Source organism: Marmota flaviventris, chromosome 9 (genome assembly GCF_047511675.1).
Source record: "Marmota flaviventris isolate mMarFla1 chromosome 9, mMarFla1.hap1, whole genome shotgun sequence".
Lineage (NCBI taxonomy): Eukaryota > Metazoa > Chordata > Mammalia > Rodentia > Sciuridae > Marmota > Marmota flaviventris.
In genome coordinates this window covers 21,990,675-22,058,919 of record NC_092506.1, presented here as the reverse complement: position 1 = coordinate 22,058,919, position 68,245 = coordinate 21,990,675, and the positions used below count along the sequence as shown (strand labels likewise).

At 61.5% G+C, this 68,245-nt stretch overlaps 1 protein-coding gene and 1 long non-coding RNA gene across 3 annotated transcripts; both read left to right on the top strand.

The window, feature by feature from the left end:
* The first annotated feature begins 12,843 nt into the window (after positions 1 to 12,843).
* On the top strand, positions 12,844 to 52,005 carry Cd82 (CD82 molecule). Its single transcript, XM_027936389.2, has 10 exons — positions 12,844 to 12,935; positions 31,876 to 31,954; positions 36,998 to 37,080; positions 39,531 to 39,603; positions 42,515 to 42,639; positions 42,727 to 42,801; positions 49,483 to 49,584; positions 50,322 to 50,549; positions 50,734 to 50,817; positions 51,242 to 52,005. The coding sequence occupies exons 3-10, from the start codon at positions 37,018 to 37,020 to the stop codon at positions 51,317 to 51,319; spliced, it is 828 nt and encodes a 275-aa protein (XP_027792190.2). The 5' UTR covers positions 12,844 to 12,935; positions 31,876 to 31,954; positions 36,998 to 37,017; the 3' UTR covers positions 51,320 to 52,005.
* A 6,159-nt stretch (positions 52,006 to 58,164) lies between these two features.
* On the top strand, positions 58,165 to 67,891 carry LOC139707106 (uncharacterized). 2 transcript variants are annotated; one of them, XR_011708667.1, is made up of 3 exons: positions 58,165 to 58,291; positions 62,512 to 62,714; positions 65,162 to 65,681. It is a non-coding gene; the product is annotated as an uncharacterized lncRNA (long non-coding RNA). The 2 variants fall into 2 exon arrangements; XR_011708666.1 differs by lacking the exons at positions 62,512 to 62,714; positions 65,162 to 65,681 and adding an exon at positions 67,309 to 67,891.
* Positions 67,892 to 68,245: the final 354 nt, after the last annotated feature.

Genomic DNA, 68,245 nt, shown 5'->3' with positions numbered 1-68,245 from the left:
TGAAGAGACTGAGGGTCAGAGAGGGACACTGACTTTCTCCAGGTCACACAGCTGGGAGATGAGGGAACAGGAGCAGAACCCTGGGCCCTTCCGGGTCTTTGTGTGAGGAGTGAGAGGAGCCACAGGGGAGGATGCCAGAGAGGTGAGAGACTGCCTGGAGAGCAGGCCGGCTGGGTCCCCTCTGGGAGTGAGGTCCCGCCTGGAGTTAATTACCGCTGGGAGGGGAGAGTGAGGGCGGTGACCTCTGGGGGACGTGCTGGTGTCCTGCTGGCCCCCATGGACATCCGGCCCACTCTCACTGGCCTGGAGAGAGGCTGTGGGCCAGGGTCGGGGGGGTGCAGGTGGCCGGGGAGCAGCCAGCTCTCCCTGCGAGTGGGGGATTGGGCCAATCCCAGGTCCCTCTGCAGGACCTCGCCGTCGCCCCCTCCCTGGCTCCTTCCCAAGCCTCCTGGGGTCCCTGGGGCCTGTGGGTGTGGAAAGGTCCACGAGGAGGGGTCTGGGCTGTGGGAGGACAGCGGGAGCCCAGGGCTGCAGCGGCATCAGGACTCACACTTGCAGGAGAGCAGCTTGGGCCGAGCCCTTCAGGATCATGTGGGGAGGGCGGCCGGGGCAGGGGTCCGAGCCCACGTGGGACCCGGGCTCTGGCAGCTTTTCTGTTGGCTGTGCCCCAGGATGTGGCTTGGAGAGGCTCCCCCGCTTAAAGGTCAGCCTGGAGACACCTGGTGGAGGCCCATCCCACTAAAAGAAAAAGGCCCAGAGAGGGCCAGGGACCACCTGAGTCACACAGCCAAGGGGGACAGGGTGAGAGGGGGACGCCGACCCAACCCCCCATCTCCTCAACTCCAGTGCATCTGCCTCTCAAGAGAGATCTTCAGTCTCCCCAGGATCTGCTCAGGCAGGTACAGAAGGGTGTCACAGAGGTGTGGTCCACTCGGGCCCCCGGCTCCCTGATCGTCCACAGCCCTTCACTCCTGTCCCTTCTCCCTCCGAGGGCCAGGCTGAAGTTTCACTTTATTTCCACCCAGACAGACGGAATCTGTGAGGTAGAGGTGTCTGGGACCGGCCCTGCCTTCCCCAGGAAATGCAGCGTCGACTTAGAACATGGAGCGAGAAAGCAAGTCCAGCCCGTGGGCGGTCAGGTCAGGTCTGGCCGCCCACCTGGTCCTGTCATCGCTGTGTGGACCCCACTCTGCAGGTGGACTCAGGCTCAGAGCCCTGAAGGAGTCTCCTGGCTCCTTGGGTAGGACTGGACTCTGGGGCTCGAGGCTGCGGTCCCCTGGGGGCTGCCCTGGTGGACCTCACCCCTCCCAGGCCCCACGCAGGGCAGCTCCCTGCTGGGCTGGGCGGGGCCCCCAGGTGCCTGCTGGGCCCCAGGCGGGACCACTGGGCCGGACTCGGGGCTGTGTCAGAGGCAAGGGCGACACCTGGTGGATGATCGTGAGCATGACATGCTGCCAGGTGTCGCTGGGGAAGACGCGGGGGCAGCTCCCGGGCAGCTCCTTCCGCGGGGGGCGTGTGCTGGAGGTCTGCTGTGTGCTGGGCACGGTTTGAGGTGTCAGGAATGACACTAAAGGGACCTCTCCCTCGAGGAACCTCCGTCTGATGGGAGAAGCTACATGACAATGACGACGGTGTGGACTGTGGAAACCAGGGTTCCCGCTGTCCCCGGAGCCCGGGGACGGACGGCCCAGGGCTCGTGGTCTCAAGAGCCGGCGGAGCCCAGCCACACTGCTGCGACTGTGCAGATCTGGGGACGGTGTTTCTGGAGGGAGGGGCAGCGAATGCAAAGGTCCTGGGGTGGAGAGGGGCTTGGGACATTAGAGAAAATGAAACCGTGACTGAGGTGTGGGCAGGGAGGGGTCACCTGCCTGGAGTGACACTGGGATTTCTGCCCAGGACGCCCTTAGGACCCCTTAGGAAAATGTGCGGGCGGACACATGACAGGATCTGATCCGCATTTTTAAAGGGACTTTGTGGCTGCTGCGTGGAGACAGAGGACAGGGAGCAAGAGGGAAAGCAAAGCAGAGTGTCAGCTGGAGGGACATGTGTCCAGGAGGGACACCATGGCGAGGGGCAACAGGGTGGAAGGAACAGAGATGGAAAGAAATGGGGGATCCAGAGGCGTTAGGAGAGGGAGTCGCTGGGCTCCTCGGTGGGCTGGAAATGGGGAGGGTCCAGGAGAGGGAGGGGACGCACCCCACCCACCCAGCACCCCACCCTCCCCATAACCAGCACCGCTGCCCACGTCATCACCACCTTGTCATGAACCACCAGCAGCAGTCCAGTCACCCTAACCATGATCATTTCTGTCCCCATTACCACCATGGTCCTTGGTTTTGAAGGTGATATTTGTGTGTGTGTGTGTCCGTCCCCTGGGTTGTGAACCAGTCCTTTTAATTTTTATTTTGAGACAGGGCTTTGCTCAGTTGCTGAGGCTGGCCTTGAACTTGCAATCCTCCTGCCTCAGCCTCCCGAGTCACTGGGATTACGGGTGTGTGCCATCACGTCTGGCACACCTTATCCTTTCTGTAAAGCCTGAAGCCCTTGCCCTGTGGCCTCACTGGGCTGTCCATTCCTCCTGATGTTGAGCTCACTTCCTGCTCTACTGTTGGGGTGGGGAGGGGCCCAGGGAGGAGCAATTTACTCAGAAATAGTCAAGGAGTAAAAGCTTGTTTGAGCAGTGAGGACTGCAGTCAGGGCCCTGTAACGGGCAGCTTCCTGTTAGTGTAACAAAGTACCTGAGATAACGAACTTATAAAGACAAAGGGTTTGTTTGGGCTCACAGTTTTGGAGGTACGCATCCAAGATTGGGTGGGCCCATGGCTTTGGGTCCCTGGAGGGCAGCAGGATGGCAATGGCAGGGAGCCAAGGCAGGGCAAACTGCTCACCGCATGGCCAAGAAGCAAAGGAGAGGAGGAGCAAGGGCCAGGGTCCCACAGTGCCCGGGTGACCTGAGGAGCTGCCACCAGGCCCCTCCTCGTGCAGGGCCACAGCACCTCCCAGGACCCCGGGGTCAGTCAGCAACAGCTCAGCATTTGGAGATGGTTGTGGGGAGGGGTCCTGCTCAGATTCACTAAACCCCAATGGAACAAAGAGAAGCCAAGAGAGACGCTGTCATTCTGCTAACAAAAGACCCCAAATTCAGTGGCTTCAGCAAGATGGGAACCGCTCAGGACTGCCTGGCCCTGGCCCTGCCCCTCCCTGTCCCCGAGTCCCTGGCCTTTCCTCATGTTCTGCACCGTCCTCAGCTGCGGTTCCTGATAGGAGTCCAGAACAGCCGGCTGCCCCAGGGCATGTGCCCGTCTGGGGCAGTGCAGAGGGAGGGCAGGGAGGGAAGCCCGCTCCCTGTCCTCTGAGGATGTGGCTGGGAAGTCACAGACATCGCCAGGGAGAGGGTTCTCAGGCCACCGAGATGCCTCTGGGTTCCGTTCTTACTTGTGGTGTTCATGAAACCTGCTGCTCACTGGGGACTACTGAAGGCCAAGTCCTAGGCCTGGACCTTCCCTGTCCCTTCCGGCCTCCTGGGTCGGACTCGCTCTCACACAGGAGCCAGGCGCAGGTGGAGGGGCGGTGCCCTCTGTGCGCCGCTGGCCCTGCGCTGGGGCTCTCCGTGCGGCTGCTGACCCCCAGGCGCCGCCCTGCGACTGTCCACGCGGGGCAGAGGGACTCGGGGGTCAGAAGGGCGGGCTCCGGGGCCTCCCTCCTCTTCCCGGCTGCTTGGCCTCGGCCGCCGCGACTCAGACTCGGCTGCCCCGGGTTTGGGTTTTCCATCTTAAAAGGTATTGCGCTGAAGAGGCGGGAGCCAGAGCGGAGCGGCACGGGACGCGGGGTGGCCTTGACCCTGGACCCGCCGCGCGTGCGCACAACTGCCTTCGCTGAGCTCCAGCCCCGCGTGGGCGCTCTGCCCGCCAAATCCTTCGACCGGGCGATCGGTCCTTTAGTGCTGCGCTCTGGATGCCGAGGCACGTGTGCAATTCGTGTGATTTGTGCACATGCCCTTGCGCCCCCTGTCGCCCACTGTGCGGTGCCTATACCGAGGCACGTGTATGAGCTGATTGTTTTTTGCATTTATGGCCCTCGGCTGGATCCCGCTACTTTCTAGCCGTTGCACGTGGGGACTCTGCCGCCCAGAATCGGGCTGCCGGAGTTCCGGTGACAGCGGCCTTGCCCGTCCCAGTCATCTACTTCCGGTCCCTGTCAGACCAGGCAGCCCCGCCCACCGTCCTGGGACGGGCAGCACCTGCCACCGGGAGGACCCTGCCCTCTAGTGGAGAGCTCAACCGTTCGTGGTCGCTTAACGTGAGCAGTAAACCTTTGCTGTCGTCCGTCAGTCAGGCCTGGGGGCTTCTTGCCGCAGGGGGACCTCGAAAACTGATGCCGGACAAGGGCAGCCCCCCAGCCCTCCTCCTAGACGCCAAGCTCACTCTGCCCGTGGGACTCGAGTCCTGAAAAAAGCGTTTTAGGGGCCGTGTCAACCTTAGAACACCAGGTCCCTGAAGGGCCCTCCCAGGTCCCCCAAACCCCGCCCACTTAAGTGAGCCTGGCTTTCTCTGATGTGTCGCCGGCTGAGGGCCAGTAAGGGCTCTCCCTGGAGAGTGGCTTGCTTGCCCCGTTCCTGGGGATGCGGGTCCTGCAGGGACAAAGCAAGCCAGGCTGGCCATGTCACTGCTCCTGTAGCCTTGCTTACACATCCCCTCTCCCTGCGGAGGCCAGTGAGGAACTAAGGGCACCTGGAGGGGACAGATGGCACTGGTCCAGCGGGTGGCCACAGGAAGAGGCATTGAGGGGGATGGGAAAGTCATTTTGGGGATTGGCATCGGGAAGGACGCGGGCATTGCTGATGAGAGGCTGCAACGAATTCTGATTCCCAGCCACCTGGAAGCCAATCTGCAGGCAAGTGGCCTGGGTCCCTGCTCCAGGCTGGAGATGGGGTGCACAGCAAGAGACCGACTCTAGGAAGGGCTTCCCAGGCTCTGCTGCTGTGGCCGTGCAACCCCCTGTGTGGTTCCCTGGGGACTTGCAAAGCTGCCTTCCCCGGGGCAGCAGATGGAGGATGGTGACAGTGACAGCCACCCATGAGGCCAGGGCTGCAGTGCAGCTGGAGATTTTCTTCCTGGACCTTGGGCTTGACCTGGACTCTCCAGCCACAGCAATTTAGGGGGCTTTGCTGGAGCAGGTTAGTAACTGTCTTGCAGGAGCAGCTGGGTGGCACTTGCCGCGCGTACAACTCTCACCTGCTGCTGTTTGTCACTCCATCTCAGTATTAAGAGGAGAACTATCGGGTCCTTTCAGCCTCCAGGCACCCAGGGGGACTAAGATCACTAGCCTTGGCCTGTCAATCCCACCACCCAAGTGTCCTTGTCTGCGCAGGGTGGGGGGTCTGCAGGTGGAGCCTGGTGCAGAGACCTCACCCCACGTCCACTGTGGGCAGCCAGGCTGGATGATCCTTGCATTCTCCTTCCCTGAGCAGAGAGGCTCTGACCGACTCTACATCTCACAGTGACCTGGACATTGCAGGGCCCTGGAGGTCGAGGACGCATCTTCAGACGTGGGCGTGTGGCCCCATGGATTGAGCTACGCTCACCTGTCCCTTTGTGATACCACCCCTTGGCCCTGTTCAGGATGGAATGTTCCATGAAATGCCCTTTGTGTGTCCCCTTCTTTCTCTGCCCTTGGGTGTGGCCTACCCCATGTCAGTCACCTGCTGACAGCAGACATCAGGAAGCTAGACTCCACCCTGAAACCTGACCCCTTGCCTCATTTGAATGGCTTCTCCTCAATAAAAGGGGCCAGCACATGCTCGCTCGCTCTTCCTGCGGACCCTTAAGGTCAGAGGAGCCATCACAGGACCCCAAAGATAAAGGTATCTCTGCCTCTTGTGTGGTTATTTCGTGCAGCCCAGTTCCCCTGGAGAGACCCTGAGTGTTTTAGTGGCGAGGAACAAGACAGTCCATCCTCTCCTGGTCCTTGGGCCCAAGGGAATAAAGAGACCAGGACATGCACTCCGCTCCTACCTGGTGTCTTTCCTATGGTCAGGCTGCTCTTGATTGGCTGCAGTGTGCACTGTGGACACCAGAGGGCGGTACGTGCTCAACTTAGAGGGAAGCAGCAGGAAATTTGTTTTCTTGCTTTTTCTCCAGTTTTCTAGGTAAAATGACTTGGCCACAAAGCAAATATTGTGTGTGAAATGCCCTCAGCTCACAGGTGAGGGAACACGTCCAGAGAGGAGAAGGACCATGCCCAGGGTTAGTTACCTGGCTAGAAAGCAGAGCCAGGACCGAGGTCAAAGCCTTGACTTACCGTCGGGGCTTTCCTGGGGAGGCTTGGAGAAGGGAGGGAAGAAAGGGGTGTGGTGTCCCTGCCTCCCTGTGTGGCACTGAGGCTTCTCCAAATGCTCTCAGTCTGAAGGTCAGCTGTTTCTATTGACCCCTGTTTGCCAACTTAGATGCCCCCCAGAACCAGGCAAGTTGCAGAGATGAGGGATGCAAGTTGGGTGGGCAATAGGGAGTGGTGGGGACTGCAGCCGGCGAAGGAGGTGAGCTGAACTGCAGGGGGCCTCTGGGACCCAGGACCAGCCCGCCCTTGGCCTGTCTGAATGCACGTCAAGATGTCTGACGTTCCAATTTGTCAACAGAAGCCGTACATGCAAATGAGAACGTGAAATTTCCCAATTCTCCAATGCTGGCTACCAACTCAAAATATTTTCACCGTGACTCTCTGAGTCTTGGCTTTCTTAACTGTGCAAGGGGAGATGTCTCCACGGTGGGCTTTGTGGATGGCAGGGGTGTTCTCTGCCACCTTGGCCTGATTCAGGAAAAGACCCCCCCCCCCCGGGTTTGTGGAGCTGTGGTCGGTGTGAGAGCTCTCCTCTCTCTTCTCCCTTCTGCAGGGCCTCCTTGTCCTGCTCAGGGACTTGCGGGGACCCTGGGGACCCTGGGGAAGTGCTGTCTGGGGAATCTTCTCTTTTTCTCCTTTGCTGTTCCAACAACTCTTCCCTGTGAGCATGAAGGCTGCGATACCTTCTCTCCACAGTGATCCACTGGGGTCAGTAGAAAATGACGGGACTGTTCTGTAGAATATGGTTTATGTATCAAATATTTTATTGCTTTATTTATTTTACACATTTCTATATCTTTTAATTTATATATTTATCTTTTACGTTTTATTTTTTGCATATGGTTCATAATGTGCAAAATGACTAGTGCATACACATTAATTATAAATAAAATATAACACATAATGGGGATGTGGGCTCGTGACGGGGATGCCCACCTCCCACCCTGGGGTTGAGCTGATGCCTGAAAAGGGAAGAGAAACAGCTTAACAGGAAATTGTGGGAAGGGGACAGCAGTTAGCCTTTCAACCAGCCACCAGAGGGCCGCAGGTTGTAAAAGAAGTGAAGGAGTCAGCAAGCTCCCTGATAGGTCAAGTGTCCCCGGCTGCTGCTTACCCGATGAGCTACACAGGCTTGAATTAGTCATTTTAAAAATGCCCGGTGCAGGGCGACCACCTCCTGGCCCACTGAGGCTGCCATAATCATTGTTATCCCTGTTATTGGGGCGTCGCTGGGTAGGTCCCCCCACAGGTCCTACTGCCGGTCCCCTGAAGCCAGGGCTGGTGGGATTAAGTCCTGGACCTTTGGAGGTGGCAAGGGGCAGGGCTGTGGGAGCAGGGCCCGGACTGACCCTTGGGAGGTGACTGACATTGGAGTGATCACCCCCTCCCCCCACCCCACCCCACCCCACCCCACCCCATCCCGGCCCTCGCCCCAGCCCTGACCCAGCTGTAATGGACGCAGAGTTGCAGACCCCAGAAAGTCTCTAGGGGAGAAGAAAAATGGTCAGTGGCCCCTTCAGAGGCAGGACTTCCTAAGCTTAGGCATGAACTGCAGGCGGGGGCTGGGCCCAATGGGAGAGGAGGCTGCCCCCCTGGGCTCCCTCCCAGCCCACCAAAAAAAAAAAAAAAAGATAGAGGGAGGGAGGAAGGAAGAAGAACAGAGAGAGACAGAGAAAGGAAGGAGGAGGAGGAGGAGGGAGAGAGGGAAAGAACACCCTGACCCCGGCTGAGGAACCGCGTTCAGCGCTTCCTGGCCGGTGGGTCACCAGTGGCCTGCTCAGATCTGTCCCTGGGTCCTGCCCAATTTGAGTGTTTCCCTTGGGGCTCAGTGTCTGCAACTGAAAGTCAGGCTGACGACACACCGCCGTCTCTCTTTTCTTTATCACTTCTCAGGTGACCTTGGGAAGTTACTAAATGTCTTGGTGCCTCCATTTCCACATCTCAGCAGTGGGCCTTGGGACAGCGGCACCTGGGGATGTTGTTAGGACTTGGAGAGCACAGGGCCACTTGAGGGTAGGAAGTGCTAACTCTTGAAGAAATATCTTTTTTTTTCTTTAAATCAGCTTAATCCGGACCCCCAGCTCCCATCAGAGGAATTCTACTGTGTCACTCTGAGACCCACAGAGGCGGACTACATCTGTCCCACAGGCTGTCCTAGAACACCTGCCACACCCTCATCAGGACAGGACACAGAGACCACGTCTCCTCCCTGGGAACGGGACGAGCCCTTGTGATGACCACCACGGTTGAATGCTGAGGTGCTGAGGAGCAGTGCCACCCCGAGATGCCACCTGGGCCTACGTGTCCTCTTGCTCTGAGACCCAGCAGGCTCACTGGGGGGAAGCCCAGGCCACCTGTGGCAGCATCCCGGGGCGGGAGCGCAGCCTGAGGTCCAGGGCTCCCGCTGGGCTCTCCCCTGACAGCTTCCTGGCCTGGGAGTGCACCCTCTGGAAAATGAACGCCCTGTCCCCAAGTGAGCCAGCGGACACTGCATAGAGCAGAGATCAGCCCCTGCCACAGAGATCACCCGAAAAGCAACTGAGAGGCAAAATAAACAGTTGGGGGGATTTGGTGTAGAGCCGCCCTGGTCCAGGTAGGGTCTCAGGTCCCCCCAAGATTCACATGTGGTCCCCGCTACATCTTGTTAAGAGGGTTGGAATTTAATCCAGCCGCGGTGTTTGCCGGGGGGTCTCCGGGAAGTGATGCGATCTAACAGGGTGTGGTGGAGCCCCATGACTGATGTGCTAGTCGGGGTTCTCTGGGGGGCAGAGACAACGGGAAGCATGATTATAAGAAGGGATTTGTTCGACTGGCTTGTGCGACCAGCTGGAGAGTCCACAGTGGCCGTCTGCAGGCTGGAGAGCTGGAGGGACCAGCAGCTTGCAGTCCCAGAGGCTGAAGCCCCAGAACAAGAGAGAGCAAGGGTGCACCCCAGCCCAAGACCATGCTTCTGGGGGTCACTGGCGGAGGAAGTCGGCTTTGGAAGACGGAAGAATCGAGTCTGTGTCTGCTGCTGCTTCCTCCTTCTCCCAACTTTTATTCCCCCCAAGCCGTCATCCTATTGGACGGTGCTGCCATTGCCACACCCAGAAGCCTCTTAGTCTCCGGTGTCACTTGATCCAATCAAGTTGACAATTCCAATTGACCTTTGCAACTAAATACTGGTGGCTCTATAAGAAGAGGGAGAGAGCAAGCAGAAGAGATACAGGCTCCCTCGCTGCCCCTTGCCATGAGCTGCCTGGAGACTCTGTAGTAAGCCATCACCAAATGTGACCCCTCGACCTTGGGCCTTCAGAACCATGGGCCCAAATAAAACTCTTTTCTTTATAAAGTTACCCAACCTCAAGTGTTTCCTTAGAGCCATGCAAAAGGGGCCGAGACAACAGCACCAGGAAACAAACCTTACCTTCCCCTCCCACCCTGAGCTGGGCAAGTCTCGGGGGCTTTGCTAGGGGGCAGGCACCCACAGGAACCTGCTGCTCATGCTCCTGCCAAGGAGGACTCTGGGTCTCCCGCTCCACTGCTTCTCCTCCACACTTGGCACGTCAAGGGGGGGATTTCTGAAACTGGGGCCCCTGTGGGCAGACCCCTTTGAAGTCTTGGTGTCCTCCAAGAGCTGCTCGGGGTCTTCTGCCCAGGCTTGCTCAGGTGCTCTGATCACCTTGCCCCTGGAACCAACTGTCCCACTAGGCAGAGTCTCTCACCAGAGGCGTCTCTGCCTTCCACCTGACAAAATGCCCAACGTCACGACAAAGTCCGGCTTCTGCTGGGAGAGAGGGGATGAGGACAGCTAGAGAGCCATCTCCCACGGCTCTCCAGCCATGACTCAGCCACACACCTACTCAACCACTGTCCCCTAAGTTCCAGGCCCTGTGCTGGGGAGGCCAGGCCAAATGGCAAGTGCCACCTTCTGTGTCCTCCCAGAGCCCATGCCCTTTCTGGATCATGCTTCAGGCATCGAAAACCCTGGAACTCTCGGGCTGGGCTTCAAGGCCTGGGTTTCAAAGCCAGTTCCAAGGCTGACACAAGCCTCCTGCCCAGGTCCGTCCTCCTGAGGATGACCCTGTCCCTGGTGTGTGTCCCCCCGAGGGGCCAAGCACTGGCTACAGGCAGGGCGTGTGGGCAGGTGGGCAGCAGGGTTCACATGCCTGAGTCCTCGTCCCCTTGTGACCCAGGGCAGAGATGGAGACAGTGGAAGTGGGGTGGGTGGGCTTGACCTCCCCACCAAGCTCCTGCGCAGAAGTCAGGGATCCTAAATTTGAACATGGTCTTCTTGATCCTTTTAAAGAACATTCGTCAAGGTACAAGGATGAACTTTCTTTTTTTTTTTTTTACAGCCTGTTAAATATTTAGACACAGGGTACGTCGGCCTTAATTGGCCGTCTCAACTTGGGCTTCCCACACAGTGTAGTCTGCATAATGGGACGCGCCCAGGCTAGGACTCCTACAGGGAGACCCCCTTCCGTAGGCTGCAGAGAAGGGTGGGGGTGGAATATGGCCAAGATTCCAGAAGCCGCCTGCATTCTGCCCTCCATCTCTCATCCGGAAGAGGTGGCAGTTGGGGCTAAAGTGAGGAATGTCTGCCCAGGGAGCAGGAGAGGGCAGATGAGATCCAGCTGTTCTGCCAGCTGCAAGCCACCACCACCAACACCCCCAGCTGGGGTTGGGGAGAAGATGTGGAGCATGGGAAAGAGGAGGTTTTTGATACCCATTTTGCAAGGGTTGGGTAGGGGACGGAGCTGGAATGTAGCCCAGTGCAAAAAAGCACAGTGGTTCTCAAAGTAAGGTCCCTGGACCAGCAAGCAGCATCAGTATCTCACCCAGAAACCTGCTAAGGACCTTGGCCTCCGTCAGGATAGACAGTGTCCCTCTGTGGGAAGGACAACCCAGTGGGACACTGTTGGCCTGTAGGGATTCCCTAGCTCCACTTGCCCAACTCGGTGTGAAAATTCTATAAAACAGATATTTTACTGGGCAGCGAATATACATTGGGCACGCACATGCCCAAGCCGAGGGCCAGACACTTCTGAATGCGCTCACGTTCCATCTTCAGCAGCCAGTATGGGTATTAGCCCTCTTTTCAGGGCTCACGGTGGAGAGGTTAAGTACCTTGCTGTGGCCTGGGTCGGAGCTGCCAGGAGGCTGCCTAGGTCCGGGCGATCCTCAGACCACCTTCCCTCCTTCACTGTGCCCTCGACAGTGGTTCTCAAGGTCCGGATATAATTCAGAATCACCTAGAGGCCTTGGGAAAACCAGTTGCTCCAGAGTTTCTTATTCAGGAGGCCTGGGTTGGGGCCCCCAGATATAATAGATTCCTAATAAGTTCTCAGGGAATGCTGGTGATGTCTCTGGTCCAAGGCCCATGCTTTCAGGGCACTGGGCTGGGCTGGGATCCAGCTTCCTGGCCTATTTCACCCAAGCACAACAGGCAGGGTCACACCCTCCCCACAATGGCGTTGTTGTGAGATGCAATGAGATAATGGGGCAAAAGAGCTTTGTCAGCTGCACAGGTTAATGGTTCTGGTCATTAGTCTGGGAACCGGCCTGAGGCTGGTCATCTAGAGTCTGGGGGTACGCAGGGCTGGGAAGCAGGGCGGGGCCCTACAGCCTTCTGGAAGCCTTTGCAGCCCACCTTCATTCGAGGCCACTTCTCAAAGGAGAAAGTTCACGTCCAGGGCTCAGGGCCCAAACCCCTCCTGCTGCCCCCTCCCTTGCCTAAGGCAGCCTGCCCCACGAAGCTGGCTGGCCTGGGCCACTTCTCCAGGGGCCAGTCCGGGCAAGCTGGGGCAGCATTAAGCCTGTGATTCAGGGCTTGGGGCTGGATCCCGCTCACCACCGCCTCCAACATGAGACGCCCAGACCACGACTTCCCTTCTCTAAGCCTCAGGTTGCACATCAGTAAAACGGGCGCATCGTGAGTCCCCCGTGAGCGGTGGGAGTTCAAGGGTTAGTTCATTTACAGCAGCTTGGCTTCCAGCCTGCTTCCCGACAGGACTTCCACCAATGGTAGCTGCTCGTTTTTTTTTAAAAAGCGCCTGGCCCCGGCCGCTCCCACGCCGTCCCCGGGCTGCACCCGGATACAGCCGCCCTGGGCTGCCAGCGCGGGGCCCGGGCCGGCGCCCTGAGTGGGGCAGCGGGGCCTTGGCCTGGGGAGGCGCCGGGACCCCGCGGGGAAGGGGCGTGGCCGGGGCGTGGCCTGGCTCAGGCGGGCAGGGGCTGCCTTGGAGGAGGAGGAGGAGGCAGGGAGGATGGGAGGCCCCGGGAAGGCCGCCAGCGGGTGAGGACGAGAGGCCGAGGGGGGCGGGCCGTTAGGCAGGACAGCGGCGGGCTTCCTCCTCGGCGCGACCTGGAGGCGGGAGGAGCTGGCAGGGCGAGGGGCGTGGCCTCCCCGCCAGCAGGGCCCAGGGGCGGGGCCTCCAGGGGGCGTGTCGGGGCGGGGCCTCAGGGGCGGGGCCTGGCGAGGCAGCTGCGCTCCCCGAGCGCCTCCCGGAGGGGGACGGCGGAGAGACCGAGCCCAGGGCTGCGCAGTCCGACGCGGACCGGGGCGTGAGCGAGCCACCCGGACTTGCTGCAGCGCGGAGCCAAAGCCAAGCCAGCAGGTGAGCGGGGCTGGGAGGCCGGCCGGGGAGGCAGGGGCGAATAAGTTTCGTCCCGGTTCCGCCGCCGCGGCTTTCTCTCCACCAGCAACAGGTCGGGGCAGCGGGCGGCTGAGAAGGAGCCTCAGCTGCGTCCCGGGCCCCTGGTTCTCCGTTTCCTTCGTGCACAGCTGCCGCTGGGTGGCCCCGAGCCGGTCCCGCACCCGGCTCGGGATCTCTGGGTCCCAGGAGGAGGAAGTTGAGCCAGGTGACTGCAGGCTCCCGTCCTCACCCCAACCCCGGAAGGTGAGGGCCTGCAGGGGAGCCGCGCGCTTTCAGACCCTGCGCTCCGGCGCGGTGCCCTCCTTGCAAAGCAGAACCCAACCAGGCCACTGCTTCCCGGGGCTCCGACCCGAGAGCCGCGGCCGGGGAACCCACAGCAGGGGGTTTTCTTTCTGTCCCTCCTCCAAATTCTCAAGTTGGAAACTCAGCGGGGCTTTTCCAGGTGAGCTGCCCTGAGGGGCCCGAGGCCAGCGTACCAACAGTGCTCTGCTGGTGGTAAATGGGGAAGAGAAGGGGAAACCCCACGGAACCCTGTTCCCAGAGCCCCTGGGGCTCATGTGACAAGGCCAGAGTTAGTTTTGTGGGCCGAAAGGCCTGGCGCTGGTGTTGGTGTAGGAGTCCCCTGTGCTGGCCTGGTAGCTGGGATCCTAGTTCTGTGCGCAAGGATTTGGGGATGGAAATCCACTTCAAACTTCAAACTTCAGTTTCCTTGTCTGTAAAGTGAGGGTAATGGCAGGACCCAAGAGAAGTAGCAGGAACTGCATAAAATAAGGTGTATTCAGTGCCTAGCATGGTGCGGGCACCCAGGGAGGACTAACTACAGGACAGCTACTTCGAGGTGGCGGGGTAGGTGATGGACTGGCTGCCACCTGCTACCAACATCATTTGGTTCATTTGGGGGTTGGGGTTTGTGTCACCTGGACCAGAGTAGCCGGGTTTTCTGTTCTATTGTCTGAGGCTGCTAGGTGTTCAGTTAAATAAACCAAAACCCATTTACTGAGCACCCGCTATAACTAAGACAGAGCTAGGGGGTGCAGAAGTGAGCGATGGAGACCTGGCCCTGTTCTTACCCTGAGCTGCTGACATTCCCACCATGTGCCTCCTGGAGATGGTCACTTAGACCCAGGGCCCTGGAACATGGTTTTGTAAGGGTCTGTACTGTCCTGGTGGCTGGAACCCCGCTACTCCATTGCATGCTTGGCTGGGGGTGGAGGTGAGGACAGGAGGAAACCTGTGTCTGTCTGAGCAGGGTCTCACACCAAAGGACATTGAAGGAGCTTCATGTCAGCTGCCTGCATCTTCTAGGGAGACGAGCTGTACACTGTAGAACAGGCTGGAAAGTACCATGGAGTAGAGGCTGACGGAGGCTGCACACTATGGAAGGGGACTGTGTGTGTGTGTGTGTGTGTGTGTGTGCGTGCGCGCACGTGCGCCCGCAGGGCAAGCGAAGGTGTTCAGGAGAGGAGGGGGGAGACGCCTGAGAAACCAGGGCAGGGGGTGACACTTGAGCAGTACTTTCTGCCAGGCTCCCCAGTCCTGGTGGGGCTCAGGTCAACCTGGAGCACAGACTCCTCTTTCAGTGGCAGGAGGTTAGAGATGGGTGTGGCCGGGAGGGAGAGGGTGCAGGCGGGAGGGAGAGACGCCTTGTGGTGCCATCACGCCTAGCAGATATCTAACTCCAGGCCTCACACTCTGGTCACCCTCTGGGAAGGGGCTCAGAGACGCATAGCAGGGACTCTCTTATAAGATGCAGAAAGAAAGGGTTGAGGGCTCTTCAGGGCCCAGGAGGGGAGAGTTGGGGCCTCCACAGTGGAGATGGAGTCTTGGGCAGAAAGAAAGGGGGGAGCCAACTCTAGGAGGTGACCCCTCTCCCCACTCCTCAGCTAGGGTTGGTCGTCTGGCTGAAGTTTGAACTGTGGGGTGGGGGAGTAAGAGCAGGGATGGTGGGTGGTCCACCCAGCTGGACTCCTGAAGGGCCCTGGATGCCCGGGTGGGAAGTTCAGATGTGAGCTGTAGAAAGTGGGAGTTACTGAAGGTTCACAGTGGTGGCACTTTGGAAGGGCAGTCTGTGGCAGAGGTGTGGGGGGGGCGGATCCAGCCATCAAGGGATAAAGAACTGATGGCGGCTGTGGTGATAGGGACGAGGAGCCTGGGCAGCTTTGGGGACGTTGGCCCATGGGCATTAGCAGGCCCCCCTTACCTCTGGCCATGGGGGTAGGAGAGGCCCTGCAGGGTGGGGTGGGGCGGTATCCCTGCATGTCCTTCTGTTCCCCACCCTGCCTAGCCCCTGGCGCTCAGCAGGGGCTCAGGAGGGCAGCTGAGTGGGATGGTGGGGGTGCCCAGTGACAGGGAGGGAGCCCCCCAGGAAGGCCCTGTGTTCAGCCATGGAGGAGAGCAGATGGGCCTGGAGGAGGCTGGGCCAGCCAGCGGAGGGTTTAGGATCCGGGTGTGGAAAGAAGCACCTGCGGGTCTCCCACCCAGCCCAGGGGGCGGGGCTCACAGTCAGCCGTGGACAGCAGCAGGCAGCCGGTCCAGCACGAGTGTCCTGCAAGGGCCAGGGGCCTGGTGCCCTTGGGCTCCCCTGAAGCCCAGCCAGCAGGGGCAGCCCCTCTGGGGGCCTCACACTCGAGTAGGAAGTCCCGTTGGCCACCCCTCCCCACCCTGGGGACCCAGCCCTGTCTGCTGAGGACCAGACAAGGCTGAGCAGACCCAGCCCCGAGGCTGTCTTCAAATTTGGAGCAGCCGGGCTCTGTTGGCACCCCTGGTTGGTCTTGGCCTTGGCCCAGCCCCTGCTTCCTCCAGCCTGTGGAAGTTGTGATTTAGGGAGCTTCAAAGGGCCAGAAGCTGGCTCTGGTAAGAGGTGGGCCGAGTCCACCCCTCTGTGAGGCAGGAGACTGGCCAGGTGGGGGGACCCTTTCATCTCAGCAGGAGCTGTCCTGCCCACGGGCTCCCCTCCCCTGAGCCTGGGTCTGAGGAGCTTGGAGGGGAAGCCCAGAGGTAAACAGCCAGTGGTGAGGGGGGATGTGTGGTCCCCGCCCCCCACAGGCTGCCCTGCAGAGAGGCAGCCGGCCACAGACCAGCGCCTGTGAGGGCCAGCTGGTGTCTCTCAGGGCTGACTTGTCCCCCACTCATGCCCAGGATTCCCCCTAACCATGGTGATTTCCTGTCCCATCTGATTCACTCTGTGCTGACAGGGAGAAGCAGCTGGGGGGGAGGAAGGAGGCCTAGATTCTGGCCTTGCAGTTAGTTCCAACTGTGCTTATATGCTGTGTGACCTTAGATAAGTTCCTTCCCCTCTCTGGGCTTCCCTTCCCCTACTCTGTTGATGGCCTATCCTTTACTTGGCTTTAGGGGCATCCGTCCTTTATACAGTAGGGCACTTGTGAGAACACACACCTATGCACTTGTGTGCACACACACTTGCTATACAGTCCCAACAGAGCAGGGCTGGTAACTCCCCTGGGACAAAGGATAGTTGTCCTGCCTCCCTGCTCTTCTTTCCTGGCCCCTCCCTGAAGTCCCTACCTTCTGCCTGTGGCACAGGGACAGGGGACAGCAGGATGGTGCAGTGCTGGGCTTTAGAGCCCTAAAGCCCTGGCTCTCCTCCTTCCTAGTTGTGGGACTCCTTCTGACCCTCAGTTTCTGAATCCGTAAGTTGGGCTGATGACAATGACCTCATGAAATGTCATGGAGCTATAACAGAAGTGACGTGACATACTTAGCATTTTATACCTGGCCCGTGGTAGATGCTCAATAAATGAGAACTGTCGCGACTCTGCGCCTGGCTGGCTCGTACCGTGCTGCTTCTCAGGTCCCCGTGACCGTCCTCTGTGTGCCTTCCGTGCCACCTCTCTGCCTCTCCAACATCCGCGTGTGCCCCTGACACCAGTTATCTGTGCAATGCTCCCCAGCTCCTCCCGGGGCTGGTTCTCCCCAGCAGGGCCCAGGCTTCAGGTGGGGGTCAGTCTGGCCAGCTAGGGGACGCCCTTCCTTCCGGGCCCGGCGCACACCGGGAGCCCTCCGTCCCGCAGTGGTGTACACAGTGCTTCCGCGAGTCCTCGTGGCAGGGACTGTAGCCTGGACACCTGGCACAGGGCCTGGCACCCAGCAGGCCCTCGGGAACCGGGGGGACTGGAAGCAGGACCTGCATGCCCTGCCTTGCCCTTCACGCCGTCCTCCCCTACCTGAACCCGGCTCCAGCGGAGGGAGTGGCCGCTGGGCCTGCATCGCCGTGGCCGGGCTCTCTTCCTCTGCTGCCTGGCCTTTACCCCGCAGAGAGGGGAACAGCCTGACTTCCTCCAGCCCCGTGGGGGGCCTTGTGACCTCTCCTGAGCCCTGACTCAGCCAGAAGAGTCACCTTCGGGTCAGCTTTTATTTGTGGGTAGTTCTGCCTGAGGGGCACGGGCTGGGGGAGAGGGAGGGTGGCCTCCATGGTGGACATTGTCCATGCAGACCCTGGAGGGCCGCTCTGGGTGGCACCTCTCTCCTCTGGCTTCTTGGCCTCCTGTGGAGGCATCTGCTGTTTGGGGGCCCAGCTCTGGCTTTCCCTGCAGAGGGGGCCTAGGCTGCCAGGGACGCTGCAGGGGAGTGGACGCGGTGCTGGGGGTTTACAGCCTGGCTCTGCCGTGGAGCTGCGAGTGACCTTGGCGGGGGTGGGGGGGTGGGGGGGCGAGGCCCTCTGGACTGGTGCCTCACCCTCAGGGAGTGCTCCAGAGCCTTCTCCTCGGGGTCTGGGGAGTGGGGAAGGAAGAGAAAAGGCAGGATCACAGACCTCAGGCCAGACTGCCCGAGGGTGGTCTGCCTCTGACCAGCCGGACGTGGCCTTGGGCAAGCTGTCTTGTCTTATCCCCTCTCTGACTGGTTCCAGCACCTGTTAGCCACAGAATCCACACCTGCAGACTCAACCAACTACAGATCAAAACTATTAGGGAAAAGAAATTTGTATCTATTGCAAACATGCAGACTTTTTCAAGTTGTCCTGTGGTTAAAGAATGCGGTGTATGAACTGTGTACATAGCATTGACATCATAGCAGGTACTGTCAGGGATCTGGAGAAGAGTTAAAGTGTATCAGAGGGTGAGTGGGGGTTATAGGAAATATCATGCTATTTTTTTAATAAGCGATGGTGAGCATCTGTAGATCCTGTACCCTTCTCAGGTACCAAGGGGCCACAGTGCTCCTTACCTCCTGGGCTGTCTGGCAGTGACATAGGAGCTGCTGTTTGTGCTGCATCTAGGACAGTGCCTGGCTCCGCGGACATGCTCTCTATACCTGTGGATCTTGGAACTTGTGATTGATAGGAAGCAGGATTTAAGTCTTTAGGAGAAGGAGAGCCCGGGGACTAGTTCTAGTCTAGGGAACCAAACACCTGGGTTCAGGTCCCAGCTCATCCTTTATTGGCCATGTGACCTTGGACAAGGCACAGCCCTGGAGTTGCAAAACCGTAACTATCATCCTGTCCCCTGTGGCTTTTGTCAGTGAGGTATATGTACAGTGTTGGATAGCTGCGAGGGTTTTTTTCCTCAGAAAAATGTCTTCTGGGTGCCTGGCCTGTCTCCTGCAGTGCGACAGGCTGGACACAGGTCCCAGCTGCTGCCAGAGGGCACTGCAGACACCGATCAGCGGAGCCGCTCCCCACTCAACAGGCCACAATGTCGGAAGCTACCTGTAAATATACCCATTACAACAGACAATTATAGAGGTTAGATTAGAGACCATTTTCTTCTCCCAATCTCCTGGGTCTTCTGCAGTGAGCCTGTATAACTTTTATATTTAACAATAAAGCTCTGAAAATCTCCTACATATTTAAACCAGAACGTGCTACGTGAACTTGAACCACATTGAGGTTTCGTTGCTCTTAATTCCTATCTTGTCAGAGGCAGGCGGGAGTGTGGGTTGGAGGTGAATTATCAGCGAGTGGAGCCCCAGAGAAGGTGGCCTGGAGGCCAGAGTCAGATACCGCGGGGCGGGAGGGAGCCTAATCCAGCGGTGCAGGTGGTGGCCCACCCTGGCGCTGGGGGGTGTGACAGCTTTTCAACAGTAGCTGGAAGGAACTGGCTTCTGGGCTCTCACCTGGGACACTGGGGGAGAAAACACCGAGGGGCTTCTGGGAGGGTAAGTGGACTAAACGCAGTTGAGCTCCAAGAGGAAGCTCCAGGCAGCTCGTGACTTGGAAATGCTACCAGGAGGGTGGCCTCCGATCGGCCCGAGGCTGCTCTCTGCCCCCGAGCTGCAGAGTTAGCTGGACTGGCAGAGTTTCCCGCTGGACGAGAGCCTGCTGCCACGCAGGGCCAGGTGACAGGAGCGGGACCGCAGCACGCTTCCTGCATGTGCCCTGGCCTGGCCTTGCGTGTGCAAGAGGCGACAGGCGACTGGCTGAGCGCACAGAGTGCAGCTCAGAGGGACCAATCCGGGAAGCCACTGTGGGGTCTGGGGCCGGGCGTGAGGAGGGGGCGGAGCGAGGCTGGAGGCGGTGACCTGGTAGAGGGTCCCCAGCCCGTGCACAGAGGAGGCACTTTGATGCCTGGTATGCAGTTAGCACTCAATAAACGTTGGTTTGCTGTTGCTGCTAATCGTGATAATTAGTAATCACTCTGCTGCGGTTGGAAACCGTCTCCCACTCGGCTTATCCGAATGCTGTTGCAATGGAATCTGTAAATTGTCATTTATAGAGGACTTAGAAAGGGGGGGGATGGATTCTCTGAAGTCGCGCAGCAGGCGAGTGGGAGTCATGGCTGTTGTCACCCCCTTACACCCACACAGGCAGACAGCCCGTCTCCCTGACGCCCGGCCTCTTTGAACACTGTAGGGTAACTGGGGCAGAAAGGATGTGTCTTGCTGGGTTCGGTGGCGCAGGCCTGTAATCCCAGCGGCTCAGGAGGCTGAGGCAGGAGGACCACAAGTTCAAAGCCAGCCTCAGCAAGGACAAGGCGTTAAGCAACTCAGTGAGACCCTGTCTCTAAATAAAATACACAGTGGGGCTGGGGATGGGGCTCAGTGGTCCGCCCCTGAGTTCAATTCCTGAAACCAAAAAGGACCTGACAAGGTAGGCAGCAGCCCCTCATTTACCAGGAGGCAGAGTGGTTTTCAAACTTGTGTAAGTTACAAACAGGGAAACCCTGGGGTTGTTGCTACCACTCGGGGTTCCTCCTGCCCCTCGGGCGGGGGTTGACGTCAAGCAGACTAGGGAGGGGCCAGCTCTACCCCCTGGTGCCTGCTCACCTGCGGGCAAGTTCTCAGCCTCCCAAAGCTTTGGTTACCCTGAGGATTAAATGAGATGGTACTGATAGCGAGCTTCAGAGTCCCCTTATCAGTCCAGATCCCGTGGGATGGGGATGCTTACGGATGGTCCCAGATCTTAGAGCAGGGGACGGCAGGCCAGCGATTCCAACTAGAAAACAGATATTTCTTGTCGATTTTTTTTTTAAAAAACTCCATCTTCATCTGAACCAAATGGCCACCAAAAATCCCCACCCCCAAACTTTCTAATTGTGGGAGAAAGTTTTTGTGGAAAAACTTGCAGGGTAAAAAACAGACACACGGAAGTAACTAATCACCCAGAGATAACCACTGCCCACGGCTTGGTGTTTTGGCCTTTTAAAAAAACTCAAGTTCGCACACACCAGATTGGGATCACACCCCATGGGAGCCACTTCCTGTGCCACCTGGACAAGCTCACTGCGGCTCAGGGGAGCTTCCTGGGTGACTCAGAACTCTTCTAAAGGAGTTTCCCAGCTTCATAGCATCAAAGCACAGGAACCTACGGTGGCCTGCCTGAGTGTCCCCAGCTGTCACACAGGTAGGCCATTTGAATTTTTCATCAGCACCCACATTGCTAGAGTGACCGCCTTGTCTTCACATATTTTGTGCTTAAATCTCCTGAGCTCACGCAGGGGATCTCGGAAGTGACTTTCCAGCTGGGCGGTCCTTAAACTCCAAGTGTCAGGACCAGATTCTTGGGGGAGAGCCCTTCCCCCACACACATAGAGACACCCCGACGGCAGGAGGCACCGGCTGCCCCTGTGCTCGCTGGCAAACCCACGGGCCGGGCCGGGCTCTCGGGGTGTGCGTGTTAGTGAAAGAGACAGACAGCAGGACAGTGATAGACCGGGGGACTTTTCTCTGCAGTTATGGTCTGACTCTCTCTTCTCTCTGGCCCCTGTCACATCATTAACTAATCATGGGATCTCTTTACTATTTAATGGCCTGTCCCTACAGTGACTCCTTTGCAAGTAGCCTCCTGGAGACCAGGGACTGGTCTGGAGGCGAGGCTGTGGGGGAAGTGTCTCTGGAGTAGGAAGGAGGCGGGCCGCAGTGGGGCCCTGGTTCTGGAAATGACAGGTGCGAGAGGCGTTTGGAAGGCCCCTGAAGGCTTCACCCCCAGAGTGGCCGGCTCTCTTGGCATGGGGTGGCTCCCGAGAATGTTCACTTCTTCCCTTTCTCCTTCCTTCTCTTTCTCGCTTTCTTTCCCCCCACATTGGAGATTGGATCCAGGGGTACTCTAGACTGAGCTACGCCTTTTTATTTTATTTTGAGACAGAGTCTTGCTAAGTTGTAGAGGCTGGCCTTCCGTTTGCAATCCTCCTGCCTCAGCCTCCTGGGTTGCTGGGATTCCAGGCGTGTGCCACTGAACCTCTCTGAAAATGTATATTTCTAACACTTGGTCCCAGGAGATGCTGCAGCACTACACGTTGAGAGCCAGTGGGGTAGTGGACTGGGGCAGGGGTGGGGCTTGTGTTGAATTTCAGCCCCTGGTGCTGCTGACGATTGGAACCTTGCCCTGCTCCATAAAGACTCCTCCTGTGAGGCCGGAACTCACCAGCCCTCCCTCGCCCACCGCCTCCCACTCCTTCTCCCCCAGGGCTTTGTGTGAGTGGAAACTTAACAGTGCAGCAGGAAGAGATGATTATCACCACCCCCACTTTACAGAAAGGACAAACTGAGGTCTGAGTGGTACCTGCTGCATCTGAGGATGCCCTCGGCCGGAAGGAGCACTCGAGACAGGACCTGGGTCCTGTGGTGCCCCAGACCCCACCCCCCTGCAGTCCTACCTTCCCTGACCGCTGTAGCTGCCCAGAAGGCCCCAGGGAGGCAGGTTCCCGGACACCGCCTGAGCCAGGGTCTTGAGGCAGGTTTTGTGGGAAGCCGGAAACTCTCCTGCCAAACCTGGGCTGCGCCTGGCAGGAGCATCAGAGGGAGGCGAACCCGCACCTGTTGGGTGTCGATGTGTGCAGGCAGCCATGACGTCCAAGTGGCCGTCCCCAGCGTCCCCGGGTGGGACTCACAACCCCGTTTTACAGATGAGGAAACCGAGGGTCCAGGAGCTGTGGCCTGCCCAGGGTCACAGTTGAAAGGGGCAGAGTGGGGCTTTCGATCCCCCAACTCCTGGGCCGTGCCTGGTGGGGGTCCCAGACCAGAGGGAACCCGGAGACGGAGGAGCAGCCCCTGCCCACCCTCTGTCCACGCAGAGAGGGTCAGCCTGGGACAGAGCCTGCTTGGGGTCCAGGGCCTTGCGGAGGGGGCCTGGCCCTGTCTGGGAGGCCCGCTCAGCCCTGCTCGGTTGCTGCCTGACTCTGGGGTCCTGGGCAGCCCCCTCATGGGGCATCCGGTCGTCGCTTTTCATAATGATCCCTTTTGTCCACCCCTCCAGCCGTCCAGCACCCCGGGAGACAGGCGGGCAGGCTGTTGTCACCCAGCCTGTTCCCCCAGAAGGTGACAGCGTGAGTGAGTCGCCCAGGGTCCTGCCGCTGCGGGGGGCGGAGACCAGGGATTGGCCTGTGCTGTCCTTGCCCGTCCTGAGTTGGGCGGTGACCCCAGCTGCTTCCTACATAAGGAGACAGGACTCGGGCCACCCTGTTCCCAGCCTGAGGGGCCCCGGCTCTTGGCCGGCTGGTGGGTCCCGGGAGCTCGCTCGGCCAGGAGCCCATGGCCAGGGAGGACGGGGGTCCAAGCTGTCCGTCCCCAGCTCCCCCCCAGGCCCTGCCCTCTCCTGGGGACTGGGTCCTTCTTCCCCAAGGAGCTGTGCGTGTGGAATCTTCCAGACTCACTGTGGAGCTGGGCCCTGTGGCTCTGCCTGAGGCTACTCCTCGCCAGCTGCGTCACAGCGGTCCTCGTCCCTCTTCCTCGTCCCTCCTGGCCTGGCCCAGCCACCTCCCCACCCCCAGGCCTTGATCCCCTGGCCAAGCCCACTCCGCTGTCCTGGGTCTCTCCCAGGGAGAACCTGCCGACCCGGTTAGTTCACCTGGCAGAGGCGGGGGTGGGCCAGGCGCGGGCAGGGCCAGGGCCCCTGGGTCTGCGCCTGGGGACGGGCCAGCGGCAGGACCACCGCTCTCCTGCGGTGACCTTGGGCAAGTCACCTGTTTTCTCCTAAAAACCACAAGGACCTCTCCTCACTGAGGACTCCTGAGGCTCATGGGAGAAAAGTGCCCGCGGCCTGCCGGGCCCTCCCCGCAGCGGCTCAGGCTGACTGTCCCCGCCAGAGCCCTGTGACAGGCCCGGGCTGCGCCCTGCTCCCAGGCCTGAGCTGCAGCTGCTCCGGGTAGCGGGGTCCTAGACGGCCGCCGGGCGAGGGCCGGGCAGAGGGACGAGGCAGCGCCTGGAGAGGTCACGGGTCCCTGGAGAGGTCACGGGTCGGGTGCTGCAGGCCTCCCTGGACCCGACCTGGCCCGGACTCTCCTCTCCGAGCCCACGTTTCCCGACCTGTGCAGGGGCACCTCTCCGTGACCTCCGACTCCTTGTGATGAGCGGGTGCTGGACCAGCAGGGGCGGGGAGCCCTTGAGCCAGCACCTGCCGCTCCTTGACATGTCCCCTTTGCTTTCTGAAGTCACAGTCTATTTTCCCTCCGAGCTCTTTTCTTCCTGTAGGAAGGGAGCCCAGTAGCCCACCCAGGTTTGAGGCCCTGAGTGAACCTACCTGCAACACAACTCCCGGGCCTGGTGCCTGGGGTCCACTGGGGGCACAGGCTCCTTCTCTGCCTGGACACACGCCCCGCTGCCCCACCCCGTGGGCCCAGAACCTTCTCACAGTGATAGTCATCGGCACACTTCCCCTTATTGTGCTGGGGCCTCTCACTCCTCAGGCTCCCACCTCCTAAAGGGGACAGAGGGGGCCACCCCTGGCAGGGAAGCAGGCCGCCTGGACCCCCAGTCGGGACTCTCTGCCCTCACCCACCCCGTCCCCGGCCAGGCTTTGCCTCCCAGAGGCTGCTGTCCCTCCAAGGGGAGCAGTGAGAGGGACCTGGTGTCCAGGGTCGGGGTGGAGGGTCCCTGATTGCCACCCTGCTTCAGAGTCTGCACAGGGACTGTCCCCCTGCACGGGGAGGGAAGGGACGTGAGTGACCGCGTGGGGTGGGCAGCTCTGGGGCTCAGGGATTCCTTGGGGCTGTTTGGGACCTGGTGCTGGCTGTGACTTCGCAGTGGCTGGCTGAGGCCGGTTCCTTCTCCGGCTTCTGCTTCCCCAGGGAGCAGCCCAGCACCCTCGGGTGACAGAGGCCCAGGCCAGCCTGGGAGTCTTGGTGGGGCTGCGGGGCCTTCTGGGCCTGTCCGCTGGCCCTGGGGTCTGCGGGAGGCCTGGGCGGGCAGGAGGGGCCGGGAGGGGCCGGGCTGACGGCTGGTGACGGGGCTGCAGGGCCCGCAGGAAGCCCCGAGGGGACACAGGGCCCTAGGATACGAAATGGGGTCGTCAGGTGGGCACTCAGGGCAGCCCCTGGGGTGGCCCCGCGGGCAGAGTGGACGGGGTTGCTGGGCACAGGGCCTGCTCGCTGGGCCGCCTCCCGCTGCCCCCAGGGTTCCCCAAGGCCAGCAAGGGGGAGCCCCGGGATCCTGCGCAGGATGACCCCCTCCCCGACTCCCAGGGCCCTCCGCTCCCTGTCCCTCGCCTCCCCCCCCCACCCCTGCTGGGCCCTCATGGTGCCTCCAGGCGCCTCCGAGCCCGGGCATCTCAGAGCCCAGCAGGGCCTGGCCTGTGGCCGCCCTGTGCGTACACCCCGGGGCTAGAGGTCACTCGGGCCAGCTGTGGAAACCCCAGAGGCCAGGAGCCCGGGGCGGGCACCCTGAGGGGCAGTGCCCGCTCCTGTTCCCAGGGTTCCTGGGCGAGCTGCCCAGTGCCTGGCTGTGGCCACCACCCCGCGGCCGGCCAGGGACACAGCAGCTGGGAAGCCCAGCCCCCACCCAGGCCCGGAGCCCAGAGCGCGGCTGACCGTGGGGGTGGGCGCCCAGGGCTGGAGAGGACGGCGGCTGGGGCTGGGTGCGGGTCACCCCGAGACCTGGGGCTCACAGGCCCCTTGCGTCTGGGACCAGGAGGGGAAGGCTGGGACCCGCAGAGGTGGGCCCTAGAGGAGGCAGAGGCCGCGGCCTGCCCTCCTCCCGGCTGCGCTGGCCTGGAGCTGCCGGCCACCCAGCAAGGCCACCCCGAGCCCCTGGCCCCAGAGGCTTGCTGCAGCCCAGCCCTGACCACAGGGTCCGGGAGCCCACACCTGTGTGCAGGCCCTGGCCCCTCCCGGTGTCCCCATCAGTGCCCCAACCCAGGACAGCCCCTGTGCCTCAGAGGTAACGGGACCTGTGTCCTGGGAGGAGGGACTGTGACCCATTCTACAGTCGCAGGAGCCGAGACTCAGGAGGGTGAAGTGACAGCCGGGGCGGCCGGCCAGCCTGTGAACGCCCTGTCCGTGGGGCCATCCTCCCAGCCGCCAGACGCTGTCCTGGGAAGGGGACCTGGATGAAGTGGCCTTGCCCCGCCCGCCTTTCCCTTTTAAGTTCCCTCTGGGAGGGACTGACAGGACCCCTGCTGTCCCCGGGGTGGGGACCCCTGTTTAGAGCCCTGCCTGTCCTCCTCACCCCGCCCAGGGCCGCAGCCCTGGCCCAGAGGGGACCCCTGGCCAGCCCACGTGGCCAGGCTGGGGGTGGGCGTGAAGCAGCTCACAGTGCCCCGTGGTGGCCCCGTCTCTGAGTTGAGGCTGCGTCACCCCCAGGGGCCGGGTACTTTGGCTCCTGTCTTCCATTGCTCCTTCTGCAGATGGCCCCGCGTGGCCCTTGGGCACAGGGACTCCGCCCGACTGCTGTGGGATTCCCGGCAATACCCGCTGTGGGACGGGCGCGAGTTTCTTTGCCACCTGGGTCTCAGTTTCTTCAGCTGTAAGATGGGATCGAAAGCGTCTGGGCGTGGTGGCTCTGGAGGCTGAGGCAGGAGGATCTTGAGTTCAAAGCCAGCCTCAGCCATGGTGAGGCCCTGGGCAGCTCAGTGAGGCCCTGTCTCTAAATAAAGTACAGAACCGGGCTGGACGGGGCTCCGGGGTCGAGGGCCCCTGGGTTCCATCCTCGTTCCCTCCAACCTAACAAAAGCAGCGCTCCTCTCATGGGGTCATGGCAAGGGTCAGCCAGGCCAGGTGACTGCTCGTTGCCACCACTGCTAGCTTTGTCATTTGAAGCTGGGGACTGAGTTCTGAGGAGCCCGTCTTGTCCCCTGGCGAGAGGGAGGTGGGACCCTGTCGTGCGGTTAGTAATTGTTTACTTTACGTCACCTCCAGGCTGGGCGTCTCTGACCACAGGGAGGGCCGTCTGCCATTTCCCATGTCCAAGCTGGGGTCACCCCAGTGGGGACTCCCCTACCGGAGAAGGCAAGGAGCGGCCACTTGGGAGGGCAGCTCCCCAGGGGCCATTCATTTTGGGGGAACACACTGTCTGAGTTGGCCTCAGAGCAGGAGGTGGCGTTCAAGTCCCCGTGTTTTGGCCTGGCCCTGGGAGCCCGCCTGGCCCAGCTGGGGACAGTTCCAGAAGCTAAGGGCAGACACCGGCCTCACCCTCGGGGTCTGGGCGTCGCCCGTGACACCTAGCTTCACTTGTCACCCCCAGTCACAGCGTGGTTATGACTGTGGGCTCAGAGAGCAACGGGCCTGCGTGCGGAGCTGGGCCACTGTCCCCTGTGTGACTGGGCAAGTGCCACCACCTCCTGAGCCTGTGGTCGGCCTCCGGCTGGGGGTTTAAATGAGATAAATTAGAAAAGCAGATGCAGGCTGGGGCGTGTTCTGTTCCTCAGGCTTCCCTCTGCTGGACCCCAATCCAAGTCCTTGGTGACGGTGACCTCCTGGGCAGTCTGTGGGAACTCTGTCTGTCCCATGTCTTTACGTATGCCCCTCTGCCATGCCAGGAGGGGACTCCTTGCCATCAGGGCTAAAACGACGCGTCCCCTGCGTTGCCGTCACCTCTGCGAGTCCACGTGCTGCGGTCAGGTGACCTCAGCTGCCTTCTTTCTGCAAACGCCCCGATCGACCATTTTACAGATGAAGATACCGAGGTTCCAAGGGGGTGGTGACTTGCCAAATGTCACACACAGCTCTGAGGAATGAGACCGGAATTTAGGTCTCTTTCAGTTCAAAGTCCCCGTTATCTGGTTCATCATTCTGTCTCCCTTGGGGGGCTGGAGAGGGCTCCTCCAGAGAGGGCTGGCTGCTGAGAGCCCCCTGGTGATCTGGGGACTATTTATGAGTAAGAGCCTTGGAATCTGGGGTTCCTGGACAGCTTCTCATGCAGTCCCCACGTCTCTCTATTTCCCATCCAGTATCCTCACGTGAGTGGGCTGTGTTGAGGTGGCTTAGGGACAGAGCCCTGGTCAGCCACTTCAGGCCAAGTGGACCCCATCTCTCCATCTCAGGGTGCTGAGCGATCCCCAAACAGTGCCGCCATGTGAGACAGGCCAGGAAGCCTCGGCTGCCCCCACCAGTCCCCTCCCCGACCCCCAATATCTGCACTAAAGACACACATTCCCAGAGAGTCAGGGATTCACTGTCTCCTGTGGACCCCAGTGTCTGGACCAGGTCATGCCAGGTGCCTCCCTAGCCTGTGGGTCTGAGCTCACGGCCTCTGGAGGGAGCAGGGGCTGCCGGGGCCCCAGCAGCCCGCTGAGAAGCCGAAACCAGCCGAGAGGGACCGTGGGAGGCCAGAGGCTATGGCTCAGCCTCTGCTTGCGTCTTTGGCTGCACAGAGGCCAGGGGTGGGGGGGCAGGTGGGGAGCACCAGGTGTCACTCGGCACCTTTCCTCCATGTCCTCTTCATCCAGAGGCTCTCCAGGCCTGAGAAGGGCCACGTCTGTGGGCCTCATGAGCACACTGAGGGACCGTCCTGGCCAGGTGAAGCTGACAGGGAGCTGAGGGTCAGGCTGGGAGGGGACAGGCCACGGACGGAGGTGTGGAGGGGTGGGGCACCGGCTCTACCACCCACTGCACCCACCTGAGGGCAGGTGAGGAAGGAGCGCCGGTCTCCGTCACACCTGAGCTTGAGTCGTGGCTCAGGCACTGGGTCACCCTGGGCGAGACACCGGCCTCGGAGCCTCCGTCTCTGTCTGTTAAGTGGGCCTCACAGTCTCTCAGTGGGGAAGGGGGGTTCCAGGGGTTCCAGGAGATAGTGGGTCCACACAGGGGGCGGACAAAGCCTGTCACTCCCGGCTGCAGCTTGGCAGGGGGGCTGCTGGCCTCCTTCCTTCAAGTGCCCGGAGTTGAGCCCCGTTACCTAGTGGCACTTTGGGCTCTGAAATCCTCTGAGGGGACACGTTTCCCCAGCCTGTGAGGTGGGGCAGGAGGGCTGTGCTCCCTAGTGTTTGAGTGGCCAGCAGTGCCCCCAGAGCTCTGTCCACACATCTCAATCATCCAGCAGCCCTAGGAGACGGGGTTCCACTAGCGTCTCAGGGCTTGAGGTGAGGACATTGGAGCTCAGAGAGGTTTAGTAACTTTCCAACATCACACAGCAAATGAGTGAGTTATGTTGAGATGGCCATTTCCTCAACCTTCAGGGACAGTAAGTAGGAAGCAGAGCCAGGGTTCAGAGTGGATCTCAAGGAAAGCTGAGATTCATCCTGCTCTGTGGCCGCGGGCTTCTCCGTAGCCCAGGGTAACCACTTTTTGTTTTGTGTTGTTTTCAGCAACAACGAGATAAGACTGGAAGTTGGAGAATGAGGTAGTGGGAGGTAGAGGTCAGCCCCTGGAGTCACCCGTCAAACATGAAGGCACACACGGCCGGCCGCCTGGGACCAGCTGCTCTCCCTGGTGATCAGAACAAGGTCCAGAGCTCTGGGGCGGCGGCGGCCGGCTGCCTGTCTCCCCGACTCCCCGCCCGCGGTCGGTCCCAGACGTACCCACAGGCGGGACCTCCGAGGCTCAGGTGGCCGTGGGTCCACCCAGAGCAGGCGCAGAGCCCTTCCTCTGGTCCCCTGGCCCAGGAGCAGCAGGGCCGTCCCCGGCAGAGGACTGTTGGCAGGAAACCAACTTCCAGGTCACCTTCGGTCACGTTTATTAGACACCTGCTGAATGCCCGGCCCTTCAGCTGTGACTTTGGCCTCACCCAGCCCCTTCTGTTCCCAGGGGGACAGCCGAAGCACAGAGGTGCAGTGACCCTCCAGGGCCACTGTGAGCAAGGTGGGAGGGGCTGGGAGGAGAGGGTCAGCGCCCTGCCTTGGCCGAGGGTTCTCCAGTCACTTGTGGGGTCCTGCGGGGCCCACGTCCCACCCCGGATGAGGAGACGGCTCCATGGTGTTTCCCAAGGTCCTGGGGCAGGTACTGGAGCCGCGCTGGGAGCCAGGCGGGGGCAGCTGCTCTGTGCCCGCTGTGTCTCCGGCACGCTCTGGTGGGCAGGGCCGGGCGGGAGGGGAGGGGAGCCCTGGGCTGGACACTGCACGTCCTCTGCTTGAGGCTCTGTCCAGGCTGGTGGGTCCCCTGCGGCCTCTTGTGGTCTCTGGGCCCCCCGGTCAACTCACTGCCCCGACGGGCCTCCTGCCCAGCGATGCTGCCCCGGGGTGAATGACCGGGAGACAGGCCTTCAGGACGGGGACACTCTATCCTAGCAGCCGTCCCTGGCCAGGCACAGCCACACCGGGACACCTAGGTCAGCCTGTGCCCACGTGGGAGCAGAGGGGCCAGGCCTTCTGGGGACAGCGCTCCAGCGGTCCATCTCAGCACGTGCAAACGCCCAGGGAGACCTCACCCTGATGCCCGGGCTCACCCCAGAGCCATCACCAGGCTCTCTGGCCGCCATGGGGACAGGGGCCGGTGACTTCAGAGCTCCAGGGTCACTCCACCAAGGCCAGGAGCACTCCTGGGCAGGGCACGTGGCTAGAGGGGACAGCGTGGGGACACGAGCCTGCCCACTGCGTGGTGGGGTCTGTGGGCGCCACCTGCTGTTCTGACCTAAAGAGACTCAGGTCCCGCCTCGAGGGAGGCAGCCCGTGCCCACCACTGTCCCCTGCCCGCCACTGTCCCCTGCCCGCGATGCCATCTCTTCTCTTTTTTGAATCTATCTTTATTTGTTGTAACTGGTTGAACACGACAGTAGGGTGCATTTTGACACAGACACAAGTCGAGCACGACCTCTCGGGTTGCGATGACGGAGAGCCACACGGGTCGCGTGTGCACCGAGGGTGGTGAGGTCCCATTCATTCCACCATCATCCCCCCCCGCCCACCCCCCCTCGCTCCCCTCTGTCTAGTCCAGACCCCCCCTGCTCTCCTCCCCCACTTTATGTGGAATCGTATCCGCACATCAGAGAAAACACCGGCCTTTGGTTTGGAGGATTGGCTCATTTCGCTTGCATGACAGCGTCCAGCCCCATCCATCAGCAGATGCCATGACTTCCTTCTTCTTTAAGGCTGAGTAATATTCCATGTGTACAGTTTCCTTATCCATTCACCTGTTGAAGGCACCTGGGACGGTTCCATATTTAGCTGTTGTGAATTGAGCTGCTGTAAACACTGATGTGGCTGCGTCTCTGTCCTGACTTTAAGTCCTTTGGGTATAAACAGCGATGCCATTTCTTCCGTCCTGCATCTTCCTCTCGGGTGGAAGTTGATGTGCCCCTCAGAAGCCCTCCTGGCCTCCCCAGGCCTCCTTCCCTGTCTGTGCTCCTACACCCACGTCCGGAGCACTTCCGTGCGCCAGGCAGGCTCGGGGACAGGGGAGGCAGGGGCAGCCCTCCTCTCAGGGAAGCTGCCGTCTGGCTGGGGATGTTCACACCAGTGAACAAATCCGGCAGCTGCCGTGAGGGCTGCGTGACAGACCCTAGAGTCACTTAGAGAGCCTGATTCCCCGCAGTGGTTCTCAGGCAGGGCAGGGGCATAATCCGATTCTGCTGGTGGCTGGGGTGATGCCCTCTGTACAGCTCAGGTGTTCAGGGGAGGCCCTGGGGAGGAGGACCGCAGCCTTCTGAGCTGAAGAAGGCTGAGGTCTACAGGAGGATTTCTGGAAAGAGTGTTGCTGGCAGTGAAACTGCAAGTGCAAAGGTCCTGAGGTAGATAAAGCCAGATGTACTGGGATGTAGGAAAGAGACCAAATGAGCATGTGCAAGGAGAGCAGGTGACATAAATAAGGGGGACAGAGGAGAGGCATGGCAAACCAGTAGGGCCTTGCCAGCCACTTAAGCTGATAAGTTTTTATAACTGATAAGTTGTCAGCTGCATCCTGTTGGATGGCTGCAGGCAGGGGAGGGACAGGGTGCATTTCTTTTTAGGATTTGGTGGGGACAAGGGTGGAGTGGACCCTGCGACCCGCTGGCTGAACAGGCAGGAGATGCTGGGGACTGAGAGATGTGGAAGGATGGGGGCGCGGAAGGAGCCCTGAGCTGCCACTTAGGTGTTGGTCTGAGCTCGGTGGGTGGAGGGGCCCCTGAAGCCTCACGTTGGGTGGGGAGTGTGGCCCCAGGGACCTCCTTGGCTGTGGATCCGGCATTTCCTAAGGTGCGTCCCGTGTGGTGTTAGGAGCTGTTAAGTGAAAGGGTTTCCCTGGTGGCTTGGGAGAGACTCCATCCGGGTGTGGGGTGCCGGGTGCTGGGCATCTCAGGACGTCACTGGTCTAATGGACGCGGCTCTCAGGGAGGGTGCGTGCCACTCGGGGCCAGGTGACAGCGCCATCTTTGTTCTTCACAGCACAGGCGTCTTCCGAGACTCGTCTTCTGAGGAACCGCTCCGGAAAACACTGTCCTGGTCCAAACCCGTCACTGGACAGGTGAGCAGGGGGCGGAGGGCTGTCACCTATGCACGGTCACATGCTGGTGTCCCTTGGGAGCAGGGAAGGACCCACACCCGTCTCTGGGCCTAGGGTTGCTGGGTCCCCACAGCCCTGGTTCTCCCCAAGGCTGCTCAGCAATCTCCAGGTCCTCCCTCTGCCCAGGTGAGGGACAAGCCAGGCCTTTACTGTAGGGCACAGACTCACAGGTGGGGGGCAGTGCAGAGGGGTCTCCCGGGGTCCAGCCTTCCCAGGCCGTCCCTGTACCTGAGGCTCCAGGGCAGGTGGGAGGGCTCGGCAGCAGGTCCTGCTTCCGCTCTGGGTGCGCACCCCACGTGCCGCCTGCCACACCCCGTGGGCGGGCGGGGACAGAAGAGACCTGCAGATTGTCTCAGCCGACTCAGGCCGTGGGTCTCAGACCCCCTCCAGATGGCTAAGCGTTTAAAATCCTGGTGTTCTTCTCCTTACCCCTCCTGCCCCAGCCACCTACCCATCAGTCTGTCCTTCTGTCCATCTTTCTGTCTGTTCACCCATCCATCCATCCATGTGTTCCACCATTCACCCATCTATCATCTATCTATCCTGCTATATTCCCCCACCCATCTAACCGTCCATTTACCCATCCATCCATCCATCTGTCCATCTTTCTGTCTATTCACCCATCCATTCACCCATCTCTCTATCCAACTATCCTTCCACTCACCCACCATCTCACCTCCATTCTACCATTTACCCATCTATCCACCCATCTGCCCACCATCCTACCATTTCCCATCCGCCCATCCATCCTCCGCCTATCCGCCCATCTACCATGCGGTGCGGTGGAGACCAGCCCGGCCAGAGTAGGAGCCTCCGTAGAAGTTAGTAAGATATTAGCAAAATGATTTCACTGTACAGTGGCTTGGCATAAAATGATACCTTTGGTCGATTTAAATTGTAGTTGCCTAAAAACGCCCAACTGACCTGCTGTGGAGCTGACCGGCGCTCCATGACTGTTCCAGAACCTTCCCTAAGATGCGCTTGCATTCCCTCGGGTGTCAGGGTATTTAGCGCACCCTCGCAGGAGGCCCGGAGTGCAGATGAGGCACAGCCCGGGGAGCTTCTGTTAGCTTGATTTCATCCACAAACGAGATGCTTAGCGCTCGTTTCTGCAAGTACCCAGCCAGCCCGCCAACGGACGGGCGTTCAGACCCTGAGCCTGCTCTGCTCACGGGCTCCTCACTGCCCCTACAGCGGGAGGTGACAGGGTGCAGGAGGTGCCCAGTCCACAGGGAGGAGAGGAGGCCCAGGAAGTCCCTTCCCAGGGGCTGTGTGACTGCAGAGCCGGGATTCGAACGCTTCATGGGGACCCTGCGTATTCTCTAAGTAGCCATCAGTTCCTGCCACCTGGCCTGCTGTTCCCGTCTCCCCGAGACCCCACGCTGAGGGTGTCCTTACCCTCGCTGCCTCTTACTGACCCTGGCTTGGACCTAGAGGCCCTACGCCAGGGCTGCAGGATTTCCTGTAAAAGGCCAGTTGGTCAGTCTTAGGCTGGGAGGTATGGCTGCGGCCAAAAGCCTTTGTTGATGGGGCAAAAATTGGCATTTCATGTCACTTCCATAAATTAAATGTCCTTTTAATCTTTAAAGTATTTATATTCAAAAAATGTAAAATCTGGCCTGGCGCAGTGGAGCACACCTGTCATCCCAGCAGGGCTGGGGAGGCTGAGGCAGGAGGATCAGGAGTTCAAAGCCAGCCTCAGCAAAGGTGAGGCCCTAAGCGACTGAGTGAGCCCCTGTCTCTGAATAAAATACGAAATAGGGCTGGGGGTGGGGCCGAGGGGTCGAGTGCCCCTGACATCAATCCCTGGTGCCCTCCTGCAAACAAAAAGTAAAATCTATGCGTAGCTTGCAAGCTGCTCAAGGGACAGGAAGGGGCTGGCTTTGTCCAGAGGCTCCACCCCTCAGTGTGGGAGGCCCAGGTGGGACTCAGCCCGGGCGCTCAGCATCCAGCTTCAGGGTCTCCGCCGGGCTTGGTGGTGGCTGGGGGCTCTCTGAAGTAGGTGCCACACTCCATCATGGGGCATCCTGGGTGTGTCCCCTGCCGTTGCTGAGCTGCCCCCTGGTCTTGGAGGACGTCTCATCTTCAGGGTGCAGAATGTCCTTCCCGTCCTGCTCCCGGTTACTGTGAGGAGAAACACTCTACACCTGTGGGGCCGAAGGACGCGTCCTGGACCTTGGCCTCCTGCCCCCACTGCCCCCCCCACCGGGGAGTCTCAGGTGGCCTCCAGGCTCGTTCCAATCACCTGAGCTGCCTGCGGTCCAGGGCCTTCTGGCTCTTGTTTCGACATGGAGACCCTTGGCCTCTGGCTTGGGGTGGGGACCAGGGTTCTGGGCACTGTCCTTGGCAGTGCACATATTGGTGGCCTTGGGCACCCTCTTTGCCCCTGAGCCCGCAGGTCACTGCAGGGCTCAGCTAACGCCTCCTACAGTTCGTGTGAGTGAGCGCCCCGCAGAGGTGCCTGGGTCGGAATTCCAGGGGACTCCAGCCCCGCAGCCTGCCTTGGGCGTGGCCTGTCAAACCAGAGCCCCGCTGAGCTGTCCCCTTGATACCCAGTGGCTAGCTGGACCAGGGACCATGCCGTCCCCACAGAGCCCTTATGGCCTCAGCTCCGCCCAGCGGGGAGCACTTCCTGGAGGAAGCAGCTTGGACTCTGGACCCAGCACCTTAGCCCTGCGGCAGGCAGGTCACTGGCTTGTGGGAGCCTCAGGTCCCCAGGGATGGAAGCCCCCCCCCAGGGCTGGTTGTGAGGATCCAAGGGCACGGTGGCCCCTGCCTGCAGCCGCTCCTCCACGCGCCCCCATGTCTGCTGTGTTAAAGTTGCCATTTCCTGAGCCCCCACTCCCTGCAAGGCTGCTTGGAGACCCTCCTGCTCAGGCCCGAGCGCGGTCACTGTCGCAGCCCTTGCTGGACACGCTGAATCGGCAGCGGGGCCTGAGGCCGGGTGCTGAAGGGCCGCGGCCACCCTCTTCCAATTTCACGGGAACCAGAGGTGCCAAGACCAAGTTCCCCCGGGAAGTGAGGCCTTATCTGGGCTGCTTGGACCTGTGCCAGGTTGTCCCTTGAGCGTGCCCCACGTCCCCGCGTCCTGGGAAGAGGCCAGCCCAGCCGAGACAAAGCAGGTCCCTGGTGGGAAGGAGCAAGCCTTGCTCTGGAGAGGGGCTTTCTTCTGCCCTTTCTGTTCTGGCAGGTTCTGAGGCCGGGGCCACGCCAGGCGCTGGGCTGGGGGCCGGAGAGGGAACACAATGGCCCTCCTTGTGTCGCGTCCCACGGGCCTTCCCCGGCCGGGCCTGGGCTGGGCAGCGCAGACCTCCGGCTGTCCTGATGCGGGGGAGTCCTGGCCTCTCCTCTCGGGAAGGCTGTGGGCCAGTTGCTAAGGCCAGCGGGGCCTGCCCCGGCCACTCCCCTGCAGCCCCGGCCGGGTCCCTGGAGGCTTCAGGCCATCTGCCACCTTCCCACATAGCCCTGAGCCCTCCTGGTGTTTCTGCAGACTTCTTCCACGCCGCTGGGGACGGCGCTCTCTGTCCCCCGGGCGGCCTGTTCTCCTTGCTTTCTGGGGTGCTCAGACCTGTCCCCTAAAAAGAGCCGCTGTGCAGCCAACAAGGACAAACCGAAGCTCTTGGGAGGCAGGGAGCCCTGTCCCTCAGCCTGTCCCCCACCCCCAGTCAGGGCAGGTACGTGACACGGAGGCTGGACTTGACAAGGAGGACAGGGCACTGTTGAAGGCAGAGAGGGCGGGGACCTGCATGACGAGAGGCTCAGAAGGGACGAGCCAGCCTCTCCCTCCCGTCCCTGTGCTCCGTGGCCGCCCCTCCCCTCCAGGGGGCAGCTGGAGCACAACTGGGCCTGGTGGCCTTGCCCTGCCCCCTCCCAGCTCTGCCTGTGCAGCTGTCCCAGGCCAGCTGTCCAGACCCAGCTGCTGGGCACTGCTCCCCCGCCCCCCAGGCTGCCCGGCTCAGGGAGGAGGGAGGGCAGCCCTCTTCCCTGTCCCTCTGGTCCCCTCTCGGGGGATCCTTTTGTGTGGAGGCACAGATTCCATCACCCTGGGTGACGACGGGGAACTTGGAAATAACCTGCGTGTCCCATCTTAGAGGATCAGATGGCCCCTTTGTGGCCTCTCCAGATCTGGGGCTCCAGCCTGTGGTCATTGGGATTTCTCAGGGGGTTTCATGGGGTCCGTGAACCCCCAGGAATGTTTGCAACATGCTTCCTACATGTGGGTTTCTAGGGGAGTCTGCAACCCCAAAATGTTATCAGTAGGTCCTGGCCGACCGGACGCCTCCGGCGCCACCTGTGAAGTCGTGTTACAGGAGGACGTTTTGTCGGCATCGAGACTGTGTCCCGTGACACGCGGACAGCAGACCCCAGAGCACGGTCCACACGGTAGCCAGTTTTGTTTAAAGACCATTTACCGCGCGCGCGCAGGAGGCGCAGCTGCTGGGCACTGTCTGGATCTTACCCCGGGGCGAGAGAACGGTCTTTTGTTCTGTTTTCTGGGTCCGTTGGACATTCGGTGCCCGTTTATTCCCTTGGGGTTGGAGGGGGGTCTCTCAGCCCCCTTTCTGAGAAGCCAGGACCCTGTGGCCTTAGCTGACCTCAGAGCCCCAGGCGCTGGTCCCGGAGGGAGTCTGCAGGGCGGAGGGACGAGCCACAGGTCTCTGCTCCGGGTCCTCAGTGGGTGGCTGACCCCTGGCCTCTGGCTTTACCCAGCCGAGCTCCAGGCCTGGGGCCGTGGAGGAGAGGCCTCCCGTGCTGTGGAGTGGCGTCCCCAGGCCATCACTGCCCAGCGTCCAGGGCCGACACTGCCCAGGGGGCCACGCTTCTAGCTGTGTGGCTTTGGGCCCGTCACCCAGCCTTTCTGGGCCCCAGTGTTCCATAAAGCAGGGACAGTGTCAGTGGCTTCCTCAGGGCGGATGAGGTGGCCAGGGCTGGAGGTGGCAGTGCTGGCTCCCCCCACCCCAGCCCAGCCCCTCCCTGACCTGCCTGCTTCTGTCCTCTCTCCAGGGGACTCTGGGACCTGAAGGATGGGGGCGGCCTGCATCAAAGTCACCAAGTACTTCCTCTTCCTCTTCAACCTGCTGTTCTTCGTAAGTACCTTGGCCACCTTGGCCACCACCACCCGGCAGGGGTCCCCCAGGCCACCCAGGCTGAGACCCCACGGGGGCATGGGTTGCGGGCACCTTGGGGGTGACTGCTGCGGTCAAGGACAGTCCTAAGGGGAGTGGGTGGGGCTGGAAGGGCTGTGGCCAGCTGGCCCCCTGGTGAACCGTGGGTCCCTCTCCTGTGTTGGGAAAACCCGGGTGCCCCCTCCTCCCGGGTCCATCCTGACGGCGCCCTGGCCTGGCCCGTGTGCAGAGCCTGCCTGTGAGGGCTCCGGCTCCCAGGGCCCCCCGACACTGACCCCAACAGGACAGCCTCCCTGAGCTCCCAGGGGAGCCCTCCTGGCTGCAGTGGGACACACATCTGTGTCCCCAGATCCCCTGGCTGGCCACCAGTTCCCCCCAGCTGGGCATCTGTCTGCCCAGATGAGAGCATGGAGGGGCCTCCTGGGGGTCAGTGCTGGGGGGTCCCCGTGTCAGGAGGAGCAGCACAGCTGGGGGAGTGGCGGAGGGCCCTCCAGGGCACCACGGGCACCTTCCTGGGAAGGATGCTGCTGTCCTCTTGTGCCCGCTGGGAGGGTCAGGGGCCCTGTGGTCTGGAGATGGCTGTCCCCCTGCGGGCTCGCCACGCTCACCTGCGCCCCGCACACTGTTGCCCGAGCTCCCACCTGACGCCAAGTGCCCTGGCAAACTCCCGGGAGGCCAGCGCTGGCCAGTCCAGGGAGGAGCCGTGTCCCCTCCCCGCTGGGCCTGGTCCGCAGACCGGGGCGGGGCTGGTGAACGGAGCGTGGCCCACGGTGCCAGGCCCGGCTCACAGGAGGGGCCCGGGAGGCCGCCCGGCCTGCTCTCCCTCCTGGCCGTCCCGTGGCCTGTGGCTGCGCTGGCCACCCCCGACGGCCAGCCTGCGGCCATCTGCCTGCACAGCGGCCCGGGGACCAGGCGGGAGCGACCGCCCTGGGGTTCATCCACCAGGGTTGGGTTTCGGGGAGGGGTCTGACTTGTCCCCCACTCCCTTTTTGGAGGGGCCGTTCCCCCTCCTGCCTGCCCCCCGAGTGTCCCTGTGTGGGGCAGGGGCTCTGCCTGGTGAGGCTGGGGACGCCCAGGCCCGACCCCGGGGCAGGTGAGCAGGACTCCTGGGGCCAGGTCCCCAACTTCCCACAAATTTTGGCGGCTCTTGTGAGCCCACCTCCGGGGACCTTTCCCTCTGCAGTGTCCTAGCCACCTGCCGTCCCCTGAGACAGATCCCAGGGGCAGATCCCCAGACTGCCACCCTCTGGCTTCCAGTTCCCAAGAGGTGAAGCCGGGCCTCAGCGTCCCCGTGTATAAAATGGCCATAGCAGGAAGGTGAGGGCGGCCTGGGAGGCGCGTAGGTGGCCCCCGTCACCATCGCGGTCACCAGCCTTGGTTTCTGTGTGGTGCTGGGACCCGGCTGCCCAGGGGAGGCCCATGCAGGACACCTTCCTGTCCTTCAGCCTGAGGCAGAAGGAAGGGTCCCCACAGGGACGGTGTCAAGGCTTGTCTCAAAATGTGGCGGCTCACATGTGGGTCCCTCTTTTTATTTATTTAATTTTTTTGCATTATTTAAGAAACCGCTGCCGCTGCCCGGCGTGCTCTGGGTGCCCTGGCATTCTGCGCCCAGGCCCTGCCCGGCCCTGGCTCTGGTCTTTACCAAGAATGGAACGGGCTGCTGGAGGCCTGGGGCAGCCGCTGGCCCTGACCTTGGCCCTGACCTGGGGTCATGGATGGCGCTGAGGGGGGAACCGGGGCTGGTGAGACGGAGGACCCTCCAGGTGGGTCACCTGCCGGGGGTCCAGCAGGCCCCGGCACAGTGACACAGGCCACCCCCTCCTCAAGGGACTTGGGCCTCTGCCCCGGCTCAGGGGTGTCTCCTGGCCCAGCCGCCTGTGGGCCTCCACCTGCAGGGTTGAGGTCAGGTTGGGGACGTCACCCCAGAGGAGGGGACCGCGGCAGGGAACCCTGGGTCCAGCGTGCTCTTTCCACCCCTCGTCATCTCGCTCCTGGCCCTTCCTTTGTAGAGTTGGGCTGGGGGCGCGTTCATTCCCCCGCCGTCCAGTGCCTACAGAGTCCTGTCCCCCGGCCCTGACCCGGGGAGCTGCAGGCCAGCTAGAGAAGCCCCTTTGGGCACCTCCAGGGCCTGAGTCGGGCTGGAGTGGAGTGGAAGGACCGGGAAAGGCCAGGAGGCTGCCCTGTGGGTTCGGCGTGACCGCACGTGGCTGGCTGCAGGCAGGGACCCCCCCGGTCTGTGGTCTTGCGTCTGTGTTGCTGGGGGTCCGGCCATCTTGGCACCCCTGGGCAGGGCAGGAGGAGGTGGCAGCCTTGGTGCCCCCACCCCCCTCCCCTGGGCCCCGGGGCAGCTGGGCAAGGCCCTGTCCCCCTACCCTCTCGGGTCCCCTGTTAACTGCCCCTTGTCCTTCCAGATCCTGGGCGCGGTCATCCTGGGCTTCGGCGTGTGGATCCTGGCCGACAGGAGCAGCTTCATCTCAGTCCTGCGTAAGGAGCTTCCCGGGAGTCGGGGGCCACCCAGCAGGGCTGCTCCCCCCGGTGCTGGGGCCCAGGCTGTCCCTCCTCCTCCAGCCGCCCTCGGGGATGTGGTCACCGAGGTGCCCAGGGTCCCCCTGCAGGGCCTCCAGGAGGACAGAGGAGCGGCTGCTGTCTGGAGGTAGCCTGGATTCCGGTCCCTTCCCTCCACCCTGGCCGCAGGGAAGCCTCTGGGGTTCTCTGTCCCTGCGTTGACAGGTCCAGCAAAATGCGGGCGGCGGGTCAGGGAGCCGCAGGAAGAGCCCGCAGGGGCCCTCGGGTGCTCACGAAGCGCCTGCTGAGCCAGGCACTTGCTGGGCGCTTCGGGGTGTGCGGGGAAGGAAGGGTCCCTGCAGGGCGACCGCGGCCACTCCCTCCAGGTCCAGTGCTGGGTGAGGTGACCCGCCTCAGCTCACCCCCACCTGCCTTCAAACGGAGGAGCAGCTCAGAGAGGTCAGCCGCTGGCTGCAGGCCACTCAGCCCCGGGCAGGCTTGGCATTCAGACTGGCCAGGTGCCCGGCCTGGAAGCCCGAGTCCCGCGGAGGCCGGAGGGAAAGCCCCAAGGCCGCGTCACCTGGCCAAAGGCTCCCGGGGCTTGCTGGCTGCCTCCTGGGGACTCTTGGGTGCCCTTCTTGTGCCTGTGGCCTTGGGCATTCCCCTCCCAGCAGCCGCCCAGGCGGCCAGTTTGGACTCTGGCCTGGGACAGCTGCTTGATCTAAGTGGCTCCAGGTCAGAGCACTGACCGAGGCCGCACCTGTCACCTGGGCCTGGGAGCCAGGCTTCCCCCAGGAGATGGGGACAGCGTGGTCTGCCTCTGGCCACAGCCAGTAGGACCCGGGGCCTCCTGTGGGGGTCAGGGCTGGTTTCCTGCCACAGCCCCCTGCCCCGGCCCTCGGGGACACACCCTCCTGGCCTGACCTGCCCAGGCTCCCTGCTCCCCGCTCTGCCCACACCCATCGGGCGCCCAGCCCCAGGGCAAAGTCCGGAGACCCGCCTGCATTTCTGCCCTCTGGGCACCTGCCCGGGCCTGGCCAGACCTGGGCTGCAGGTGTGTTCATAAACACCAGAGACCTGATCCCCTGTGGGTGGCGCCCTGGGTGTTTATGTCACTTAAAACACTCTCCACCCCACCTGGGACTCCTGGGGGTGCCAGGGGTCAGAAGCAGGAATCGGAATCTGCTGACCCAGTCAGTGGACACTTGGGTCAACTGAGCCTGCGGGGGCGGGGCGGGGGGATCGCTGGGAGTCACCGGCCAGAGAGGGTCAGAACGGGGAACCCGAGCTCCCGACCTCCTGCCGGCTGGGCCTGCCTGACCCGGTTCTTTTCTTACCTGGTAGAATCCTCACTGGAGTCCATGGGGCTGAGCCAGCCCCATTTTATGGAACAAATCAAAGCACAGAGAGGGGAAGTAACTTGTCCAAGGGCACACAGCCAGCAGGCCAGGGAACTAGGAGGTGAAGCAGGAGGCGTGGCTCCCAAACCTGCGCCCCGAACCCCCACACCACCTGGCTCGGCTCCGGGCCCCAGGTCAGGGCTTTCACCAGAGAAGACCTGGGGTCCACCTGGCCTCACCGGCCACCCGGGGCCATTGGCTCCCATCCCTACTCCTGCCCCTCCTGAGTCAGGTGCCCAGGCCCCGGGTGGCCGGGAGCCTGCTTGAGCCCAGAGCTGTGTCAGCATGAGGTGGCAGGGACCCCGCACCCCACCGCCCTCCGGGGAGGACCCCGGCCCTGCCCCCTGCATTCTCCTCGCGTCAGTGTGGACTCCCCCGGGCTCCGCAGGGGGACAGGGTGGCCTTAGGGCCACGCCAGCCCGTTTTCCCTGGCAGTTGTCACCAGGAGGAAATGTGGGGACCCGGGCACAGGAAGTGGGGGGAAAGCCGAGCCCCCGCCCCCGTCCCCGTGGACAGCTGGCTGCCAACCCGAGGGCTGCGGGGAGCCGGGCTCTCAGGCGGGGGGCAGCCCTGCCCTGGCACCCTGAGGCTCCCCCTGGGGTCCAGAACGTTCTGTCTGTGACCAGGAGCAGAGCGGCCTCCTGCCCAACCCCCGCTGTGCATCATTCCTAGGGACACTCGGGCCAAGGTGGGGACATCTCCCCAGGCAGCTGGGGGACAGAAGTGCCGGTCCCTGCCTCCTCCTGGGCACTGATGGACCGTGTGCCGGTCACAGGCCTCGGCCCTCCCTCTGCCTCCTGGACGCCTCGTCTGCTGGGCAGCACAAGTGCCCGCGCATCCGTGTTCCCAGACCCAGCTCTGGCCCTTGCCAGGGGGCCTCTCTGAACCTCGGTTTCCCTCCCTCTGAAGCGGCCAGCCCAGGGCCTGCCGGGCAGGCTGAGGTCAGAGCGCAGACGGCGCGTGGAAAGCCCCTGAAGCGAGGCCAGTGAGCGGGAAGGGAGTCGTCGTGTCCCTGGCCTCTGCAGACCCATCTGACACAGTGCCCGCTGCTTGTTGATCCCACAGACATTCAGGGGGCACTTTTGTGCCAAACCACTGTCCTGCCAGCTGGGGGCCCAGCAGGAACAGAGCCAAGCCCCTGCCTCCTGCCGCTGGCTTTCTTGGGACGGGGGCAGGGGCAGATAGTGAGTGAGCAGAGTCAGTAAGACACAGAGTAGGCTTGATCCTGAGAAGGCCCAGGGAGAAAAATACAGCAGGGCTGCAGGTGGGGCTGGATCCGGGCGCAGGGTTGCAGTTTTATGTGGGGACGCGGCTTATCCAGGGGAGGGGGCTCCAGCGGGGGTGGGAGCCAGTTCCTTGTTGGGTGACCCAGCCCCCTGGTCCAAAGAAGGGGTGGGGGAGCAGAGCTGGACGAGTGGCCCCCCGGGCTGGCCGATTTTGTCCTCTGTGGTCTTGCTCCTGGTGAGTGGAGGCCCTTCCCTCCCTCCTAGAAACCTCCTCCGGCTTCCTCAAGACGGGCGCCTTCGTCTTCGTCGGCGTGGGGGTGGTCACCATGCTCATGGGCTTCCTGGGCTGCCTGGGTGCTGTCAACGAGGTCCGCTGCCTGCTGGGGCTGGTGAGTGCGGCCCCGCCCGCTGCCAGCTGCTGACCGGGGTGGGTGGGGGCAGCTGGGCCGCAGCTGACCACGCCCCTCTGTCCCCAGTACTTTGCCTTCCTCCTCCTGATCCTCGTCGCCCAGGTGGCCGCCGGGACCCTCTTCTACTTCAACGTGGGCCAGGTAAGCGCCCGCCCTCGTGGGCTGCAGGTCCCCAGGGCCTTGGTCCCCGGGTGGGTGGACGGGAGGCCCTCAGGGGTCAAGACCAACCCCGGGCCCTGGGGTGGCCCAAGGGGCAGCACTGCTCGGTCTGCGTGGCTGTGCTGCGCCTCACCCGGGCCTGACTCACCGTCAGCAAAACAGGGACAGTAGGGAGACCCGAGGCCCCAGGTGCTGAGGACCTGGAGGCCACCTTGGAAAGCCCCCAGCTGGCCTGTGGCGTGGTGTGTGCCCCTACCTCACAGTCACAAAATGGCTGCCACGGCAGCAGGCATAGCATCTGCACTGCTGTGGCCAGAAGCGAAGGGGGCAGTGCCAGCTAGGGCCATTCTTTTACTCAGAAAGGGAAACCTTCCAACAGACGTCTCCACACTAGGGGACAAAGGCACCTGTGGCTTCATGGGAGGCTGAGCCTTCAGAACAGAGCTAGGAGTGGCTGTCAGAGTGACCGCAGGCAGAGCACCTACTGTGTGCCGTGGTGGTTTCTTCTGGAAGCTTTACCACCTGGTCCTAGCGACAGCTCTGCAGGGTGGTTTATGTTGACAGATGGGGCAGCAGGTGCTCAGAGATGGGCAGCAAGGACGACATCAGGACCCCATCCCCCAGTGACCCCCACACACAGTGCGCCGGGGTCAGCGGGGCGCTCTGTGTTCAGTTATCCCTCACAACAGTCCTACGAGACCACGGGCATTAATATTGTACATTCAGAAGTGGCAGGGGAGGCACAGAGAGGTTGAGCAACTTGCCAAAGCTCACACAGGAGTACGTCGCACAACCTGGGCTGAGTTCCTGCTGGCCACACGGTCACTGGGCACTTCTGGGGTGAATCTGCTCTACTTGTTTCTGACCCGTACCCAAGCTGCTCCCCAGGAGAACTGGAGCAGTCTCCCAACATAGGCCCAGGATGGCTAAAATCAAATGAGGTGGAAGCCTACCCCAGGAGGAAACCACTGTGTCTGAGATCCGGGTGGAGGGTCGTTCACAGCGGAGGGCTGGCTTGAACCCTGAGCTTCCTGGCAGCCAGGGCAAAAGAGGAAATAGTGGATCCTCCACACCAAAGAGTGCTTACGTGGCTCTCGGACAGGAAGCCTGTGGTCAGGAGAGAGACTCCTTTCCCAGCACGGGGTTAAGGGTCAGGTCCCCTCTGGGGCCCAGTCCCCAGTACACCACCATCAGGTTGGCAGGACCAGGCCCCAGAGAAGTGGCTCCTGCAGTTGGAGGCTGAGGGCCTCTGTGGGGTCTCGGGCAGTCTGCCCTGTCACCCCGGGATTTGTGCCAATACAGATGGCACCGGGGTGGGCACCCGCCAGGAGCTGGGCTTGTAACCTGGCACGGGGCACACCCACCACCTCTGCACTCCAAGAAGCCGCGGCCTAGAGGGCCGGTGGTTGGGCCCTGGTCACTGCGAGGTGTCCAGTGCAGAGTCCCAGCCTGACCCTCTGTCCCGGGCCGGCCTCCCCGTGCGCCCCGCGCCCCACGGGCTGGTGAAGTCCCGGCTGGGCCCGGGAGCCCGCAGCCCCAGGGCAGGGCGACCGTGAGAACCAGGTCCGACTGCCTGGGCCCCCTCTGTACCCCACGGTCCCCTCCTCGGCCTCCCACCACCCAGGTCCGTGCCTCGCACCTCCTGGCCCTGCGGGCAGAGGGCCCTGCCTTTCTGGGAGCCAGGAACGTCCCTGGTCCCTGGCTCTGCCGGGGGAGCTCTGAGGTCCCCGGTCCCTGGGGCTGGAAGGGGGGTCATCCTCTCTTCCCGGCACCTTCTCGATCCCGCGGAGACCACACAGCGCGGCCTGCTCATCCTGCAGACGAGGCCCAGCTGGGGCCCAGGGGGCAGCTCTCCCGGGCTCCTGGGCAGGCAGGGGGCGCCTGAACCCCCTGCCCAGGTCTGCAGGCCGCCTCCGCCCTTCCCAGCGGCCACTGTGGGCCTGGGGGGCCCGAGTCTCCCTCCTGGGCTCCTTTTCCACCCAAGGGGGAGGCCACACCCGTAGATGGTGGCACTTTTCTGTGTCCCCGGGTGAGTCACTCAGGCTCTCTGGGCTCCGTGTCCTGGTCAGGTGTCAGCCGTGACGTAGGCCCGGTCCCCGACCTGCGATTCTGAAGTTTAAAAAAAAGTCCTTTCAAAGCCCCCCCCCCACCCCAAAAATAGCAGTTGTCACTCCCCAGGTGGCAGCGGGGACACCGATGGGCAGGGATGGTTCCTGGGCCTCTCCACGCAGGTCCCTCGGGATCGTGGATGGGGGTGACTCTGGGTGGGACACGTGCCCCCTCATCCCTTTCTAGAACCTGGGCCAGAGCCCCAGGGGGCACCAGGCTGTGCTGTGGAGCCGAAGACGCTGGCAGAGGGGACAGTGCGGTGGCAAGTGCTTGCCGCCACCCATAGGAACAAGGGCTCGGTGCGGGGCAGCTGGGCCTGTTGGTGCGGGGACCTGGATTCAGGTGTGAAGGCGCGTCCTCGGGCTGTCCCCTTATCTGAGCTTCCTCCCGCGGCCTCTTGGTGGACGGAGTCCAGGTCTGTTTCTGGGGGCCTGGCTTCTGGGACAGGTCCTGCCAGTGATGGCTGTGTGACTTTGGACAAGTTTCCAAGCCTCTCTGAGCCATCTGTGACCTCTAGGCCCACTGCCAGCTCTGACAGTCTGGATTCTGATCATCCTCCCTGGCAGCTGTGGGTAGGAGGTCAGAGGAGGACTGGGCACGCTGGGGGCTGGGTGCTGGGGGCTGAGTGCTGGGTGCTGGGGGCTGGGTGCTCCCTTGGTGTGCACAATGGCCGTAGCTCACTGCCCAGCGTCCTGTGTGGGTTGGCTGCGGAGGCTCTGGGAGCCCGTGGGGGGGGCTGGAGCAGGGCCTGGGGCCAAGAGCCTGAGGGGAGGGCTCTGTGGCCTGGGCAGGGCGGGCAGGCCCTCCAGTGAAAGGGCCTCGGGGACCCAGATTCCCCTCCCCCGCCCACCAGGAAGCCCAGGGTCCCCGTGTCCACGAGCCCCAGGCCAGAGCAGGTCTGTGGGCTGCCTGCCCGGTGTGGGGACGCCTGGTCTGGCCCCTGGTGCCGGGTCTCTGGGGACAGCAGCTGAGCCAGGCAGGGGGGTGGCCTGTCCCTTCTCTGCAGGGAGCAGGAGGGTGGCACCGAGGCCCCTCCAGAGAGGGCGGCTCCGCAGCCCCTGTCCTCGGGGCTGGCAGTGCCTTGGGGACGCAGTGGCCCCTGCTGAATTCTGGGCGGCTGGTCGCGGGCGCTGAAGCCCGGCTTTCGGGACAGACTCAGGTGGTCACAGCAGTGGCCCCGTCATCCCAAGGCACAGGTGGCCAGGACACGGGAGGAAGCCTCATGCCCCTGGGAGCACCCGGGGACACCTTGACGAGGCGGCGAGCCCAACCCGGGTGCGCTCCTGACAGGTGCCCGCGTGCTGGTGGGCGCTGGGCTGGCATGGCCACTGCTCTAGGGCCTGGCCAGCTTCGCCTCTGAAAAGTGACAGGGAAATCAGAGCCAGCCTCCGGGGGAGCAGTCCCCGCCCAGCCAGAGGCAGTGAGTGGCTCGCCAGGTGGTGGCCTGCCGTGGCCAGGCCCTCGGGGTCAGCAGGTGTGGTCCTGGGCTCCAGCTGCTCCCAAGGGGTCCCCCCTCCTGGGACATGGGAGGGGGCCGAGGCCTGGGCGGCTTCCTCAGGGACTTGAAGGGCTCACTGCTTGGCTTGAGGCCCCTGGGAGACAGGGGTGCCGGTCACTGCACTGGGGGACCTTGTTAGCAGGGGCAAAGGGACCCTCTGAAGGCTTGGAGCGAGGCCAGGACACCGTGCCCCGTGGCAGGCTGAGGAGACTGGACCCCCTCGTCATTTTAAACACGAGGCCGCGTGGCCACTTTGCACTGGGCTGTGGCCTGCAGCCCCCCTGGGCGGGACTGTGGTTTCTGGGGGACAGAACCCTACTGAAGGGCAGAGCAGGCTACAGGCTTGGCTGGATCCAGGTCTCCCGGGGCTGCCAGCAGCACAGTGTCCCTCTCTGTCACTTGCCCTTGCCCTCTCTTGGGTGCCCAGAGAAGCCTGAGGTAGGCTCAGGACCTTGTCTCAGTCTGTCAGTAGAAAGAGAGGGTCCGTGGAGGCCACTGGCTGTGCGAGAGGGACAAGGACAGCTCAAGGCAGCGGGTCCTGGGCATGCCTGCAGCAGCTGGGAGCAGGGCTCACGGGCCGCCAAGGGACAGGGTGCAACCAGCAGAGAGCCCTGCAGGACAGAGTGAGGCGGCTGGTCCCTCCCCGCTCCTGCTGGTCTCCACCTCACCCTGGTTGCCATGGTGATGTCCCTGGGTCCCAGCACAGCCCCCCTGGTCACGGGGTCCCAAGGCTCAGCCCTGAGCTGTGTGGTGAGCACTAGCGGCCACCTGGGCTCCGCCCTGTGGCCAGGCTGGTCTCAGCCACACCCTGGGCTGCAGGATGGTGTGAGTCTCCATGGAAACCACAGCCCTGCCACCATCAGCTCCTGCCTGGCTGGGCGCTGGGGAAGCCCGCTGTGACCACGGGGTATAAATAGAGCTGGGGCCGGGGAGGAGCTTGGCGGGAGGATGTGGCAGGCGGCTGTCTGCAGGATGCACGGGGATCCCCGCCTTCCCCACCCCCTCAGGGAGCAGGGGGCTGCGCAGGACAGACAGACCCAAGATCTGCATGCCCCCTTAGCTTCTCTGGGTCCCGGCTAAAACTTTCTGACCTTCCAGGCGACACCATGTGGCTTACATCCTGATAGGGCTTCAGACAAGCCTGAACTCAAACCCCAGATCTTTCACCTGTTGGCTGTGTGGTCTTGGATAAGTGAATTAACCTCTCTGGGCTTGTCTCCTGTATGTTCCTAAAGAGGAAACAGGGTCAATACCTAGGCCACAGGTCGGCTGTGAGGATTAAGTTGAGATAATGCTCTGAAAACTGCTTGCCCCGGCACCTGGACTGCAATGTACATTTTTGGTACCAGGAATAGAACTCAGGGGCACTCCACCCCTGAGCCCCATCCCAGCCCTCTTTTGTATTTTACTTAGAGACGGGGTCGCTCGGAGGTTGCTAAGCACCTCGCTGTTGCTGAGGCTGGCTTTGAACTCGAGATCCTCCTGCCTCAGCCTCCCGAGCCCGCAGGTGTGGCCACCGGCCTGCACTGTGCAGTTAGGGTCACCACAGGGAAGCTTGTAACCCTGCTAGGCGCCTCAGTGAGGGGGGGCTGATGTCCTGGGGTCCTTCAGAGGGGCAGGGGAGGAGCCACGGAGCCTCCTGAGGCACGTCCCCTGAGGATCTGTCCCAGCTCCCCAGCCTGGTCCTCAGGCACCAGGAAAGTGTGTCCCCTTGGGGTGTGTGGCCTCTCTGGGTCCCTGCTGCAGGGCTCCTCAGCTCAGCAGGTGACCTTGGTCAGCCTGTCTACGCCAGGTGCCTGGACGGCCCTGGGCAAGGTCCACAGGAGCCGTCAGGGCTGGGCGGGGGGCGGCTGGTGGAGGGCGCCCTGCCCCTCCTCCTTTGCTGCCCCCCTCGGGGCCCTGACAAGGCCACAGCTCAGCCCCCGGCCCTGCCACTGGGGCTGGACCTTTGTCCCCGGGTCTCTCTCGGCCTTATTTGTGAATCTGTTTTCTCGTGGGTTTAGCTGAGACCCGCTCCTCTCCACACCGTCAGGGACCCCGAGATCCTGCCCATGGTGGGGACCGGCACAGGCCAGATGTGGACGCTGTGTCCCACGCTGCCCTGGCCGAGCGCCTGTCCCATGGTCTCCGGGGCCCTTTTCTGAGGCTGCGCCGCCCTGGGGGAGGGAGGTGGGTCCAGCCCGTCCTCTCCCGCCTGGATCTGTGAGGTGCCGCAGCGCCTGCGCTCTAAGTCCCCAGGGGGGGCGTGGCCAGTGCTGGCCAGGGCAGTGGTCATGCATGGGCTGGTCAGTGTCCACCACGCAACCCGCGGACTCTGTGACCGGCTTTGCTGTAGCCTCTTGGGACTCTAGTGAGGAAACCCTGTCCCCATGCAGTGACACTCCAGCAGAGGAGAGATAGACCCAGAAAGTCACCGAGTCCGCGGCCTCAGAAGAAAACCACCCCACGCTTACCAGAGTAGATTGGGGGGGGCGGTGACTGAGGGTGGCTGGAGGGGATGGGGAAGGGCCAAGGGTTTCCTGAGTGGTTCAGGAAGGCCTTTCTGAGGAGGTGACATTTAGCAGAGCCCTAAAGGAAGCAGAGGAGCAAGCCACAGTAACATCTAGGGAAGAGCTTTCCACACAGGGAACAGGTGCAAAGGCCCTGGGGCAGGAGCGTGCCCAGCGCGAAGACAGCAAGGAGCGGGAACTGAGAGAGGCCTGGGAAGAGCAAGGGCAAATGGTGGAGGGCCCCTGGGTCATTTAGAGGCCGCTGGCATTTCCCCCGAGTGTGAAGAGGCCACCGGAAGCTTTTCAGCAGTGACATGAGAAAATGCACATTTAAAAGGCCATGCGGCTACTGCGGGCAAAATAGACCACAGGGCAGGGGAAGAGGTCAGCACTGACCAAGCGGGCCCCAGGCAGTGCCAGGAAGTAGTTCAGGAAGGGCGGACACTGGAGCAGTGAGCCGTCCCGGGGTTCTTGGAGGTGGGGACAGTCTGCGGTTGTGAGAGCCGCGGCCACGGGTTTCCGGAAATCTGACGGCCACCCCGCGGTCACCTCGCGCTCCCTCTGCAGCTGAAGCAGGAGATGGGCGACGTGGTGGGGAGGCTCATCCGGACCTACAACGCCAGCGGCCAGGACAACCTGCAGGAGGCCTGGGACTACGTGCAGGAGCAGGTGAGGGCGGCGCGCGCGGGGCGGGGCGCGGGGCGCGGGGCCTGGACTCTGCCGCGCGAGTGCGCCTGACCGCGCGCTCCTGGGCCGGGCGTGGGTGCGCACCTATTGCAGGCGGGGGCTCCCGATCAGGCCCCTCCCTGGCACCCCCGCCCCCGCACCCACCCTCCGGCACCCCCCAACCACCACCCCCGCCCCGCCGCTGAGGTCCTGCTGGGAGCATGGCCTTGGAGGCAGCGCTGGGGCGCACGATGCTGGCGTCTGAGGTTCTCAGACGGGAGGTCCCTGCCCCGTGCCCTGGGAGGGCCAAGGAGGGCTGCTTCATTTTGCTCTGGTGAAGGAGCCTGTGGGTGTCGCCCAGCCCTGCAGACCGGTGTCCCCTCCCCCATGGGGTCCCCCTTTTCCGCGGGAGAGGAGGCCCCCAGGCCCCTGCGGAGCTAGAAGCTGCCTGCGCGGCCCAGCGTGCCTGGCACGCCCCCTGCTGGCCATTGGCTGCTGGTCTGGGACTCAACACCCTGAGATGGCCCAGAGACAGCTGGGGACTGTCACTGGACACCTGGGCATGCCACTTACCCAGCTGTCCCTTTGACCCTCCAGGGACCCTAGTGAGCCGCTGTTAGCACCTCAGGGACCTCTCAGTGGCAGATCTGAGCGTCTGGCTTGGAGAGGCTCCACCCTGCGGAAGGGTGGCCTGCCCCGAGTGGGCGGTGGTCACAAGGACCTGTCCCCTCTCTGCCCAGGTGAAGTGCTGCGGCTGGGTCGACTTCCACAACTGGACGGACAACGCGGATCTCATGAATCGCACCGAGCTCACCTTCCCCTGCTCCTGCCAGGCCACCGGGGACGAGGATGACCCATTGTCCCAGAAGAAGGGCTTCTGCCAGGCGCCGGCCAACAGCACAGCCAACAGCACCACCAGCAGCCCCGGGGGCCGCAACGACCCCGAGCTCTGGCCTGTGTACAAGGAGGTGTGTGCCGCTGCCGTCCCTGTGGTGGGCGCCTGGGCCACCCGGCTGCGCTGGGTCCGTGGGTGTCACTGATTCGTGCCATCGACTTAACAATTCCTGCGGATTCGTGAAGTTCCTCCTTCGGGGACCCGCGTGGGTGGCCTGGTGGCGCAGGCCCAGGGGTGACGCGGTGTGCTCCCTACAGGGCTGCATGGAGAGGGTGCAGGCGTGGCTGCAGGAGAACCTCGCCATCATCCTGGGCGTGTGCGTGGGTGTCGCTGTCATCGAGGTCAGTCCCTCCCCCACTTGGTCCTCCTGCTCATCTCTGCCCAGCCCATGTCCTCCCCCGAGGCTGAGGCCCGAGGGGCAAGCAGCCATGAGCTTCTAGAGGCTCTGGCCTGAGATCTGCCTGGCTCTGTGACTTCAGCCAAGGCACTGTCCCTCTCTGGGCCTCACCATTTTCTGGCCCTGCAGGGTGGCTGTGAGGCACAGGCTGAGGAAACATGGGGGTTGGCCTGGAAAATGGGTAGGGTGCTGGGTGCCTGGTGGGCCCCCTCCCTGACCTCCATCCCTCCCTGCCCTCCATCCCTCCCTGACCTCATCCCTCCCTGGCCTCCACCCCTCCCTGGCCTCCACCCCTCCCTGCCCTCCATCCCTCCCTGGCCTCCCTCCCTGCCCTCCACCCCTCCCTGACCTCCACCCCTCCTCCACAGCTCCTGGGGATGCTGCTGTCCATCTGTCTGTGCCGGCACATCCATTCTGAAGACTACAGCAAGGTCCCGAAGTACTGAAGCCTCTGCCGTCTCACCTCCTTGCTGGTCTCCGAGCTCAGGCCTCCGGGGGGTCTCCTGGCTCCTTCTGCCCCCCACCCAACTCTCTAGGCCCCCTGTCCTGGGCTGGCAGGGAGTGGGGGCTCTCTGGGCCTGGCCCCCTCACTGCCTCTCTGCTTCCTGATTGAGCCCTGGGGGCTCTGGCCTTCTGCTTCCTGCTGGGGGGGGCCTCTTAGCAACGCGGTGACAGGCTCCCGTGGCCCCCAGCCTGCCTCTCTGCCTCCCCCAGGCCGAGTGTATCGACGGAGGACAGTGCGTCAGAAACCGGGGAGGTTGGACCAGGCTCCCTGGGACGCCAGGACTGTCCCCTGGGTGGCCGGCTTTCCCCACGATGACGCTCATGTCTGGTCTTTCACATTTGACTGAAGGTAGTGGTGGAGGTTGGCCTCCCCGTCCCCAGGCCTGTCGCGGTCCCAGGCGGGCAGCCGGCTCAGCAGGCCGTGCTCGGGCAGCGCTTGGCCAGTCTGGGTGGGGAGGAGCCGGGGACTGGGCAGAGCGGGGCTGGCCTTTCTTGGCAGCTGTCCTCTGCCGCTGGACACGGGCAGGTGAGCCGGGCCCTGGGGCGGGAGCTGGAGGGCCGTGGGCTCGTCTGTGACACTTTCTCAAACTCTGAGGCCCGACTATTAAACAGGATCTGTAACAATCCACCCCACGGTGCCAGGCTTCTTCCTGGGGCGGGGCAGTGGTGTGAGAGGGGGGACACCTTGCTACTGTCCCTCAGGGCGGACAGGCTGGTGCCCGAGGACCGCAGTGGGCCAGGCCTGGCTGGCGGCCAGGTGCTGAGGTGCCTGGAGGTCCGTTTGGGCCAGGTTAGATCTCACCTCCCGGGTCCTGCTTCTGAGACCCGGGCCAGGTCCCCCAGAGGGTCCCCCCAGTGTCCTGCGCCACAGAGGGTGCAGAGGCTCAGCCTCAGGACCTGCGATGGGGAGGTGCCGCCCGTGCAGGTGGGCATGGAAGGCCGGGCCGGCAGCTAGGAGGGCACCTGCCCAGTGTCTTGTTTCCTCTCCCCCCTGGGGTCCCTGCAGGAGGCGGTGGGGGTGTCAGGGATGGGACGCTCCCAGCCTGAGGGGCGGATGGCAGGTGTTCCCGAACGTCCCAGCAGGGGGCGCTGCTGCCACAGCCAAGGATCCCAGTTACAGCGGGATCTGGCCACCCCAAACCCGTGCTGTCGCGCCCTGGGGACACCTGTGGACCTGCGGGCTCTGGTGTGGCAGATCCAGGGTGGGGACAAGGAGCCTGCCTTTTCGCAGCCCTGTGAAGGGACTCTGACTCATCTTGCTGTAGGTCCTCGGGCGTCAGGAAGACGTCACCCCAGAGAGAAGATGGGGTGGGAGCGTCCAGGCCAGAAAGGAGGACGCAGCCCTCCCCGTTGCCCTGGACCTACCCCCTGCAAGGCAGAGGCTCAGGGCCGGCCCAGGCTCAGCCGGGGGGAGGGAGACCTCAGCACCGTGGGGGCCCCCCACCACGGGGACCCTCCCTGGGCGGCCATCCTGCCCCAGGCCGGGCCTGAGTGAAGCCATCAGCTGGTCTCATTAACACCCGCCTCCCACAGAGAAGGCCCAATATTAAAACATAAACGCTAAAACACAGGACGGCGGGAAGGTGCTCGTGGAGGAGGCAGGTCGGGGAGTAACCGCTGAGCTGCTCACAAGGCTGCTCACCCAGCGGTGGCGAAAGGGCCCCGCGCACAGAGCCACCTCCACAGCCACGCTCAGCACCAGCTGGTCACAATGCTCATTTCTTAGCTCAGGGGAACCTGACCACACCTCATGGCCTGCCTCACTCATTGTGGCCTCAGATGCCATCTCAACTCGGCCCCATCCATCAGTCTAGCTGGGACACAGATGAACGCAGTCGCCATCCCTGAGCACTCCCTGTTATGTTGAACCAGGAAGCTTCTGAGCTTCCTAGTGGCCAGAGCAAAAAGGGGGAGGAGGAGGAATCTTTGACAGTTACATGGCTCTCATTTCCCAAGTTGTCCTGTTTAACTGCTAGGAGAAACGTGGCCAGCTAGAGCTTAAAGTTCATGACTGTCCCCAACCCAAACCTCAAGAACCCTTCATGGGGAACAAGAGAAGGCATTGGGCCACACGGCATGTAAGGCCCCTGTGTCCCCGTTGACCACTGGGTGTGAGCAGTGGCCCAGGGGCCATGTTGCTTGCCAAGGAGGAGCTGGGAGTGCCCCGGGGCGTGAGGCGGTTTCCCCAGCAGCTGGTCCCCAGCGGGCACACGCCTCGGGGACACCGGATGTCAGCCCACTCACCGGAGCCTGCGAGGTGCCTGTTGGTTACTAGGTCCACTTCACAGATACAGTCAGTGAAGAGGGAGGTGAATTAGCCGGCCCAGTGGCGCACGCCTGTAATCCCAGAGGCACCGGAGGCTGAGGCAGGAGGATCACAGGTTCAAAGCCAGCCTCAGCAGTTCAGTGAGGCTGTAAGCAACCTAGTGAGACCCTGTCTCTAAATAAAAATAGTTGTAAAGAGGGGGTGCTGGGATGTGGCTTAGTGGTTAAGCGCCCCTGGGTTCAATCCCTGGTACCAAAAAGAAAGGACAGAGCCTTGATCGCTCAGCCCCGAGACCTACCGCCCTCTTGCGGCAGCCAAGAGCATGGAGCACTTGCAGAGTGGGGCTGGGTCTGTCCCCTTCATAAGCCCCCACCCCTCCCATGGAGGGCCCGGGTGCTGGTCCTGCCTGGGGTCTGCAGGAGGGAGAGGGCCTGGTGAGCAGGACCAGGAGGCTCGAGGTCCCTGGCCTCCTCCTCGGATAAGGAGGCTCTGGGGCCTCGGCTGACTTGGAGTTGTGGGGTGGGGGAAGGGCTGACCCTGGAGTCCCCAGCAGGTCTCACCGGGGGCTCCTGGGGGCCCCTCCCTGCTGAGGGAGGCCTGGGGGATGAAGGAGGCCCCCGCACCCCAGCTGTGACAGGGCTGTGTGGCCCGCCATGTGTGCCTGTCACCCCGGTCCCAGTGTCACACGTGTCCCAGGCTCTGCTGTCTCTCAGCGCTCTCAGCGGAGCACACACCCGCCAGCTCTCTGCATGAGACCCTGGTATTGGGTGCAGCGCTGGGTGGTGCTGGGTGGGGACCCAGGAGCACGGGGTCCCGCGGGTGACGGGACGGCCTGGGCTTGGACGGTGGGGTGTGCTGCCCACCAGCGCTGCCCGGGGATGGCCCGGCCACCTGGGGAGAAGCCGCAGGGGCCTCTGCCTGCGTGTCCCTCAGGGTCGCTCCAGCCCCACAAGCTGGGAACAGCCCAGGTGAGGCCCCTCCCCCGTCTCTCCCCCTCAACCCCGTGTGGCCCCCGTGGGGGAGGGGTCTGCGGGTGGCGCCAAGGCTGAGCACCCCGGGGGCAGGAGCTGCTGAGGCTGGGCAGCGGGAGAGCCGGGTGACCACTGTCCACCCTCGGGCTGGCTGCCGGTGTGGGCGTGCGACCCCCATCCCGGGCCCCTTGGCTGTGCCCTCGGGGAGAGCCGGAGAGCTGTGAGTGCCACCCACATTCCCTGTGTGGCCTGGGACAGAGGACGTGGGGCCGGGCTCAGGACACTGTGCTGACCACTTGAGAGCCGGAGGGGAGACGGCAAAGCTCCTTGGGGCCTGGGCTCTGCCCCCCGCTTGTCCCCAGGCCCGTCCACCCAGCAGGGGACTGACCTCCGGGAGGCAGAGCCACATCTCTGGCTTCAAGCACCACCCGCCTCCTCGCCTGCCCCCTGTCCCGGATTCTGGTCGCAGGGAGCACCGGCCCTGCTGGCCTCATCCCAGCCCCCTGGGGAGGACCAGGCCTGTGGGATTCTGCTGGGAGCAGGGGCGGGGGGAGGGCCATCTTCCCAATCCCTGAAGTCCACTGGTACAGCTGGCCCTCTGCCTGGGGCTTCCCTCCTTCAGGCCGCCCTCTCAGCGTGCCCAGCCCTCTGAGTGGCTGCTTGGCCTTCTGCGGGGCACAGGGTCACCTGCCATCTCTCCAGGTCAAGGGCACGCTGTGTGGAGGACGGGCACATGGGCACCAGTGTGGTCCCACTGGGGCAACTTGACTCAGCAGGGCCCTGCATAGAGGAGCTGCCATGTCCAGGAAGCCAGGCTGTGGGGGCACTGGCCGATGTGGATGCTGACCCGTGGGAAGGGAAGCTTGAGGGCCAGGCTGGGGAACTTCGTCAAGCGGCACAGAAGCATCTGGCAATTCCCATAACTAGCATGGACAGATGGGGATGTGGTTGAAAGGGCAGGCGCACTCGCACATACACAAGGCCTTGGGGATGAGTCTGTTCCTAGCCGGGGACAGCCACCGCTCTCCCCTAAGACATGGCTGCAGGCAGCTGTGGTGTGCAGGAAGGCCAACGCCTGCTGGCCTGATGGACACCCCAGCTGCCCAACCCCAGCCCATTTCCTAGCCCTGGACTGAGGACAGCAGGGCGAGTGGGGGACACTAACCACCCCAGGGCCCTGTCCTTCCCCTGTAGAGGGACAGAGACCAGACCTGCAGGGTCCTCTGAGCCTGTGGACTAAGGTTCACCGCCTCGTCTGTCCTGGGCATGTTTAAGGGACACCTCCTGGGTTGCAGTCCAGGTTCTTAGCAGATGCCACACCCATTGTCACCGGGGGCCTGCATTCCACTGCAGGGAGGGACCTCGCACGCCTGCCCACTGCAGCCCGCACCTGCCAACTGCTGACCGACTGCTGACCAGGGTGGCCGTGGGAATCCCGGCCCAGAGCCCCTTCCTTCCACAGGATGGACGGCCAGCAGGCCACACAGGAAGGGGACGGAGGCGCTGACCATGGCCTCTCCCCCACCGGGACCCCCAAGAGCCAGCCACTCCCAGGAGGCCCCTTCCCTCAGACCCCGATGGTGACTGACGGGGACCGGGCTTGTCTCTCCTCGTCTCTTCTGGAAAATGGGGACCGTGACTCCCAGAGTCTCTGTGGGAATCAGGTCCCCACGACGGGTCCCCAGCCCCCGCGGGATGCTCCCAGCAACAGGACTGAGGCACGAGGGGTCTTGGGGCTTTGCACCTCCAGGCAGGAGCCTGTGGAGGCTCTGAGCTGCGATCACCGCTCGTCCCCAGCTGTCCCCACATCATTTCCCCAGCACCTGCCCTCTGGGCTGGGGGACTGCAGGGCCCAGAGCCAGCCCTCCCACGCACCTGCCGCGTGACCCCAGGTGCCTCAGGCAGCACCACTGAGGACGGAACACGGGTCCCTCTGCGCGTAGGTGGGTTTGGGGGGGCAGGAGGGGAGGGGCCATTCTCTAGAGGAGGGGAGGGGGAGGAGGCCGCTGCGGAGGCCACTGTGGTCCCAGCTGCAGGGACAATGCATCTTCCTGGTGCCCAGTCTCTTTCCGGTGGTTGTTGTCACCACGATGGGCGCCAGCTCTTAGCGCTCACCTTTGCCCCAACAGGACAGCAGGGTGGACTGCGGCTCCTCCTGCCACCCTCTGACTGCGGAAGCTGAGACCAAGCCACAGGCCCGTCCCCTGGCAAGGCTCTGGCCTCATGGTCTCCGCCAACGGTGCCCCTCAGAGTGCTCAGTGGGCAACCTGAACAACAGCACGTGCCCACAGTCACGCTGCCAGGAGAGAAACTGGGCGTGGCGTCTGGGGCATGTGACTCAGTGTCCTTTCCGTTAGCCCTCAAAGGCCGCCGGGGAGGAAGACCTTGGTTCAGAACTTGGTCAGACACAGCTCTTCACCCGTCCATCCTTGCCATGGTTGTCGGGCACCACTCACCGCCGGGCACCGAGGCAGGGATGGGGTCAAGGACGGTCCCTGTGCAGCAGGTCGCCAAGTGGGGGTGGGGCAGAGGCCGCAAACAAGACCCAATCCAGCAAGGGCACCCCAGTCGCGAGGAGGGGCAGCCTGTCCCTGCTGGAAATGAGGGCCCCCTCCCTACTCCCGGTGGGGGGCATGTGCCCTGTCCCAGGGGCTGGTGGCTTAGAGGTCAAGGAGATGCTCAGGAGCCAGTCAGAGTGTGAGGACCAAGGAGAACCAGCCCCCGACCCCCGCCTGGGGCCGGATCTGGGTCCCCCCGCACCTGGGGGGAGGCCTCTTCCCGGAGGCCGGGGGCCGGCAGCAGCGTGGAGGCCTGGAGCACCCATCGCGGTGTTTAGTGGCTTTATTGGTGGGCGGCTGGGCCAGGGCTCGGGCGGGTGGCCTGCGTGGACTCCTTTCCCCGGAGGCTGAGGGGCAGGGACTCCACCAGGCCAGGCCCATGGGGCACTCAGGCCATCGGGTTCCCACGAGCTCCGTGTGGCTGTGCCTGGCCCCGCGTGAAGTCTGGCTCCAGCTCCTGAGGGGACGGGGAGGGGAAGGTGGCAGCCTGGCTCTGCAGCGCGGGGGGCAGCATGGGGTGGGGGGCCGGGGCAGAGGGGGCAGCGGGGAGGGCAAGTGGCCACACACCAGCTCCCTGTCCCGGGTGGGCTTAGTGTGGTCGGGGGTCTGCAAAACAGTCACCCCCCACCTTCCCCCTCACACAGGTCACCCCTCATGTCTGCCTGTCTGTCTGTCTCTCCCCCCTCCCCTTTGCAGTCTGGGGATGGAACCCGGGGCCCATGCCCGTAGGACACTAGGCAAGTGCTCGGCCACTCGGCCACACCCCAGCGCCGGGACCCAGTTTCTGAGCCTCCTTCTCCCGGAGCCTGACAGCCAGGGCGGCCGCAGCTCGGAGAAGTGATGTATTCCGCACACGGGGGCTGACGTCATCCGGAATGTTCTCAGCCTTCCACCCCTGTCACCCTGGCCTCCACTGAGGAGGAGTCTCCAGGTCCCCTGTGCTTTCCCAAGGGCAGAGGAGACGGCTCCACCCCCGACACCGTGCCGTCCACCTCTGCTCAGCCGGGAAACGCCCTCGGGGCCTGGGTCCTTCCCGTCCCCCGTGTTCTGGGTCCCTGGCTCAGCCCTGGGGGGTCCCTCCAGCAACACTGGGAAGCGAGGGCCATCCCCACTTTACAGGTGAGAAAACTGAGGTTCTGGAGGGGTGAAGTGCCCCCCAGGTCCCCTGGCCGGGACGTGGCCAGGCCAGGATCCGGTTCCGGGTGTGTCTGAACCAGGCAGGGTCTCCCACTCCAGCTCCATGCGGGCCTGTTTATAAAAGGATCTTGAAGGCCCCCCAGGCTGGCGGGCAGCAGGCCGGGCCTGGGAGGCTGAGAGGAGAAGGAAAGAGGTGGGGGTCTGGGGAAGGCGTCGCCTGACCCCGAGAGCCGGCTGGCTCCTGGTGGCACTGCTCAGTCCTGGGTGATGCTGTGAGTGGCAGGCGGCCAAGGAGGAGGTGACGTGTGCTGGAAGGGGGAGGGGAAGCCCCAGCTCCGTCCTGCCTCCCTCCTGGCCGTGGCTGGCGGTGGACATCCTTCCTCCCCACCCCACCCCCTCCTTGCTCAGCCACTGGACCCCTGCCATCCCCTGCCCCGGGCACTGTGCCTTTCCTTCCCCGGGGGAACTGTTTACAAATGGAAGATTTGGGAAGAGGCTCCTCCTGATGGGGTGGTCACATCCCTGGGGCCTCCAAGGTCCCCAGGCCAAGCCCCACCAGCAGGTCCTCCTTCAGGCTGGGAGCAGGTCCCCACGCAGGTGCCCAGCCAGTCAAGACCTGCCTGCCGGGAGCCTCCCCATGGCCCAGGGGCTCCTGCAAGGCAGGGCCAGGTGGGTGGGCACAGTAGAAAAGGACAGGGTGGGGGCCTGAGCTCCTCTAGGCATTGGGGACACACATGGCTGTCCTCCCAGGGGCACCCTGTGCCAGGGACCCTTAGTGGCTGAGAAGCCTTAGCCACGTCGCCCTGCCCCTCTGGACCTCCAGCTCCTCGTCTGTGGAGGACGGAGACCCCGGGAAGGGCTCACACGGCAGTTACCTTAGCTGTGCCCCCAGCAAGCCCCAGACTCAGGACCCAGTGTCACCCCGTTTCCTGGTCGAGGACGCTGAGCCGGCTGAGTGAGGTGGCATGGCTTGCCCAGGATCTCACAACTGACCAGGAGTGGCCACAGGGCTTGGGACTAAGCCACCCTGACCCCCCACAGGGCTCAGCCTCATGACTGCCACCTACCTCTTGGGCAGTAACATTCACCGATGTGTGGACGCCCTGCCCGGTTCCAGAGCTGCCGGCCGGGCCACTCGCTTGCCCTGTGGCCTGGACAAAGTTGCCTGGGCTGAACCTGAACTGGCTCCTTGAACTTGGCTGAAACGGAGCTCACGGAGGAGCCCTGCCCTGCCCGCTGCGGGATGGCCCTCCCTGGGCTCTCCTCCCACAGCTCCCGGGGTCCGCCTCTGGGGAGCTCCTGACCATGCCCCAGCACACAGGTGGCCTTCTGTGCACCCCTGGCCTCTCCATGGGGCGCCCTCCCCTGCCAACCCTCAGGTCGCAGGTTCAAACCCAGGCCCTTCCCTTCCTTTAGTTGTTCCTTTAAAAACAGTTGTCACGGTCACAGCCCCTCAGGGCAGTTGCAAGGACTCCTTGAGTTACTGGGGCTAGCGCCAAGCCAGCCCTGGATGCCTGGCTCTGGGCAGTGTCCCCCGGCAGCTCCCTGAGGTCAGTGGCAATAGCTGGTAAAGGTCGCAACCCCTATGCTGACCTCTGGCCTCCCTCGGACTGGGAGGCCTCTGGCTGTCCTTGCCCTGGGCTCAGCTTGGAGCACGTGCCAGACACACAGGACGTCTGGTGAGTGAGCGGCTGAGTGAGCGCCATTCTCAGTGCCAGGATGAAATAAGGCAGAAAAGAACCCAGACAGCAGGCGTTCTTGGGTGCAGGGCCACCTACTTGCCTGGCCTAAGAGACCCAGATTCCTGAGCCCACCCTGGGGACCCTGACTCCTGGGGTGTGAGCGGCTCTGGGAACCTGGGCTTTTACCGAGCACCCCCGGACCTGGAGACACGGGCATCCGCGAGACGCCGGCGTCGGGCGAGGCTGGGCGAGGGGCAGCAGAAGCACCAGTAACTTCCCAGAGGGCTGCGGCGGGCGTCTTATCTGAGAAGGGAGGCCGGGGAGGGAGGTTCCCAAGTCCCAGCTTGAGCACCTAAGATTGTCAACGCCCCATTCGCGGGGCTTGGGGATCCTGGAGGAGGGTGGCATTGAGGGCAGAGGTGGGGTCATCAGAGAGCAGGAGCAGATTAACGACCTGCCTGGGGTGAGGGTGTGAGGGCGGCCAGAGGGGAGGAGCGGGCGTCCACCTAAGGCAGGGAGGGCCGGGGTGCTGCAAAGGGGAGTCCTGGGAGTCCCTGTCCCTCCCCTGGACTGGGCCAAGGCCTCCCAGGGGACCACGAGAAGATGGCCACACGCAGCCCCAGTGGGTGGGGGATCTGGTGGCCTGGTCACAGCTGCCTCTCAGCAGGGAGAGCCAGAAAGGGCTGCTCCCTGCTGGGGAGGAGGGCAGGACACAGGTCTGAAGTGGGGGACAGTTGTGACTTCTGTGGGGCAAACAGGGGCCTGGCCTGCCAAGGTCCTTCACCAAGCCCCTCCTCCTCCTCCTCAGGGTCATGGGGTCAGCACATGGAGCAGATCTGCTTGGGGGGGCTGTGGAAAGCCAGGGGGTGGGGTGTCACCACCGGGGGCTGTGCATGGTCCTGGTGTGGGGTGGGGGGTGTCCTGCAGCCTGAGGCGCCCGCCCTGCCGGGCCCAGGAGCAGGCCCACCTCCCAGGGGGCCAATGACGGAAATCTCTCCTCCCTGGACCTCTCCCCACCATGACCGTGGCCTCCAGAGCTGCCCCAGGAGGCGGGGGAGGAGGGCGAGGAGGAGGGGGCCTGGGCGTGCAGGGAAGAGGTCAGCCCCTCCCCAGCTGCTATCTACAGCGGGCGGCAGGGGCAGAACGGGTCTGAGCTTCCAATCAGGGTCAAGGTTGTGACCTTTAGGGCCACCAGACACTTTTCGCCGTCCAGTTGTGTTTGCAATGTAGAGTGAGTAAGAGACTTTTGACCACCTAAGAGGGGTCAGAAAACTCTAGGGACTGTCCAGCCGCCTATCCAGGAACCTGGGGGAAGGTCCCCTGGGGGTGAATTGTAAGAGGACATGGTCTAGCCCGTCCAGCACGCAGGCCGTGGTCACAATGGCTGTGACTCTGTCTCCCTACAGAACACGAGCTCCCTAAGGCAGGTCCTCATCAGATCTGGCTCTGTCCCCCCGGGCACCTGGCGCAGGGCTAGGTATCAGCCTCAGCAGGCGGGGTTCAGGGGGTCACCGTGTCCTCAGGAGCGTGCGCAGGGCTCCAACCCACCCCTCCAAGTGTCAGTCCTGTAGGCCAGACAGACAGGCAGACAGTGGGATGTCGACCAGGGGTGGCTGGCCATCCGCCTTGTCAAGCAGACAGACAGACAGCCGGTCTGAGGATCCCTGTGCGCAGGGTCTGATGTGGGCACCACTCTCCAGAGCCCCCGGAGGCGTCTCCTCTCCGAGTCCCTGCGCCCAGGAGGCCCTGTCCGAGGTGCGCCTGGCAGGATGCCCAGCCCGATCACAGACTTGGCAGCCTCGCTCTGGCCCAGCCTCCCTCTCCCCCTCCCTCTCCCAAGGTGGGAGCTTCAGGCTCTGCCAAAGCATTACTAAGAGCAGCGGTGACGTCACCCCTGGGCCCACCCCGCCCCCAGCCCACCAGCCCTTCACCCTTGGCTGCCCCTGTGAAAATGACACATCCCGGGTGGGGGAGGGGCTGTCTGTCCCGGGGGGACTCTAGCAGAAGGTCCCCCAGCTCAGCAGGCACACTCCGACTCCTGCCTCCTGCCTGGCGCTCCCCACAGCTGGGGCTGCTCAGCGTCAGCCATCAGGACCCTGCGGACGGAGCCAAGCAGGGCCTCAGGCACATGGGGCCTCCACTCACCAGCTCGGGGGCCCTGGACAGTGACTCCCCTGCCTCGGGGGTGGATGCAAGGCTCGAGTGAGATGACGTATGTCCAGCCTCTGCCCCTGACCAGGGGACCTGCTGCCATCTTGGTCATTGCAGGGTGGTCACTCCCAGCTCCTTAAGGTCCATGATAAGGGAGGATGGCTAGTTGTGGTCACCTGAGGAACAGGACTTTCCACCAGTGCTCCAGGATGCACGGTCGGCACCTGCTTCCAGGGACCAGGGGGTCCCGGGTCTGCAGCAAGTAGAAAGCTCAGCAACCCCCTCACTCTGGTGGCAGGTCTCCCCTCCTCTGTGTGGCCAAGGACCACCATCCCCGCTCCCGCCACACCCTTCTCCCTTCCTCTCCAGGTGGAGGCTTGGCACACGATCAACCCTGAAGCACAACCTGAGGGCCTGGGTCTGGACCCCCGGAATGCAGACTGCACAAGGCTGGGGGGCCGGCCACAGGGAGTCAGGACCCCACGGCACCCTACTTCCATGGCTCCACCCACATGCCCTGTGGGACACCACTGCGCTGTCCCAGCAGATGCCCTGCAGCCAACAGGTCTCAGGTGTGTCCCCAAGATGCTAGCCTTGCAAAGAGTTCCACAATTCACACATCTACCCACATCACGAGCACCAAAAATAGAATAGGAGTAGAGAGGGTTAATGACTGGCCCGAGGTGGAGGGTCTGCTGGAGACACCTTAGTGTCTTAGTGAACCTGGCCTCTCAAAGGGCCTTCGTGTAAAGGTGAATAATAGACAATTCTATTGCACTGAGGAGACGGGAGGAAATGTGCCCATCTTACCCCAGTGGGAGAGGGAAAGTGCAGATAATGATACAGATTAATATAAGCCAGCCCAGAAGTGAGGGTGCATCTTTTTTTTTTTTTAAACTATTTTTTTTGTAGTTGTAGATGGTGCTGAGGATGAAACCCAGGGCCTCACACATGCTAGGCAAGCGCTCTGCCATGAGCCCCAGCCCAGCCCATGGGTTTGCATCTTTATAGATACACCTGCCTCCGTGGGTCCATGAACTCCCGCAGATCCCAGTTTATTATGGTCCTAGGTTGGTGATGTTCACATGTGGCTTGGGGGTCAGATACAGACTCCCTCTGGAGGAATACAACTTTTAAGACTCTAACAGAGGACTTTCCAAGAAATATTAGATCCCAATAAAAAAGTATAAAACACACAAAGAAAATACCATGAATTAGAGTCGGCAGAAATAACAGCCCTAGGGCTGGGGCTGGGGCTCAGCGGTAGAGCACTCGCCTGGCATGTGGGAGGTCCTGGGTTCGCTCCTGAGCACCACATAAAAATGAACAAATAAAATAAAGGTACTGTGACCGTCTACAACTAAAAACTTATTAAAAAAAAAAAAAAGAAAGAAAGACAGCCCTATGAGACTTGGAATGACATGTAATACTGAAATTAGGTGCCCAATACAGAATGTCCTAAAAAAAAAAAAAATAAGAGAGACTTGAAAATATGAGCAAGTAACAAACTGTATGCCAACTAGACAGATTTGGAAATTCATCAAATAAAAGTTCTAGAGTGAAGAATGTCATCTCTGAAATTGCAGAATTCAAGGCAGGGGTCAAATAACAGATTATATAAAGTTAAAGACCGACTCAGGGGGCTGGGGTGGTGGCTTAGCGGCAGAGCACTCGCCTAGTAAGTGGGAGGCCCTGGGTTCGATTCTCAGCACCACATAAAATAAATAAATAAAATAAAGATCTATCAACAACTAAAAAAAGACAGACTGGGTAAAATACAAAGTAGAGCTGCAGAAATGATCCTGGTTTCAGTTGAAAGAGAAAACGAGTTTGAATATATAAAGAGAAGAAAGAGAGATGGAGAGTAGAGTGGGATCTAATATGAGCTAAGAAGAGGAGGAAGAGCAGGAGGTCACGGGAAGGAGGCAGGAGCTGTCATATTTTTAAGAATTGGTGAAAAGCACCACATCTGAGACCCAGACAACTTAATACTTCCTAAAAACTAAAAGTAAAAAGAAAAACCTTGCCGAGAACATATTAGCAGAATTAAGAGATTGTGAAAGTAGCCAGAGAGCTCAAAAAGAGCCGGAAAGAAAAAGAAAGTCACACGAAGCCCCCGTAGCAGGTGGTGGAAATTCCCAATAAGAACAATTCAATCCCGAAGAGAATGGAAGGGTAGTTATAGTACATTCGAAATTTATTTTACTGAAATAAAATAGTTATTAATGTAAAGGTGAATAATAGACAATTCTATTGCACTGAGGAGACGGGAGGAAATGTGCCCATCTAATGGGCTCCATCTAATGAATTCATAGGGCAAGAGCACAGATACAATAAAACGGAGAGAGTTTATCACAATGGACCTCAATGAATAACACTCTTGAGAATATATTTTATTCCCTCTAAGAACAGGATTGGGATGTCTGCAGCCACAGAGTGTCTTTCACATCGTACCAGGGTTCTGTCCAGAGCAATTAGACAAGGAAAAGAAGTTAAAGGTATCCAGATTGGAAAAGAGAAGCAGAATTGCCTTTATTTGTAGATGACATGTTTATATAGAGAAGATACAAAGGAATCAACAAATACATATATATATATATATATAAAATTGGTTCTAACACATATGTTATTCTAATATATATACTAATGTATATATTATTAGAACTAATAATAGTTTAATAGTAATAGTTTCAGGAAGGATGCAGGCTACAAGATCAATGTACAAAAATAATTTTATTTCTATGCAGTAGTAAGGAAAAATTCCCAAAAATGATGTAAAGAAATAACTCCATTTATAACAGCATCAAAAAGAATAAAACGCACAGGAATACATTAAACAAAAGAAGAGCAAAATCTGCACTCTAAAACCCATAAAGTATTACTGCAATAAATTCAGGGAGATGTAAAGAAATGAAACATCTCTCCTGTTCACGGAGAGCAGGATTTCATATCGAGAAGATGACAGAATGCTCCAAAGTGATTTACAAATTCAATGCAGTTTCTGCCCAAATCCCAACAGGCTGTTGGACAGATCCTGACAACTGATCCTAAAATTCATATGGAAATTGACGGCAATAAGAATGGCTGAAACCAACTTGACAAAGGACAAAGCTGGAGGAGTCGCACTTCCTGATTTCAAGCCTACTCCAGAGCTGAAATAATTGGGACCATGGGATCCTGGCAGGAACCGGAGACACAGCCTGGAACAGAGCTGGGAATCCGAAATAAATCGGCACCCTGTGGAGACGTGCCAGGACCGCGCCGTGCGAAACGCAGATTCTCCTCCGCAAATGGCTCGAGCTGTGACACCAGCGCAGAAGAAAGGAGCTGGACTCCTTCCTCGGGCTCTGGGCTGACCCTGTCCTACAGAGGAGCAGAGGCCTGGAGGACAGAGCTAGAAAGACAACACCCTGACCACAAGACCCGGGAGCAGAGCTAGACCTCAGGGACCTTGGGCGGGCAAAACGTCCCCAGTGAAATACTCAGAGCACAAGCAACAAAAGAAAAAATACAGGTGACACTGTTCCTGCTTCAAAGGACACCCGTGGGAAAGTGAGGGTGGGGTGCCGCTGCAGGGTGCAGCGCTGGCTGGGTGAGCCAGCCCCGCCCGAAAATAAAAACTGAAAAGTGAAAAGACAAGTGTGGAAGGGGAGATTATATTTGCAAATCATACGTCTGGGAACACTCGTACCCAGGATATATAAAGACGCTCACAAATCAATATTAAAAAGGCAGCAACGGAAAATGGGCAAGGGATTTGAAAGAGGTTTTTTGGGTTTTTTTACTTACAAAAAAAAAATGCTCAACATCAATAGGCATGGGGGAATGCAAATCAAAACTACTATGGAATACTACTTCACACCTACCAGGAGGAGGACTGCTAAAAGAAGGAGGGGGGTGGGGGGAGGGGAAGGGGAGGGGGGAGGGGGAGGGAAGGGAGGGGGAGGGGGAGGGGAGGGGGGAGGGGAGGGAAGGGAGGGGGAGGGGAGGGAAGGGAGGGAGGGGGAGGGGAGGGAAGGGAGGGGGGAGGGGAGGGAAGGGAGGGGGAGGGGAGGGGAGGGAAGGGGAAGGAGGATGGGAGGGAGGGGAAGGGGATGGAAAGATGGGAGGGAGGGGAAGGGGGGATGGGAGGGAAGGGGGAGGGGAATGGGAGGGAGGGGGAGGGGGAGGGAGAGGGAGGGGGAGGGGGAGGGAGAGGGAGGGGGAGGGGGAGGGAGAGGGAGGGGGAGGGGGAGGGAGGGGGAGGGGGAGGGGGAGGGAGGGGGAGGGGGAGGGGGAGGGAGGGGGAGGGGGAGGGAGGGGGAGGGGGAGGGAGGGGAAGCGCAAGGGAAGATGGGAGGGAGGGGGCGGGAAACACCAAGTACTGGCGAGTTGTTGCTGGAACATGAAATGGTGCAACCACTTTGGAAAACAGTTCGGCAGTTTCTCAAATGTGGACATGGACTTACCACGCGGAGGGGGGGTGCTCAGACATTCCCCTCCTAGCTACATCCCCTGAGGAACAAAACTCATCCACGTAACCATCCCCACACAGATGCCCATAGCAACTACCTCGATGATCTTTGCTGAGGAAGGCAGCTCGTGGTCTGTTCATCCGAGGAACAGCGTTTGGCAACACAAAGGGAGAAGAGCGATGCGGTCTCTTGTTGGGCCCGTGCGCGCTTCTAACGTTGACGGAGGCAGTAGCTGCCGAGCTCTGTGCATACACTAAAACCCACTGAGTTCCACAAGTGACATGAATGAATCATATGGTATGCAAATTGTGTCTCATTAAAGCTGCCTTTGTAATTTTTTTTTTTTTTTTTTTTTTTTTTACTCTAGGCAGAAAGGAAAATATCTCAGAAGGCCTGAGATACAAGAAAGGATGGTGGGCAGAGAAATCCAACCTGTGTGGTTAGATTAAAGCCCCGGGGACTGTTGAAACGGTGGTGACTCTGTCTAGTGGGTGGGGCTGATATGACAAGGAGGACCGAAAATCCTAGAAAATACCCGGAGGAGAGGGCATGGAATTAGGGTGTGACCGTCCTTGGGTTATTAGGGAGGAGAGGGAACTTGTATCCACTTCAGTAAGGAAGAATGTCACAATGTTAAGGATCACAATTAAAAGGATATATAGAAAAAAAAATAAAACTATTTAACTAGTTTTCTGTATGAAATTCAATACAGACACAAACTGGACCTTGTGTTATTCCTGGCCGTCTCAGCAGACCTCGGAGGAGCTGGACTGGGGCAGACAGAGAAGAGGACCCTCCAACCAGCACTTCCAGGGCTGGGGATTGAGCCTCGTGGGCAGCACTACTTCTTGTTCTCGATGCTTCTTTTCTCCTTTGAAAATGCTTTTCACTGAGGAGCAGATCCATTCGACTTAAAGTGAGGCAAGAAAGATTCTCCAAGCAGAGAAAGTTGTACAAACGGCACAAGACAAGGCTGGAAGTAGACTGGAATCTGTCGGGGTCCCCGAGGATGGGCGTGGATTGAACATTCTGGTTAACAGACAAACATTCCAGGCTGAGTTAAATTTTAACTTGCAGCTCTAGACTATTTGTTTATCTTTATCTTGGAGCTTAGATGCTTGCATATTTGTTTCTTGTTTTAAAGAGCAGATTTGTTGACGGAAAATTCACAGGCCACACCATTCACCAATTTTAAATGTACAATTCAGAAGTTTCTAGGATGAACTCAGGTTGGTGCAACCATCTATTTTAGAACAATTTCATCACTCCAAAAAGGTCCCTCATGCCCATTAGCAGTCACTTCTGATTTCCCTCAAGGGCCACCAGCCCTGGGTAAGTGCTCGTCTCTTTCTGTGTCTACAGATGCTCAGGACAGTTCCTACAAATGGAATTATACAGTGTATCACTTTGTAACTGGCTTCTCTCTCTTCGGATAATTTTTCCAACATTTATCCATATTGCAGCATGGCTCACTTCTCTTTTTTTGTGGGGGCAGGGGTACTAAGGATTAAATCCAGGGGCATTCAACCACTGAGCCACATCTCCAGCCCTATTTTGTATTTTATTTAGAGACAGGGTCTCACTGAGTTGCTTAGCACTTTGGCCTTGCTGGCTGGCTTTGAACTCTCCATCCTCCTGCCTCAGCATCC

Bases quoted from the DNA above. Each gene is read 5' to 3' on its own strand.
- Cd82 (XM_027936389.2), top strand. From the start codon at position 37,018: ATGGGGGCGGCCTGCATCAAAGTCACCAAGTACTTCCTCTTCCTCTTC. The intron at 42,802-49,482 runs GTAAGCGCCCGC...CTCCCTCTGCAG, and splicing joins TCTACTTCAACGTGGGCCAG to CTGAAGCAGGAGATGGGCGA. The intron at 50,550-50,733 runs GTGTGTGCCGCT...TGCTCCCTACAG, and splicing joins TCTGGCCTGTGTACAAGGAG to GGCTGCATGGAGAGGGTGCA.